This window comes from Ylistrum balloti, unplaced genomic scaffold, assembly GCF_031769215.1.
Source record: "Ylistrum balloti isolate Yb309-2 unplaced genomic scaffold, AGI_CSIRO_Ybal_v1 Utg370960, whole genome shotgun sequence".
Lineage (NCBI taxonomy): Eukaryota > Metazoa > Mollusca > Bivalvia > Pectinida > Pectinidae > Ylistrum > Ylistrum balloti.
Window position 1 is genome coordinate 71,307 of NW_026782540.1, and position 53,874 is coordinate 125,180.

The window sequence follows — 53,874 nt, forward strand, 5'->3', positions numbered from 1 at the left end:
AAGGGTTAGATAAAAAAACATCCAGATTTCACTGACTATATTTACCTTAAGGCGAAAGTAATTTCACTCAAGTGAAAATTATTATGTTGTTACATATAAGCTGTCCTTTTCTTAGCTGGATTTTTATCTGAGATTTACCTGTGTTTCTCACAGCCTTCTTACGATTGAGATATCAAACCAAAAATATAAATCTTTATTAAATTAAAAATACTGAATTATTAAGTTTGACTTCATTTAACACTGAAGTATCTGAAATAAAACTAGAATGTTTGAAATAAAGAGGAAAAGTATGTCATTACTGATTAAGAGAATATAAGCTTTCTGGTAATTCGTATCAAATATACTAATTTATCAATGAGAAATCAACAATAGTCGTTTCAGTTTCATCTAATTTTATTAGCTTTTGGCCTACGGGCCCATCAGTGCAACATGTGTATACAAACACAAGGAAGGGGATTAAAAATGTTGGTACTCAGAGACGGATGATGATATACTAACTTAAATATCTATTTCATATTTCAATTAACCATCTCGCCTGCCACTCAGGGTTATTTGGCCTGGGTAGTGCTACCTAGGTTTGACAAGATCGTTTGGCGATACGAAGGTTTTACTAAGCCTGTGTTAGTTTTCCTTACTTTTGACGCCTGGATAGAGACATCTAGTTTCTTTTAGAATCGTAAGGAGAGAGTTGTGGCCATTTGGCTGGTGTACAGCTAATGAGTTTTCGACGAGTTCGTCGATATAAGAGCAATGTTACCGAACAGATCAGCTGTCGAGCCTTTTTTTTTAGTGATCTGAACCCGCGACAGTTGCCGAGCCTTTATTACTATATTGAACCTGCGACAGTTGCCCAGCATTTATTACTGTACTGAATCTGTGACAGTTGACGAGCCTTTTTAATACTATACTGAACCTGTGACAGCTGTCCAGCCTTTATTACTATACTGAATCTGTGACAGTTGCCCAGTCTTTATTACTGTACTGAACCCAAGACAGTTGCCCAGCCTTTATTACTATACTGAATTTGTGACAGTTGCCGAGCCTTTATTACTGTGCTGAATCTGTGACAGTTGCCGAGCCTTTATTACTGTACTGTACCTGTAACAGTTGCCGAGCCTTTATTACTGTACTGAACCTGTGACAGTTGCCGAGCCTTTATTACTGTACTGAACCTGCGACAGTTGTCCAGCCTTTATTACTGTACTGAACCTGCGACAGCTGTCAAGCCTTTATTACTTTACTGAACCTGCGCCAGTTGTCGAGCCTTTATTACTATACTGAACCTGTGACAGCTGTCCAGCCTTTATTACTATACTGTACCTGTGACAGTGGCCGAGCCTTTATTACTATACTGAATCTGTGACAGTTGCCAAGCCTTTATTACTGTACTGTACCTGTGACAGTTGCCGAGCCTTTATTTCTGTACTGAACCTGCGACAGCTGTCCAGCCTTTATTACTATACTGAATCTGTGACAGTTGCCGACCCTTTATAACTATACTGAACCTGCGACAGTTGTCCAGCCTTTATTACTGTACTGAACCTGCGACAGCTGTCAAGCCTTTATTACTTTACTGAACCTGCGCCAGTTGTCGAGCCTTTATTACTATACTGAACCTGTGACAGCTGTCCAGCCTTTATTACTATACTGTACCTGTGACAGTGGCCGAGCCTTTATTACTATACTGAATCTGTGACAGTTGCCGAGCCTTTATTACTGTACTGTACCTGTGACAGTTGCCGAGCCTTTATTTCTGTACTGAACCTGCGACAGCTGTCCAGCCTTTATTACTGTACTGAACCTGCGACAGCTGTCAAGCCTTTATTACTTTACTGAACCTGCGCCAGTTGTCGAGCCTTTATTACTATACTGAACCTGTGACAGCTGTCCAGCCTTTATTACTATACTGTACCTGTGACAGTGGCCGAGCCTTTATTACTATACTGAATCTGTGACAGTTGCCGAGCCTTTATTACTGTACTGTACCTGTAACAGTTGCCGAGCCTTTATTACTGTACTGAACCTGTGACAGTTGCCGAGCCTTTATTACTGTACTGAACCTGCGACAGTTGTCCAGCCTTTATTACTGTACTGAACCTGCGACAGCTGTCAAGCCTTTATTACTTTACTGAACCTGCGCCAGTTGTCGAGCCTTTATTACTATACTGAACCTGTGACAGCTGTCCAGCCTTTATTACTATACTGTACCTGTGACAGTGGCAGAGCCTTTATTACTATACTGAATCTGTGACAGTTGCCGAGCCTTTATTACTGTACTGTACCTGTGACAGTTGCCGAGCCTTTATTTCTGTACTGAACCTGCGACAGCTGTCCAGCCTTTATTACTATACTGAATCTGTGACAGTTGCCGACCCTTTATAACTATACTGAACCTGCAGCAGCTGTCGAGCCTTTATTACTATACTGAACCTGCGACAGTTGCCGAGCCTTTATTACTGTACTGAACCTGTGACAGCTGTCCAGCCTTTATTACTATACTGAATCTGTGACAGTTGCCCAGCCTTTATTACTATACTGAACCTGTGACAGCTGCCGAGCCTTTATTACTGTACTGTACCTGTAACAGTTGCCGAGCCTTTATTACTGTACTGAACCTGTGACAGTTGCCGAGCCTTTATTACTGTACTGAACCTGCGACAGTTGTCCAGCCTTTATTACTGTACTGAACCTGCGACAGCTGTCAAGCCTTTATTACTTTACTGAACCTGCGCCAGTTGTCGAGCCTTTATTACTATACTGAACCTGTGACAGCTGTCCAGCCTTTATTACTATACTGTACCTGTGACAGTGGCCGAGCCTTTATTACTATACTGAATCTGTGACAGTTGCCGAGCCTTTATTACTGTACTGTACCTGTGACAGTTGCCGAGCCTTTATTTCTGTACTGAACCTTTGACAGCTGTCCAGCCTTTATTACTATACTGAACCTGCGACAGTTGCCGAGCCTTTATTACTGTACTGAACCTGTGACAGCTGTCCAGCCTTTATTACTATACTGAATCTGTGACAGTTGCCGACCCTTTATAACTATACTGAACCTGCAACAGTTGCCGAGCCTTTATTTCTATACTGAACCTGCAGCAGCTGTCGAGCCTTTATTACTATACTGAACCTGTGACAGTTGCCGAGCCTTTATTACAATACTGAACCTGCGATAGCTGTCCAGCCTTTATTACTATACTGAACCTGTGACAGTGGCCGAGCCTTTATTACTGTACTGTATCTGTGACAGCTGTCGAGCCTTTATCACTATACTGAATCTGTGACAGTTGCCGAGCCTTTATTACTGTACTGTACCTGTGACAGTTGCCGAGCCTTTATTTCTGAACTGAACCTGCGACAGCTGTCGAGCCTTTATTTCTGTACTGAACCTGCGACAGCTGTCCAGCCTTTATTACTGTACTGAACCTGTGACAGCTGTCCAGCCTTTATTACTATACTGAATCTGTGACAGCTGTCCAGCCTTTATTACTATACTGAATCTGTGACAGTTGCCCAGTCTTTATTACTATACTGAATCTGTGACAGCTGTCGAGCCTTTATCACTATACTGAATCTGCGACAGTTGCCGAGCCTTTATTTCTGTACTGAACCTGCAGCAGCTGTCGAGCCTTTATTACTATCCTGAACCTGCGACAGCTGTCCAGCCTTTATTACTGTACTGAACCTGTGACAGTTGCCGAGCCTTTATTTCTGTACTGAACCTGCGACAGCTGTCCAGTCTTTATTACTGTACTGAACCTTTGACAGCTGTCCAGCCTTTATTACTATACTGAATCTGTGACAGTTGCCGAGCCTTTTTAATACTATCCTGAACCTGCGACAGCTGTATAGCCTTTATTACTGTACGGAACCTGTGACAGTTGCCGAGCCTTCATTACTTTACTGAACCTGTGACAGCTGTCCAGCCTTTATTACTATACTGAACCTGTGACAGTTGCCGAGCCTTTATTACTATTCTGAACCTGCGACAGCTGTCGAGCCTTTATTTCTGTACTGAACCTTTGACAGCTGTCCAGCCTTTATTACTATACTGAACCTTTGACAGCTGTCCAGCCTTTATTACTGTACTGAACCTGCGACAGATGTCCAGCCTTTTTTTTTTATAGAACTGTATGTATTTACACTAATAGTGCCACAAAGGCAAAACATAAGAAACCTGTCACCGTCGAAGCCGCCACATACGATGGTACCACCTCATGGATTGATTATAAGTCCCATTTTTAGGCATGCACAAGGATCAATGGCTGGTCCATTTATGAAAAAGACCCACATCTGGCTGGTGCCCAACGAGGACAGGCACAAGGTATTTTAGGAGACCTTGCTGTCTTACAACAACAGGACTACTACTCCCTGATAACCTCACTAGAGGAGCGCTTTTCTCCACCTCATCAAACAGAGCTATACCGTGTACAGCTGCTGGAGAGAAGGCAGAAGTCATCAGTGTCACGAACGCAGGTACATCTATTTGTTATTGTGAATGGTGAGTGAATTGGTCACGTGTGCGTGTGTGTGTACGTGTGAAGAAGGACGGGTAGTGCATGGGCTGGACAGGTGAGACGAGTGGCCATTGTTGTGATTATTTTCCCGGCCATAATTCGTGTGTGATGAAGCCAGGATATCTGACTGGGGTAAGTATTCTTTCTATCTTTCATAAATTGTTGTTTTAGTTGGCTATTTCGTGCCATATTTTATTTGTCCCTATTGCCGGTCAACCAAAATCTATCTGTCGATGCGTGTCCACTCGAGCGTAACTATTTGCTGTTATCGTATACAGGTGTGCTGGTTTTCTTTCTTTCTTTCTTTTTTATTCACCAAAAGTCTTAAGACTTATAGGTACAGACTAAACATGATATATTGTACATGTATATGTTATAGGAGAGTGACTATAAGCATACAATACACATAATACAGAAGCACAAAAGTTATAAATACATGTAGCTGTAATTAATTACGTCGCTTAGTGGCTAGATACAAATATTTACCTATATTTGACAACTCTTTGACGTTATTTACAGATAATAGTTGGACAAGTTTGTAAACAGAGGGACTGTTATGATAATACTTCTTTATATATTTTAACCTTAAATCAATATAAAAAGGACATTCAAAAATGAAATGAAATTCGTCCTCGATGTCTCCCAAATTACATTTGCTACAGTTCCTATTTCTGCGAATGATATTATTGTGTCTACCCATTTCAATATTCAGTTTATGAGACGACGTTCTAAATTTAGTTATCATACATTTGTATTTAGATTCAATAGGTTTACGGAGATAAAACTGAATACAATGACTGTCTATAAGGTATTGATATAGTCTACCTTTTGAAGAAGCTGCTATCTTTGCCAACATATTTTGCTTAGTAACATCTTTCAATCTCTGTTCAATAATTTTAAAAGAGTTAACAAATGGTAGATTTGATTCAAAAATATAACCAAGACCTAGGGCAGTTAACTCATTCTTAATATTACAAATCCATGGATCATTCTCGTTGACACATTCATCATAACAAGTTTTTAATATCAAATTATCCGATTTCGTCAACTTCAACCAATACTTGAATACTTTTAACTTTCTTGTAACAATTAATGGTAATCTACCCAATTCACAATAAATTAAATCATTGGATGTAGATTTACAGACTTTAAGAACTTTTTTGCAGAAATTCAAATGGACTCTCTCTACATCAGGAGCTTTGTGAAACCCCCATATTTCTGCACCATAGCTTAAGATGCTGCTGATATAAGTATCAAAGACAGAGCATTGGGTTTCCAGATTCAAACAATGGTTCTTTAAAGAGGCTGATATTGAAAATAAGGCCTTTCTTCCTTGGTCTGCTAAATGGTTTTGGGTTTTATATAATTTACCATTGTAATTAAAAAACATTCCCAAATATTTGAAATAGTCAACAATTTCTATGCTCTCATTATTATATTTCCACTCTTCATTATTTCTTATATTTCCCCCGTTTCTAAAAACCATGACTTTCGTTTTATTAACGTTGACTTCCAGATCCCATTTTCTAGAGTAACTTTGTAAAGAATCTAACATGTTTTGTAATGCATCAGGACTATCAGCAAAAAAAAACCATATCATCAGCATACATTAGCAAGAAAAGGTTAAGCATCTGTAATTCAATACTTGGATAATTATCATTAATATAGTTAATTTCAAAATCATTCACAAAGAAAACAATACAGGTGACAATATTTCCCCTTGTAAGAGACCGGTATAATTAGGGAAACAATGACTTAATTGACCCTCAAATTTTACACAGGATTTGACATTTTCATACAAAGATGATAATATCTTTAAAAATTTTCCACGAATACCTTGGTGTATTAATTTACTCCACAGTTTCCCTCTATTAACAAAATCAAATGCTTTTTTAAAATCAATGAAGCAACAGTAAAGTCTCTCTTTTTTACGCAATTTCTTGTTAATTAAAGTTTGTAAAACAAATATGGCGTCAATGGTTGAACTGCCTTTTTTAAACCCAAACTGAGCATCTGTTATTATACAATTTTCTTTTTCCCATGTCATAATTCTATTATTCAAGATTGATGTAAATAATTTACCAAAACAGCTTACAAGTGATATACCACGATAATTATTAGTGTCGTTATTACAGCCTTTCTTAAAAACAGGAACAATACATGCTTGTGACCATGATTTAGGGAAAAACCCATATCAAAAAAGAGCATTAAACAGCCGTTCCAGGTATGGCACTAGGATATGCTTTCCTAGAATAAAAATTTCGTTTATGATTAAATCTTCACTACAACTTTTGTTTGATTTCAGGTTTTCAATGGCTTTAACAATTTCATTTATTGTGATATTGGAGTCAAGATCTTCATAAACTGACTCTATATTAATATTAGGTACATGTTGGTCAACGTCATCAATCTCATTTTGCGCAAGATCTTTAAAGTGTCTATAGAAGTCATCTATTGTGAGTGTATTGATGCCTCTGTTCGACTTCCGATTTTTAAAAATACTATAAAATTTTCTTGGATCAGTTCTTTTCAAAAAGGCTAACATGTCGCCTTCATATCGCTTCTATTCTCTTTTAAGTTTATACACCAACCTTTTGTAATTACGTTTGGCGGTTATTAAAATATTGTAATTTTGATTTGATTTATCACGGTTAAAATTAATCAACGAATTTCTGTATTCAGTATATAGATCTTTGCACCGTGGAGTTATCCACGGTTTATCTTCAATAACAGCAGTTTTAGTGCGGTGATCGCGGGAGTTTCTCAGAGGGGTATCTCTACACTCACAAAATGGTAATGTACAATCATTTAATATGCTATTTATATTATTTACACATTCATCAACCGCATCTTGGTTATTTAAATCAACATTCAATTGTTCATCGATTAACTCACAATTCTCACTTAATTTATCTAAAATTAGCATAGTATTCTCGCCTTTCCATTTCACAGTCCTACAAGTTCCACTACTGTACATGGCATTATCATCAGCTAACTCATTTACAACTTGTGTATTTAAAAATGTGCCGATATATATATGACACGAAACCGGACAATGATCAGAAAACATGTTGAATTTACCAGAATCAAACTTTAGTATATTGTCTATTTTCGCATTTTCAACCAACAAGTAATCAACCGTACTTTTACCATTATTATTGAAAAATGTATATGTACCAATATCGTCATCTGGGTGCCGCCCATTGACTATACACAAACCTGATCACTTGCACAAGTCAATAAGCTTACGGCCAAAAGAGTTTACCTCCTTATCCATATTCTTACGCTCAATGCTGACAGTTTCAACATTATAATTAACCACATTTTCTAAACTATGTACTAAACTATCATGTAATGTATCTAATTCTATATAATCATGCCTGCTTCCAGTGCGTGCATTCATATCACCGATAACATATACATCACCCATGCTTTTATATCTACCAACGGAATCTTCTAAAATTTGAAATAAATTTTCATCACAGTGATCATAAAAAATACTTCCCTCAGGAGGGATATAACAAAATGCAATAAATATGTGTTCTCCGGAGTTACATGTACCTGTATTATTAATCTTAAGCCAAACAATACTGTCGTGGATATTTTCAACCACTTCAATTTGATCGGCCAGATCTGGTTTGTAAAATATTACTACACCACCTCCTCTACATACTGCTCTTGGGAATGCAAAATGACTATAGCCCGAAAGCTCTAAAACATCAAACTCTTTTATCCAACATTCCAATACGCATACAAAATCGAACGATACTAACAAATTCCGGAATTCCGGATCCTCAAGCTTATCTACTAGACCCCTGCACACATTCCAGGAGCACACTGAGAGACCACTCTCCTGTCTGTCCTATCTCCCATACATCTGGGGATTACCATGTGGAGGGTTGGGTCGTTGGGGAACAGAATGTGCTCTCCAGGACTGACTTGGTCCAGAAGGTACACGATGGGTGTTTCTTGGTGGACCACGGAATGAGTCGTCGTTGTTATACGGTCGCTGATATTCACTGTGTGGGTTCACTTCACTGTGTGGCGCACTAAGTGTTCTTTTAGGCTCTGTGAATGACATGTCATCGGATCCCATGTACAACTGGCCGTTAATGAACAACTTGTCCCTGACCATCTTCGTATGGTCACCGTGCTGTTTGTGATGCTTCATTACAGGGTAAAGTCTCCTACGGCGGTCCTCTATAGCAGCCGGAAATTGCTCATGGACTCCAAAGCCAGAACCCCTCAGACGGTAGGAACTGTTTTTCACCAACTGAAGATCTTGTTGGTACAAAAATCTTGCAACTATAGGCCTATTTTTACCATGGACATGACGACCAAACCTATGAACGTTGCCGAACTCGATCCTTTGTTCAATACATAGCTCGTAGAAAATGAAATCTCTGATGAGAGACTCGGTATCCTCACTCCTAGATTCTCCTGCAAGGCCAGTGAGCACCAAGTTATTTTTCATAGATCTGCATTGTAGATCTAACACAGTGTCACGAAGAGAGTTCCGTTCTTCTGCTACCTTTTCCACCTTATAACAGATCAGCAATCATTCGTTCCTGATTCTCTATCTTACTACAAACCTGTTGACCTCCTTTGCTGGACTTTTCAAACTCATCAAGTTTATTGGCCACAAAATTTACCATCTGTTCAAAATCCTCAGTTTTCTTTTCTACGTCTACAACTCTTTTCTCTATCCCCGCGACCTTAGAAGAAAGGTTGTTCAACTTACTCTCTATACTTTCCAACATCTCCAGTTTTTTTAGGATAAAATCCAATTTCGTATTTATTTCAGCAACATCATTGTTAACCGGAGTGATTGGTGCTGTCGGAGTAGAGGCTGATGGAGCTTCTGCGTTGTCTGACTTTGTTGGGCTGCTGTAAAGCACACCATTCGCTGCTTGGAGAATCGAACTTAGAAAGCCCGAGGATTGATTGCTAAAGTCGGAAGTGTCAGTGCTTTCATTCTCTGCTTCCTTCTTACGTTTCCTAGATTTTCTACCCATACCGGCAAATCAATCAGAGAGTACAGTTTGATTCTTTTATTAATTAACGATCTAAACAAACACGGAAACAAATTCACAACAGTACGATTTCACCCTTGCGTGAACAGCTACCGGGTCAGTGAAGCGTGACGAAATTCCGCGCATAGTTCAATGTCCAGCTCAAGTAAATAGTGAAAGTGGCGATAGAAAAGTTCAAAGTTCATATTGTAACCAATAGCTTCAGTATAGGCGCATCGAAGATTGGCAATAAATAAAACATTTGGTGTAAAGTAAACAGCATGAATACATGGCGGGATGGCTAATTGAACAGCTTGCGAAATCTCAGATATCAATAAATTCTCTGAACTCGATGAAACACCAAAGTTCTCAGACGTACCTATCGACATTCCTCTGGGTCAGTCGCCATCTTGATCATGCTGGTTTTAAAGGACATAATTAACAGTATTAGGTAATTAGGATTTATGTGGTATTATAGTAAAGTAATGTGTTGATATGTATAAGTAATTTAGTAGCCTTTAAGCGTATATTTCGCTCAGTAACGTGATTTTGTTCGAGTAGTTTATCTATGGAAGCCATGAGTTGTAGTTGTATTTACCTGTGCTAGGGTTGAGTGCGCGCAGGTGTAAAAAAAAGTACGGAAGCCACTCGGTAGCATATATGGTTGCGGTGATAATGAGTTTTGGCATTATTATTGAAAGAAAATGGTCACGCATCCTAGAATTTAATATGTTTGTAGGGTTAGATGTACAATTAGGTTTAGTATTCATAAAGGGAAGTAGAATTGATGGTAAATTATATAGTTAGTTAAGGAATGTCTTTGTTGGATTAAAGTATAGATGTGCGTGAGTGTTTATGATATTTTGTTCATGTTTATTATAGCTTCACACGACGGGCAGACAACTGTGTTATGCTAACCAGCGCCTGCAAAGAATGTAACAGACTGGTATGCAACGGGACCGGCCAGTATTGCAACAGCAACCACCAGAGACACGGTCAGCTACCAGGACGTTGAGAAAAGAGTCAGGCGGGCTATTCATGCAGTGTTGGTGATCCTGGTCTGAGATAGATCGATGATGCTGATATGCATGTGATATGTTGGAATTGTGTTAGCCGTGGGCTACATTTTATATGCACTTCGTGCGCCGTATCGTGCTTGTGGACAACGAGTCGGGACCGGTCAAGATAACTTGTTGAATGTATTTCCTCGCAGAAATGTGACAAGACTCCCAGTGTGTGAAGAAACTGTAGTGTAACATTTAGATAGTAGGTGTGGAAGACAGAGTGGGTGAATGCGAGTGTGTTATTGTCTGTATTTAGTGTAAATAAACTTGTATATATCTGTATTGCAGTATCTCTTGTGTTTTTCCCCGTGAGTGCCGAACTGAGGCAATCAGAAACACTGCCCGAGCTGGGACAAGCTATTCGGAGGCTTGTAAATTTAGCATACCCTACAGTGCCTAGTGATGTGAGAGACACGCTTGCCAAGCAGCAGTTCATAGAGGCACTGAGTGATTCTGAGATGCGAATCAGAATAAAGCAAGCCCGACCTCGTAACCTTACTGATGCTACACGGTTAGCAGTAGAGCTTGAGGCGTATAACCGGTGTGAGAAGCAGTATAGAGATGGACGTAATTTTCTGCGAGCGACTACTGCTGGTACTGGGGCAAGCACTAGTGATGTTGTACCACCTAGCCCTTAGAAGGATAACACACCGAATGCTGAGTCATCTGAAATGGTCACACTATTGAATATCCAGAGAAAACTGGCTACTCTGGAGACTGATGTGCAAAGGATGAAAGAAAAAAAGGATAAACAGCAGAAATTAAGCCAGGCACGAGCGAGTGGAAAGTCATGTTTTTATTGTAAGAAAGAAGGGCATTTCCAACGGGATTGTCCGAAACTAAAGAAGAAAAGAGGAAATGAGACCAACAAACCAGCAGCCCAGCAGGTGGGGTTAAACGTGAGAAGAAAAGGAAGGCAAAAGCTAGTATTGGTGCATCAGTGGTGACACCTGAGGCTGGCATGTACATAGAAGCAGATGTACATGGCGCTAGAGCATAAATGTTGGTAGATACGGGAGCAACGGTCACTATCATTTCTGAGAGAGTGTTTGATAGCATTGCTCATACAGCCAAACCTAAACTAAGCGAGGTACACCTCTTCACCGCCGGAGGTGACAAGCTACATGTAGTCGGTCAGGGTAGCTTTATAATCCGACTTGATGCCTACAAAGACATATACGTTGAGGCAGTTATAGCTAGGATTAGTACAGATGGTATACTAGGGCTTGATGTCATGAGAGACATGGGTCTCTCGACTTTCGGAATGGTCGTTTGACACTGGATGGTGTGGACATTGCTACTCGGTATGAAGGTGCAATGGGTTGTTTCAGGGTATACTCTACGGAACATGTTTTGTTGCCAGCAATGAGTGAGGTCATGATCACTGGTAAAGTGTGCACACCACCAGATAGGCACTTACAAGGTACTATGCTTCTAGTTGAGGGTGCTGAAACCTTCTTACGACAAGACACAGCTCTAGCTGGGAGGACATTAGTGGCGAATGTTCCTGATATTCCCGTACGTATGATGAACCTCTGTGCAGAAGGACAAGAAATATACCCAGGCACAACTATCGGACAAGTGTGTGCTGTAAATGATCACCAGAAACCGGAAGTAACAGAAAAGTGTAAATCCAGACCTGTCGCTAGTTAAGCCCATTTTACGAGAGATGCAGCTTATCATTGTTCCTGTCTGTCCGAAGATTAAATACTCGTTGTTGTTGGTGGATTGAGTCCATAAAGATGGCTACGCTGATTACTTAATGCTTAATGAATTTCAGTGTTTTAAAAATTTCTTTTGTCCGTTCTTTGTATTCTATGCGTCTCGGTAGCTAGGTGGACGAAATCACAATAATTTTTTTAATTAAAAATGATAAACAAGTTTATGTTCGTATGAAAGAATCGAATTATTACGTTAAGATATTGCATCAACTTCATATAAACGAGTAGATGAAAAAGTCTTATGCATGTTTCGCACGTGCCGCTTTTGGCGCACGTGAGACATGTAGACATTCGACAGTGGTGACAAGTACAGGGCTGCATTCGCGTAACCGGGTTAAAACGGTTCAGAAGGCCTGGAATTATTCCGTTACACGCGAACGCACGTGTACCAGATGTTTAACCTGATATGTAAAGCTCACATTGCACAGTTTTAACAACAAACTTCAACACCTGATATTTAAATATATAAAAAAAAACTGTCTCAGAAAACGATTCAAAACATCCTTGAAATTATGAAATTCAGACCCCTCGCCTGGGTATACCTGTGTTGGAGTCATAAATTTTAAATGATGTTCGTTTGGGAGAATCAAGGCTGACAATGATAATAATCAGCACCTGGGTGTTGTATATAAGCCTGGTTTTCCTGGCTGGAGCCACGGTTTCAAAATTTACGCCTTTTCACTGATAAGTCCCAGATCAATGGGCGTAGATAGGCCTAGTATGATAACGAAAAGTTGGTGGTGTAGAGACCGTTCGTATAACGCGGTCCTGATTGTTTGGTGTAGAAAAGTGATATTCACCTGTGTGTTTGTAGTAGCTATTTTGAATGATCAAATTGACAAATACATTGTGAAAATTCGGTTGTTTAAAGTACATATTTAAGATACTGGATTTTGTTAACCAATCATTAAGATTATGTGTATGATATGTATTGACAATACAAAGAGTAAAATCGTCGGTGTCGACCCAATTTACAACTCATACTTAAACGTCCGGTTTGTTTGATGGCAATAGTCCTGAGTAATTTTATTGCCAGTAGCCCGAGTTGGGGACAACCACACTTCGCATCGCAGACACCCGTTGTAATAATCAGTCTATACACGAAATTCGTTACGGAATGTGTGCTAATATATTTTAAAGATTATGTAAACACATAGATAATGCTATAAATAGTTTTTTGAAACAGGAGATCAGGTCATCCGACTGCTTCCGGGATAGGCATACAGTCTAGTTGATACCAGTAACGGATCCCGGGCAATCTTAAGGTTAGAGACCATATCTATACCATATCATACAGTATATATTTCTATATAGAAAATACACGATTGTGTAATATAACATGTGTTTTGGCGAGAGTGAAGAATGACCATGTACGCTTTTTATCAGACAACATTGGATGAAAATCATACTATTGAAACAGTTTAGCAGTTCAATCTGTGTTTACAGTTTACATTATGTTGACGTTAACTGAATTTTGCCTGATGATGGACGCCAAAATAATTGCTCCACGTGGAAATATAGTTCCAAACTTCATCGATTATAACAACATTTTTATGAATATTTATAAATCAACATGGTCATAACAACATGTGCAATCGCTTATTTCAACAAGTAATTATATTTCTAAACGTAATATTTTAGTAAACTACGAGAGTAATTCTATCGGAATTACCGCGCGTGCAAAAATACAGGATAAGCAAACCTGCAAGTGGCACTGCCATTTACAACTGTATTTTAGCACGTGCGTAATTAGACCGAATTATTTTCTGAATTTGCGTTTAAAAATATAAAGAATTATTGAAATTTGTGATTTTGTATGTTGTAATGAGTTAGTTTAATTACGAAAATTCATAACATCGCTATCACTCCGATGAAGTTTTGAACTACATTTCTGCGCGGAGCAATTATTTTGGAGTACACCATCAGGCAATATATACAGCGTCACGTCAACGACAGGTGATCAGAGATTGAATAATGAACTGTTGAAGTTTTGATTGTCTGATCTCTAAATATTGTTGCATGATAATTGAAATACATTGACAATGTATTTTCTATTTATCAGCATTATATCAGCAGTGTGCATACCATGGTTACACACATCAACAGAACCTACATTTAGATGACGTAGTTGTAAATATCAATATTTACCTATAGAAATTTCAATCATAATTAGGGACGTATATCAAACATAGATTAAAAAGCCATGTTCACAGTTAGTAAGATTGGTGTATAACTCTTTCCATACCATAAATGGTAAAAAAATGTTTTCTTTAAAAACAGATATTTTTCAGAAATGTAAATTTACCTACCTGTGACATTAAGAAAGGTAAATTTACCTACCTGTGACATTCAGAAAGGTAAATTTACCTACCTGTGATATTCAGAAAGGTAAATTTACCAACCTGTATCGTTCAGAAAGGTAAATTTACCTACCTGTGATATTCAGAAAGGACAATTTACCAACCAGTGACCAAATCAAAAAGACCAGTTTAGCTGACAGTGACTTTCACAGACAGGTAAATTTACCTACCTGTGACCTGTAGAAAGGTGAATTTACCTACCTCTAACATTTAGAATGGTAAATTTGCCAACCTGTGACCCACTCAAAATGACGAGTTTAGTTAACTCTCTCAGACAGTTGAATTTACTTATCTGTAACAAATTCAGAAATGTGAATTTACCTACTTGAAATAGATTCCAAAAGGCATATTCAATGAGAAATGATGCATTCAGAAAGGTAAATTTACATACCTGTAAGACACTCAGGTGGGTAAAGTTACCTACTTGTGACACATTCAGAAAGGTTAATTTACTTACCTATGACACATATAGAAAGGTTGATTTACTTACCTGTGACACATATAGAAAGGTTGATTTACTTACCTGTGACACATATAGAAAGGTTAATTTACTTACCTGTGACACATATAGAAAGGTTAATTTACTTACCTGTGACACATATAGAAAGGTTGATTTACTTACCTGTGACACATATAGAAAGGTTGATTTACTTACCTATGACACATTCAGAAAGGTTAATTTACTTACCTGTGACACATTCAGAAAGGTTGATTTTCTTACCTGTGACACATATAGAAAGGTTGATTTACTTACCTGTGACACATTCAGAAAGGTTAATTTACTTACCTGTGACACATATAGAAAGGTTGATTTACTTACCTGTGACACATATAGAAAGGTTGATTTACTTACCTGTGACACATATAGAAAGGTTAATTTACTTACCTGTGACACATATAGAAAGGTTGATTTACTTACCTGTGACACATTCAGAAAGGTTAATTTACTTACCTGTGACACATATAGCAAGGTTAATTAACTTACCTGTGACACATTCAGAAAGGTTAATTTTCTTACCTGTGACACATTCAGAAAGGTTGATTTACTTACCTGTGACACATTCAGAAAGATTGATTTACTTACCTGTGACACATATAGAAAGGTTGATTTACTTACCTGTGACACATTCAGAAAGGTTAATTTACTTACCTGTGACACATATAGAAAGGTTGATTTACTTACCTGTGACACATATAGAAAGATTGATTTACTTACCTGTGACACATATAGAAAGATTGATTTACTTACCTGTGACACATATAGAAAGATTGATTTACTTACCTGTGACACATATAGATTGATTTACTTACCTGTGACACATATAGAAAGATTGATTTACTTACCTGTGACACATATAGAAAGATTGATTTACTTACCTGTGACACATATAGAAAGATTGATTTACTTACCTGTGACACATATAGAAAGGTTGATTTTCTTACCTGTGACATATTCAGAAGGTTAATTTTCTTACCTGTGACACATATAGGAAGGTTGATTTACTTACCTGTGACACATATAGAAAAGGTTGATTTACTTACCTGTGACACATATAGAAAGGTTGATTTACTTACTTGTGACATATTCAGAAAGGTTAATTTACTTACCTGTGACACATTCAGAAAGGTTAATTTTCTTACCTGTGACACATATAGAAAGGTTGATTTACTTACTTGTGACATATTCAGAAAGGTTAATTTACTTACCTGTGACACATATAGAAAGGTTGATTTACTTACTTGTGACACATATAGAAAGGTTGATTTACTTACTTGTGACATATTCAGAAAGGTTAATTTACTTACTTGTGACACATTCAGAAAGGTTAATCTACCTAGGTTAATTTACTTACCTGTGACACATTCAGAAAGGTTGATTTACTTACCTGTGACACATTCAGAATTCAGAAAGGTTAGTTTACTTACCTATGACACATATAGAAAGGTTGATTTACTTAGACACATATAGAAAGGTAATTTAATTTACTTACCTGTGACACATTCAGAAAGGTTAATTTACTTACCTGTGACACATTCAGAAAGGTTAATTTACTTACCTGTGACACATATAGAAAGGTTGATTTACTTACCTGTGACACATATAGAAAGGTTGATTTACTTACCTGTGACACATTCAGAAAGGTTAGTTTACTTACCTGTGACACATATAGAAAGGTTAATTTACTTACCTGTGACACATATAGAAAGGTTGATTTACTTACCTGTGACACATATAGAAAGGTTAATTTACTTACCTGTGACACATATAAAAAGGTTAATTTACTTACCTGTGAAAGGTTAATTTACTTACCTGTGACACATATAAAAAGGTTAATTTACTTACCTGTGACACATATAGAAAGGTTGATTTACTTACCTGTGACACATATAGAAAGGTTAATTTACTTACCTGTGACACATATAAAAAGGTTAATTTACTTACCTGTGACACATATAGAAAGGTTAATTTACTTACCTGGTATCACTTATTCCTTATCACAGAATATTTAGTCTAAAATTATCGTAAATAAGAATGCTACATGAAATGGTTGAGGGGCATGACCCTGATAAAATAACAATGTACTTAGTATTTAGTTGCATTCAAAGTTGTCTTTCTTTGTTTTCAAGGTCATCCTGATATACCAACATGACAACCAGAGCATGTAACCAGGAAATGAATTCCCGCCATTTAAAGCTGCTGAATGAATTGGCCAACTACTTTGATCCAAAAGTTGATCAACATGAATACGACCAGTTCATGAATTCCTTTCGTGCTTTTTTATCACCATTAGCGATGAAAAAATCACATAATTTGTTGGAAGCATTCAAGAATTTAGAAAAAAAGGGCACACTTGCTGTTGGAAAATATGATGAATTGAGGAGCATTGTTAGAAATTTTAATGTTGCACTAGTACCAATAATTGATGATGCAGAGCAAGACATTGTCAAATTACAAACCGAAGCTGACGCCAGACCACCCAGCAGTCGAACAGATGTAACTAGTAATGTCACTACTTAATTATTGTCATTCTCTAGCTCTGTATGTTAATATAGGTGTTTACAAAGTCAAAGTGATGGTGTTTAATGCAAAGTTTTTATATCAAAGTCACAGTGATTTTGCCTAGTCCTATATGCCAAATTCTATTTCATTCTAGATGTAACATAGCTTTTGATTGGTAGATGAAAATAGTTTGCCTCAATATAAATGCTATGTACCATCAACAAATTTCTCATTTGCATATCCAGTTCATACAATGATTGATAACGACTGCAATGACCCTGATTGACCGTTGCATGTCATGAAAATGACTACAGGAACAAAAGCATAACCCCTTATTTTTATATCCTTCAGGTGGAATACATGTCCAGCCTCACTCAACAGTAAATACAGATACACCGACAGCTCCTAAACGTAAACGTGAACAAGGTTAGTGCTATGTATCATTGCACCATGAATTGTAATATAATAGTTTATTGATCTTATGCTGGCAGTTGGATAACCTTGAAACCAGAAATCTGTAATAGCTCCTAGACCCCAAGAACTTATTTGTGAAATTCTATTGTTTAAGTTTGCATTTCAGTTATGTTCAAGGTGTAATCCATCAGCTAAAAATACTGAAGTTTGTTGTTGACTCAAACTAGGGGACTAATATTGTAAGTAACAATAAACCAAGCTCCTAAAAAACCTCAAATCATACAGATCTTTATTTCTAAATGCCCTTATGCTCTGGTCTGTGTGAATCTAAACATTTCCTGAATTTTTGTGAGCCTTAATCTCTGTGACCTGTATGAACCTTATTCTTCCTGAACCTGAGCCTTACTCTCCGTGACCTGTATGAACCTTACTCTTCCTGAACCTGAGCCTTACTCTCCGTGACCTGTATGAACCTTACTCTTCCTGAACCTGAGCCTTACTCTCTGTGACCTGTATGAACCTTACTTTTCCTGAACCTGAGCCTTACTCTCCGTGACCTGTATGGACCTTATTCTTCCTGAACCTGAGCCTTACTCTCTGTGACCTGTATGAACCTTATTCTTCCTGAACTTGAGCCTTACTCTCTCTGACCTGTATAAACCTTACTCTTCCTGAACATGAGCCTTATTCTCCGTGACCTGTATGAACCTTACTCTTCCTGAACCTGAGCCTTACTCTCCGTGACCTGTATGAACCTTATTCTTCCTGAACCTGAGCCTTACTCTCTGTGACCTGTATGAACCTTACTTTTCCTGAACCTGAGCCTTACTCTCTGTGACCTGTATGAACCTTACTTTTCCTGAACCTGAGCCTTACTCTCTGTGACCTGTATGAACCTTACTTTTCCTGAACCTGAGCATTACTCTCTGTGACCTGTATGAACCTTACTTTTCCTGAACCTGAGCATTACTCTCTGTGACCTGTATGAACCTTATTCTTCCTGAACCTGAGCCTTACTTTCTGTGACCTGTATGAACCTTATTCTTCCTGAACTTGAGCCTTACTCTCTCTGACCTGTATGAACCTTATTCTTCCTGAACCTGAGCCTTACTCTCTCTGACCTGTATAAACCTTACTCTTCCTGAACATGAGCCTTATTCTCCGTGACCTGTATGAACCTTACTCTTCCTGAACCTGAGCCTTACTCTTTGTGACCTGTATGAACCTTATTCTTCCTGAACCTGAGCCTTACTCTCTGTGACCTGTATGAACCTTATTCTTCCTGAACTTGAGCCTTACTCTCTCTGACCTGTATAACCTTACTCTTCCTGAACATGAGCCTTATTCTCCGTGACCTGTATGAACCTTACTCTTCCTGAACCTGAGCCTTACTCTCTGTGACCTGTATGAACCTTATTCTTCCTGAAATTGAGCCTTACTCTCTCTGACCTGTATAAACCTTACTCTTCCTGAACATGAGCCTTACTCTCTGTGACCTGTATGAACCTTATTCTTCCTGAACCTGAGCCTTACTCTCTGTGACCTGTATGAACCTTACTTTTCCTGAACCTGAGCCTTACTCTCCGTGACCTGTATGAACCTTACTCTTCCTGAACCTGAGCCTTACTCTCCGTGACCTGTATGAACCTTACTTTTCCTGAACCTGAGCCTTACTCTCTGTGACCTGTATGAACCTTATTCTTCCTGAACCTGAGCCTTACTTTCCTTGACCTGTATGAACCTTATTCTTTCTGAACCTGAGCCTTACTCTCTGTGACCTGTATGAACCTTATTCTTCCTGAACCTGAGCCTTACTCTCCGTGACCTGTATGAACCTTACTTTTCCTGAACCTGAGCCTTACTCTCCGTGACCTATATGAACCTTACTCTTCCTGAACCTGAGCCTTACTTTCCTTGACCTGTATGAACCTTATTCTTTCTGAACCTGAGCCTTACTTTTCCTGACGTGTTTTAAATTTACTTTGCAAGATCTGTGTGAACACCAAAACTTGTCTGACCTGTATGCTCTTTCTCTCATTGATCTGTATCAATCTTATATTGCCTGACCTGTGTGACTTTTCTGTCATTGACCTGTATAAACCTAACTTTGCTTGACCTGTATGAACTTTGTCTGACATATTTGATCCTTTTCCTGACATGTATGACCTTTCTCTCTACCTTATGAACTAAACTTTGCTTGAACTGTATGATAATTAAACCTCTTTATTCATGATGATATATATACTGTGTATATATTGTTTTGATGACACTGACCTATGCTACACATTACAGTGGTAGTAGCAGTAATTTATCTATGTTTCAGATTATATTTACAATGATGGCAATAAGAAAGGTCTGCTGGTGATAATCAATATCACACAAAACAGGGCAGGTAATGTTGTTGGTAAAGAGGAACACCAATTAAATGTAGAGCAAATGCTTTAAAATCCTACTCTTCTTAAAGGAATGGTTGTATTTTGCTTTAATATGGTCAGAAGCTTTGGTGGTTGAAGGGGAATTTTGTATGAATTGTGGGTCTTTGCCCCCCAGGGGACAGAGGGGCAAGACCTGTAGAGGAAATAGAGCAAATTATTTTAAGTCCTACTCCCTCTGTGGGAATGATTGTGCTTTACCCAAATATGGTCATAGTGGTGGATGGTTGGTGATGGGTCATCAGGTGGTGGATGGTCGGGTACCGCAGTAGTAACACACTCACCTTTCACCAAGCTGTCCAGGATTTGATTCCCAGTACAGACATGAAAAGATATGGGGTCACCTGTTTGACCATGTTGGTTTTCCCCAGGTACTCCGTTTCCCTCCAACAGTCACATCCCCTACATGCATATGGGCCAACAAGAGTGATTTATATAGGCTGATATCTTGTTTCACAATTGTTGTAAAATAACCAAAGGTTATTTCTATGTATACAAATATGGTGAGAAGCATTCTTGGGTGAAGGGTTTTTTCAATGAAGTTTATGATCGCTTTTTTCTTGAAAAGTAAAAGATGGATCTCTCTCAAATTTCATATGTAGGTTCCCCCTGGTCTCTAGTTGTGCCCATGTAATTTTGGGACTGATCAGGAAAAAAAATGGCTGAAAGGCAGCCATCTTAGAGTGTTTGTTTTCGGTATTTCTTGAGAACTACAGCGTAGATCTTCCTCAAATTTCATGTATATGTTTCCTTGGTCCCTAGTTGTATTTGAGTATTTTGGATCATTCTCAAATTTCATGTATAAGTTCCTTTAGGTACCTTGTTTTGCCTGTTTGAGTTTGGGACTGATGAGAAAAACAAAATGGCAGGCAGGCAGCCATCTTGGATTTTGCCTTGTATAGATTGTTAATGCTATTTCTTAAGCGGTACTGAATGGATATCTCTGAAATTTCATATGTATCCAACATTCTAAGAGCATGTAAAGATCAAACAATGGTATATGACCTTTTTGATTTGCCAGTATTACAAGATGAAATATGTTTTATTACAATAGAAAATAACACTTTCAAATGGTTTGCTGTTTCTTAATATTTCACTGGTGAAAATGTAATGAATTCTATTTAAAATCAGGTATTGTTTGTCATTGGTGAAGGTGGGTGAGTCAAGGTCACACTCAAAATGAAAATATATACCAAAAAGGTTGATCAGTTTTATTTGGAAGTTAAACAGATAAATATAGTACTACATAAAAAATGTACTTCAAGTCTTATATATATGTCTGTGGAGATTGTACATAAACTTGTCCATAAGGATTTTACTTCCTCTTAAGAGGAAGAAGCATTTTTGTAGTTATTGAAAATGCATTTTTACACCTCAGGTACAGAGTATGATGAAGCAGGTTTAAAGAAATTTTTTGAAGATGATCTGCAATGGGAAGTGGAGACACGCAAGGATTTAACGTATGACAGACTAGACAAGTACCTTGATGGTTTAAAAGAACGTCTCACTGATCGTGATACTGCCAACAAGTATTACTGTCTTGTGGTTACTGTCATGAGTCATGGAAACAAGGTACTGCTTATCAACTTCAAATTCTTTATATACTGTGTCATTCCTATATTGTATCTATACAGTTTGTATACTGTATCTTAACAGTATCTGTTTATCTACTGTATTCTACATGAATTTTGAAATAACGAGTTTCGACTGTATCCCTGTACTGTCCATCTATTATCTACTGTTGCTTGTCCTAATATACCAATATCTTTGTTACAGGAGGGAATATATACATATGATTCCAGTAAAGAAGTGAAAGAAAAGCAGGTGTATGAATTTGACAGGATTTTCAAATGTTTCAAAAATGACGAGATAAAAGCATTTACAGGTAAATTAGCAGTGCAAGTTTAAGTATTTTGGGTAATTTTTTTTATCTTTTTTTAACTCACCTTGCCATGATGTGGTCTCTGTCTATTCTGCATCAACTTTTTCTAGAGTCATCTTATTTGATCAGCAATTGATTCTTGGAATAAACCCCTCCAAAGCCGCAAAAAGAAATGACCCTTTCCTATAATCAAGGTTACAACGACCAAATTTGTAAATAAAATTCAAACAGCTTCATTTGATTAACCAATAGGCTTGGAATCATGATGTTTGTCTGGAAGTCTGCTTGGATAAAGGGTGACATAATTTTAGCATAAGAATTAATATTGGCCCTTATTCAAGGTCACAGGATTCAAATTTGTCAAAACCTTCAAACAACTTCTTCTCATTTACCAAGAAGTGAATGTCAATGATGTGAAATGTTCATGTATCTATTAAAAGCAATTCAGGTGAGCTGCAGGCCCATAAGGCCTTTTGTACTAATGCATTGTAAATGATAGTACAATAATACTCTTGATATGTGATCATGTAGTTAAAAATCTTGCAGTACATAATCATTACACTTTTACTAAAGAGGAGTTACGTGTGATTAACTCAAGGAGTGAATATGATATGTTTTATCATTTTTAGGGAAACCCAAAGTGTTTCTGATACAGTCATGTAGAGGAAGCTCTATCCAAGGGGAGGTAACCAGTGATGACAATAACACAATGGAAATTCCAGAGATACCAGACTCCATTGCTCAACCTGCTGTCCGAATCACCGTTCCTGTAGATGCTGATATGCTCATCATGTGGGCAACAACACCAGGTCAGTTGATATTCCTACACCCTGTCACTAACGTTAATCTTATCTGTCCTAAAAAATAATCAGACCTGGTGTAGACATTAACCTTACCTTGTCAGGACATTAACCAGACCTGGTGTAGACATTAACCTTACCTTGTCAGGACATTAACCAGACCTGGTCTAGACATTAACCTTACCTTGTCAGGACATTAACCAGATCTGGTCTAGACATTAACCTTACCTTGTCAGGACATTAACCAGATCTGGTCTAGACATTAACCTTACCTTGTCAGGACATTAACCAGATCTGGTCTAGACATTAACCTTACCTTGTCAGGACATTAACCAGATCTGGTCTAGACATTAACCTTACCTTGTCAGGACATTAACCAGATCTGGTCTAGACATTAACCTTACCTTGTCAGGACATTAACCAGATCTGGTCTAGACATTAACCTTACCTTGTCAGGACATTAACCAGATCTGGTCTAGACATTAACCTTACCTTGTCAGGACATTAACCAGATCTGGTCTAGACATTAACCTTACCTTGTCAGGACATTAACCAGATCTGGTCTAGACATTAACCTTACCTTTTCAGGACATTAACCAGATCTGGTCTAGATATTAAATCTTACCTGGTCTAAGTGTTAAACGAGGTCTGGTCTAGACATTAAACCTGACCTACTGGAGACATTAAACCTGACCTGGTCTAGACATCAACCTTACCTGGTCTAGGCATTACACCTGACCTGGTCAAGACATTACACCTGACCTTGTCTAGACATAAAATCTGACCTGATCTAGACATTAAATCTGACCTGGTCTAGACACCTGACCTTGTCTAGACATTAAACCTGACCTGGTCTGGAAATTAAACCTGACCAGGTCTAGACATTAAACCTGACCTGGTATAGACATTAAACCTGACCTGGTCTAGACATCAACCTTACCTGCTCTAGGCATTAAATTTGATCTGGAACAAACATTAACCTGACCTGGTCTAGACATTAACCTTACGTGGTCTAGACATTAACCTGACCTGGTCTAGACATTAAACCTGACCTGGTCTAGACATTAAACCTGACCTGGTCTAGACATTACCCTGACCTGGTCTAGACATTAAACCTGACCTGGTCTAAACATTAACCTGACCTGGTCTAGACATTAACCTTACCTGGTCTAGACATTTTACATTTAGCTTAGTAACCTGGTCTTGCAGTCTGATTAATTTTGATGACAATTTTTTATTTTCAACTTGTCTGTCATCCATAATTGTTTCCTTTGAAACAATACTCCGCAAGCTTCTTTACTTACCCAAGTGGATTTTAATAACCAAAGTTGGGGTTTCCAGCAACGCTAATTTCCCATAAAGGTCGGCCAAAAGATTTTTTCAGCCTCTGAGACCACTTAGCGAAACATGGCTTTTTAAATGTCTTCCGTATTCAGTCCATTCAAAATGACTTAGCATATACATAGCTTTATCTCTTATCGTGATTGAGACTTTACCATTTGTTCAAAGTGTTGATTTTTGGCTTTGATGTGTGTCACCCCAATGACATGTTGACAAGCTCTAAGCTTGTTTTCCCGTCCCATAAAATTACCTGTATCTGTCAAATTGCTGATCATTGAATAGATATTGTTTAAACTAATGATATTGGACATAGGAGACCACTCTGTTAGACTACAAGCCTTCATGTACACATGTGACTTACTTAATATATAATAACCCCTAGCAGGCATACAAATAATGCAGTCCTTGAATCACTCTATCTGTCAGTTATAATTAGGATGTTATATGATCGATAGCTACTATACATCTCTAAAGCTATATATTATATACTCTGTTATCATCAATTGTTCTTTTGACATTACTTTCTACATTTTCTACTAAGACGGAGACTTTAACCACCTAATACAGTGCCGTTCTCACAATGAGAGGTAGATGTGTAAGTGTGGGTTGTAAAGTTGTCTTTAGGAGAGACAATAAAACCAAGAAATCTGCTAGAAATATAAGACTTCCCCAGCACAACTGGTTGTATGATGTTTTAAAAGCATATGACAACTGTTGATCGAGAGGCGTGTGTGCAAAGTGCGTTAAGAACTATTATAAGATAAAGTCACAACATAAAGGTCAAAACGTTAGTGTTGATGATGATAAGTGGCTAAACATCCCTCTATTATCCATAGAGGATCTATTTTATGGCCAGTCGTCCCACACAAAATATGCACTGTGTATGAAGAGTCTCAATAGAAACACCACTATATTGCCCAAGTGTGTAAAACACCCAACTCATCTTTCATCACACGCTTTGGTGTCCTTGGTCCCCACATACCTGTTCACATCATCACATAGGGAAAGATCTTTAATGTAACGTTGAAATCAGCACTGATGAAAGAGAAATGTTGACTTCCCAGCTACCTTCCAGATCAAACAAAATCATCAATGATCTTTAGGAGATATCACATATGTTATCAAAGCAGGAGTCTTCTTTATCTCTGCATTTCTCCTCTCAGGATGATGTAGATTATAAAGCCTAGACTGGTTGGACAAGAACATGATTTCTAGAAATTTCCTTCTTATTATTCATCCTCTACTGGCACTGGTGTTTACACTCCAAGCCAAGGGGATGCACTAATGTTGTCCTGGGTAAAAAATAAAGACAGACATATCATGGAAACAGTGTTTAACTTTTTTTTAACATGTCAATCTCCATTATGTCTGAAAATATTTCATTCTGTCATGACAACATTAGGTATAACCATTGTTCCTTTGTTCCTTGAACATGAACATCTTACAAGAGAAAATATTCTGTAGCACAACACTTTGTTCTCGGAAGCATTTCTTGGCCAGTGGCCGACAGTACATATATCTTTATTCTTAAGAGTTCTGATCACAAGCTCCAGACAATGTCATACTCTGGCCACAACAAGTGGAACTATTTGAAGTTCTTAATCATAGCCGTACCTGATGGCTGCACTCTGGACACAGTAGCACCTTTTCCTTGAAGTGATAATGATGCAAAGATTACAAAAGCCATCATGAATAGTTTCTCATTGCTGGCGAAAGATGTTTGTGTTGTTCTTGGTCTTTGATGACATCATGATGTTATCATCAGCATGTTCATGTTTAGATTTCTTAAAAAAAACGAAGAAATCAACTTGAAGCATTTGCTCCCAAAATCATACGTTTTTATTTTGGGCACAAAAAGGCTTTATATTCTTGCATATGCACATGTTTGGAGTTAAATGCCTATTTGTAAACAAAGGACTGCAGAGACTACCAACAGCACATACAAGCTGTTGTATTGGATTCTTAGGCCATTTTAAAACTCCACCTTTAGTCTGAAACTTCGTTCGGTTTGTGCAATAATTTCTTGAATTCAGAAAGTTAAGTCAATCCATAGGGGTTGGTCCCCCAAACTGGGAATTTGGGGAAAAAAAACTTTGAAACATTACTCTTCCAAATGTAGTCTGAATTATGACTTTGGAGCATCATTTGTTACTTTACTTCAAAAAGCTGATTCAACTACTGGGGACTGGTTGATGTTGCCATAAATGGGGAATTTAGCTAAACTTTTGCTTTCCAATTCTAGGATTCTTAAATTCCAAAATGCCCAAGTGGATTTCAACCTAATTTGGTGTGAAACTTTGAAAATTTTAAGGAATTAACAATTTGATTGCCAAATGACTGTTAAGACCCATGGGCATTTTGTTTATATATGGGATCAATGAAGTAGTAACAACAGTACAGACATGTGAACTGTCAAATTTTTTAGGCAACCTGCCCCTTTATCAAGACTCCAATATTATGTAAATTGTATCACATACATAGAACATAAAACAAATACAAAGTTAGAGACTAAAATCAGGAATAGTGATGCAAATTTAGGTGTCCTTCAGCTGATGTAGGCCAAAGGACTTTTATAAGGGACAAAATAAAACATAATAAGTTGTTGAATGGAGATGGTGATTCAAGTATCAGAAATGTTTTATACAAATCTTGGCACATTGTGCTATGTAGCCATTGAGCGTATATGTGATGAGATAAAAAAAATTGTGTCGCACTCCCAGGAGTTTACTGATACACCTCAGCCTCACTCTTAAAAAGGAATTGTTTGATTAAAAATAAGAACGTTTGTTGTAAAAAACAATTAATGAATGTATGTATTGTTACAATGAAATATATTTTTGATAAAAATCACTAGTTAAATGTGCAAAAATGTATAAAAAAAAAATCTTATTTTGAATATGATCAAATAGGCCCCAGATTCGTCAATTTGTATACAGAAAACTTGCCCTAGAAAACTAGATTTTCTACTTTCGGACAAAAATTAATAATGGACGCCAATTTTAAATAGGAATGAAAGCAAAAACTAAGAAACTAAATGAGAAGAGTAATAAATATGAAGAAAAGAAGTTACAGGGGGAAAAAAATCCTCACGAGGAGTAGAATGGGTGGGGCATTTCTAGTGGTGCAAGATATACTGACTGTCAGGTATGTCTGACCAGGACCCTCACGAGGAGTTGAATGGGTGGGGCATTTCTAATCCTTAGTGGTGCAAGATATACTGACTGTCAGGTATGTCTGACCAGGACCCTCACGAGGAGTTGAATGGGTGGGGCATTTCTAATCCTTAGTGGTGCAAGATATACTGACTGTCAGGTATGTCTGACCAGGACCCTCACGAGGAGTTGAATGGGTGGGGCATTTCTAATCCTTAGTGGTGCAAGATATACTGACTGTCAGGTATGTCTGACCAGGACCCTTACGAGGAGTAGAATGGGTGGGGCATTTCTAATCCTTAGTGGTGCAAGATATACTGACTGTCAGGTATGTCTGACCAGGACCCTCACGAGGAGTTGAATGAATGGGGCATTTCTAATCCTTAGTGGTGCAAGATATACTGACTGTCAGGTATGTCTGACCAGGACCCTCACGAGGAGTTGAATGGGTGGGGCATTTCTAGTGGTGCAAGATATACTGACTGTCAGGTATGTCTGACCAGGACCCTCACGAGGAGTTGAATGGGTGGGGCATTTCTAGTGGTGCAAGATATACTGACTGTCAGGTATGTCTGACCAGGACCCTCACGAGGAGTTGAATGGGTGGGGCATTTCTAGTGGTGCAAGATATACTGACTGTCAGGTATGTCTGACCAGGACCCTCACGAGGAGTAGAATGGGTGGGGCATTTCTAGTGGTGCAAGATATACTGACTGTCAGGTATGTCTGACCAGGACCCTCACGAGGAGTTGAATGGGTGGGGCATTTCTAATCCTTAGTGGTGCAAGATATACTGACTGTCAGGTATGTCTGACCAGGACCCTCACGAGGAGTTGAATGGGTGGGGCATTTCTAATCCTTAGTGGTACAAGATATACTGACTGTCAGGTATGTCTGACCAGGACCCTCACGAGGAGTTGAATGAGTGGGGCATTTCTAATCCTTAGTGGTGCAAGATATACTGACTGTCAGGTATGTCTGACCAGGACCCTCACGAGGAGTTGAATGGGTGGGGCATTTCTAATCCTTAGTGGTGCAAGATATACTGACTGTCAGGTATGTCTGACCAGGACCCTCACGAGGAGTTGAATGGGTGGGGCATTTCTAATCCTTAGTGGTGCAAGATATACTGACTGTCAGGTATGTCTGACCAGGACCCTCACGAGGAGTTGAATGGGTGGGGCATTTCTAATCCTTAGTGGTGCAAGATATACTGACTGTCAGGTATGTCTGACCAGGACCCTTTTGAAATATCAAGATCATCTCTCATTCATGCCAAGTAGGTAGCAGGTTTGGAGTTGGTTGATCCAGTGCTGCTGGTCACCACAACTCTTGTAGTGGTTATTGGGTACCACCTGCATGTCATGCCACACATGTTGAATTGTCTTGTTACAGGCAGGTCAGGGCATTTCTGTTGGACATGAGTGATTGTTGATCCTGAGATTAAGTGGTGGTTTGGTCTCCCCCACATACTGCAAATGACACTTGGCATATATGTATATAAATATTTATCTGAGTATGATAAAAGATTCTCAATATCTGAGCAACAGTTGTTCAGTTTCCTAAATATTGTGAATCCATTATTATACTTGTATACATTTAGTTACATGTTGCTTTCCTAGATGTGTAGAGTGTTGGTTGTCAATATCTTAGTCATATATTTATGTAACTGGTGTAGTTTTCCTGACTTTACTATAAAGACTTATTTCTCTGATGGCCAGTTATGATTTCATTCATTTCACCGTATGCTTACATGTTAATTCAGTGTATGAAGTCCAGTGTATACTATATAGCTTATCAGATTTAAAAGGGATTCAATTTCATTCCATTTCACAGTCAGTAAAGTTCCCTCAAAATGAACTACCCTATAAACATTCTCCATGAATGAATATACACTGGTATACATGTATAGAATATACACTATTATGCATGGGTAGAATATATGCTATTACACATGTATATTAATATACTTGTAAACAAATCGATTACACTCTTTTACCCTCAAGCCACAAATTCATGTGGTTATGAATGTTCAAAATCATACGTACCTTTAAGGAGCTGTATTTTTCTATGAAATTCAATGCCCAAGAAACCATTTGAAAAAAACCCCATGAATGTTGAATCCTTCGAAAATATATGATTTAACAGTATACATTAGTCAGATCAACCAATTCTCTCATACATACACCTATACTGTATTCTGGATAATGTTCACCCTTGTCATCCATGAACAGGGAAAGAAAAAATATAAGATGAGGGCGAAAACATAATTCTCAAAGAACGAAATGAAGATGAGACGATTTCATTTACAATGGTACAAGGGTGAAAATAACCTCTAAAATATGCTGATATACAGTATTTAATAGGAGTGATTTTCTCTCGTTACAGGTTACAAGGCATTCAGAGGTGTGTTTGAAGGTTCACACTTTCTTCAAGAAGTGGTGAAGCAATTCAAACAGAATTACGAAATGGACCATCTCGAAATGATGCTGATGAAAGTTAGGCATACATTTGCAAACACAGAAGAATATCGAAAGAATTTAGGTCCAAGTAAAAGTGCAGATGGCAAAATGATGAACATTGTTAGTACACAGATGCCCTGTTCATGGTCAACTCTGACAAAAATGTTATACCTGAAATAACAACAATGAGCATGGATGGGTCACAAGGCAGCAATACTTTATAATTAAAATCAACTTGGAATATTTTATCAAATGACATTTTCCATTCCTACCTTAAGGTTAAGATAATTCTTCATCAGCAAAATTTATATTGTATCCCTACGCCAACTGGGAATGTTTTGTCACACAACATTTTTCAGCCCGAAGTTAAAATCATTCTTCATCATCAAAGACAGAAACATTGTCTCAATATAGATCACTGGTAAAAACTGGTCAAGTCAAATTTTAGTTTTTGTGTATTAGAATTTCTTAATCATAAATATTCATTTATTCTATTTTTATAGTATATATGATTTCTGAATCATAAATCTTTTTGTTTACCCTATTTTCAGTGTAAATGAAATTTCTTAATCAAAAATATTTTATAGTACATATATATACAAATTTCTGAATTATAAATCTTTGTGTATCATATTTTGATTAAAGAATTTTTTATTCATAATCTATTTTGATTGTGTGTTAAAATTTCTGAATTATCAGTCATTTGCATCTTGTATAATCTTGATATTATACTAGATATTATTCATATTCATTTTTTGAAAATATTTTTACTGATTTTACCTATTTAATTTCACATGTCGAGGATCACACAAATGAACACATCTTAAGACTTGTTACAATCTTTTATAGAATGAAAACTTGTTAAGATCTTGTGTGTATTGCCAAGCATGTGCTTATTGCTATATATATACAACCACTTAGATATATGTATAGGATCTAAAATACATACAGGATCTAACATGCATATAGGATCTTACATACAAGTGGGATCTTACATACAAGTGGGATCTTACATACAAATGGGATCTTACATACAAGTGGGATCTTACATACAAGTGGGATCTTACATACAAGTAGGATCTTACATACAAGTGGGATCTTACATACAAGTGGGATCTTACATACAAGTGGGATCTTACATACAAGTGGGATCTTACATAGGATCTTACATACAAGTGGGATCTTACATAGGATCTTACATACAAGTGGGATCTTACATACAAGTGGGATCTTACATACAAGTAGGATCTTACATACAAGTGGGATCTTACATACAAGTGGGATCTTACATAGGATCTTACATACAATTGGGATCTTACATACAAGTGGGATCTTACATAGGATCTTACATACAAGTAGGATCTTGTATACAAGTGGGATCTTACATAAATGTGTGACTGATGCATGCTATGTATTTTGTTTGTTGCCTACTTTGAACATGGTTAAAACATTTGTTAGGGGATGAAATGACAACAGATGCACTGGTCCTATATACAAGTTCATTATTTATATCAGTTTGAATTTGTTCAGCACTAGCTTCATTGTATTTCTATTTGGACAGAAGCTGTAGATAAAGATTGACAAATTTATCATGTAAGAATCCTAACAGGTCAACACAAAAAAATTCAAACTTTTCCTTAAAGTAGAGGGTGAGTTTAATGCAGGATAATGAAGTAGTGTTTGTTAGAATTTTAACATATGTGTGATAGACATGTGGGGTTAATTACCATGACCCAGCAGCATTGATATATTTTACAAATAATTAATTAAATCTGATTTTATAGGTATTGGACAACAGACATTCTGTCAATCACCATTCCAGACAGGTTTAAGTCCACATATACACATCATTTGGCAAACATTACGAGATTCAGAAATTTTCTTCTTAATTATGCAAAGATAAGATTAACACATTCTAAAACTTAGCAGTATCTACTAAGAAACACTTTTGGGGGATATCGAAATAAGATTAATAAAAGTGGGTCGCACTGAAATAGATGTTATACGAAATTCAATTCAATTCATACTCAAATGTACACATGTAGTAAGTGCGTTTACCGGTAAAGATTTTTCCAACTTCTTATCAGCAAAGATCGTAATTGAAGGCATGTTTACATGAAGTAAATATCAACGGCACTTATATAAATATACATGTATCAATATCAATATAACATGTATTTTCTCTTTGCATTTTAGGTAAAGTTTTGTATATTGGGGCTTCAATGTTGGATAATTTGTAATTAGAGATGATAGTGTTGTTTGGAGTATAAATAGGTGTGATAATTTCCAGTATTTCATGGATACTGCATACCTGTATGGAAATTGTGTGGAACAATAAAAATTTCAAAATCTTTTATTAAAATGTCTTGTTTTTGAATATTTTGAGAATAAAGTGTGATTAATGACACTGTACTGTGTTTGATTCCCTTCTGATTTTAGGACTGATCAGAAAAACAAAATGGCTGACAGCCATCTTGGAATTTGACAATAAAAGATTGTTATCGCCATTCCTTCAGAAGTGTTGAATGAATCTTTCTCAAATTTCGTTTATAGGGTTCCCCTTGGCTCTTAGATTGCACTTCTGATTTTGAAGAAAAACAAATTGACTGATGGATGACCATCTTGGACTTTGACCATGCTATTTCATTAGAAGGCAGGTTTCCTTTGCTCAATAGTTGCGCCCATTTGTTTTGGGGACTGATCAGAAAAACAAAATAGCTGATGAGGGGTCACCTTGGATTTGGCAGTTTGAAATAATATCACAATATTCTAATCTTATATAGACATGATCAAAACAGTTCATATCATTAAACTTTGTTCCTATTAATGATGAAATGTTTCACATAAAGATGTATGGAGATATTTCACATTTATCTAGACATTTCACATCTATGGAGAACTTTCTCACATATATGGAGAGCTGTTAAGAGATGTGTCATTCTATAGATTAAAACCAGCTTTCCACACTGCTGTTTGAGGATTTTATTTGATCTATTTTATCAGAATTCATTTGCCAAATTGAAAGCTCAATAACAGACACATGATTCATATTGCAATATCTATATGAAAGATCAAGAAGTCATTCAAGGTCACAGGTCTATATACCTTATGGAAGAAATCTAAAATGTATGACATGTTGGTAAAAAGAGAAAACACATACATGTTAATTTATTTACATTTTATTAAAATTTTGATAAAAAGTATATTACAAAAAGGTACATTGCCATGACAATAAATACAATGACCAAAGCAAGTGCTCATCAACTTGGCCTTGACCTCTACTTGGGTTAAACACAAATGTAATCATGACCCAAGATTTCATACGTCTTTTCTTTGTCACAAATTCTTTACGACTTTTTCTAACAAGTAAATGTGGCACACTTATTGAAATCAAATTAGATTGACTACATCCTAAACTGATTCAAAAAGACCTTCATTAAAGAGGTATAATATATGGCGATAATACGCAACAGAGGAGAATGACCATGACTCCTTATCATAAGGAACAAAAAATCTGTCATTGGTGTATGCTTCATTCTCACAAGGATGATAACGCTTTGATTTTTCTGAGCATGCTTCAATGTCAGAAAATTCAATAAAAATCCATACATCTTTGTTTGAACCCAAGCTGTAGCTCTAAATGGGTTTTTTTTTCACAAGAAGTTTAGTATCTTGCATCTTTTGGCAAAACATTTTTAGACTTAAAATTTACTCTCTCACAGCTTCTTTATGTCCTTCATGGATTTTATTTTCAACATTAGTGAAATACTACACGGAATCGGCAAAATTAAGTTACTTTTACACGGAATCTGCAAAATTAAGTTACTTTTACACGGAATCGAGGCTTAAGTAATCGTATTTAGTGACCTTGGTCTTCTAGGTGACCTTTGTCTCCTAAGTAATCTTTGGCTCAACTGACCTTGGACTACTTTCGAGGTGTCAACAAGAAGTCACCATTCAAGCAGCATATCTAAACCTACATCCACTAACCCATCACTGGATCCACAACCAATCAGGAATGTCCTACCAAAAAACTGAAAACCACAACCAATCAGGATGTCGTGACAATTAATTGAAACCACAACCAATCAGGATGTTGTGACAATTTATTGAAACCACAACCATTTAGGAATGTCCTTACAAATTAAGAGCATCTTTTGTATTAACTAGATCAATGAAGAGTTTTTAGTGATGGTATAAATATATTTTATATTACTGAATAATATCAAATGACTAAAACACCTCACTGCCTATAGAACATAAACCCTACCAACAACACTTCACTTAACACCTAACTGCCTATAGAACATAAACCTGACCAACAACACTTCACTTTACACCTAACTGCCTATAGAACATAAACCTGACCAACAACACTTCACTTAACACCTAACTGCCTATAGAACATAAACCCTACCAACAACACTTCACTTAACACCTAACTGCCTATAGAACATAAACCTGACCAACAACACTTCACTTTACACCTAACTGCCTATAGAACATAAACCTGACCAACAACACTTCACTTTACACCTAACTGCCTATAGAACATAAACCTGACCAACAACACTTCACTTTACACCTAACTGCCTATAGAACATAAACCTGACCAACAACACTTCACTTTCCACCTAACTGCCTATAGAACATAAACCTGACCAACAACACTTCACTTTACACCTAACTGCCTATAGAACATAAACCTGACCAACAACACTTCACTTAACACCTCACTGCCTATAGAACATAAACCTGACCAACAACACTTCACTTAACACCTCACTGCCTATAGAACATAAACCCGACCAACAACCCCTCACTGCCTATAGAACATAAACCCCACCAACAACACATCACTTAACACCTCACCGCCTATAGAACACAAACCCTACCAACAACACTTCAGTGCCTATAGAACACAAACCCGACCAACAACACCTCACTGCCTATAGAACATAAACCCCACCAACAACACATCACTCAACACCTCACTGCCTATAGAACACAAACCCTACCAACAACACTTCACTTAACACCTCACCGCCTATAGAACACAAACCCTACCAACAACCCCTCACTGCCTATAGAACACAAACCCTACCAACAACACTTCACTTAACACCTCACCGCCTATAGAACACAAACCCTAACAACAACACCTCACTGCCTATAGAACACAAACCCTACCAACAACACTTCACTTAACACCTCACCGCCTATAGAACACAAACCCTAACAACAACACCTCACTGCCTATAGAACACAAACCCGACCAACAACACTTCACTTAACACCTCACCGCCTATAGAACACAAACCCAACCAACAACACTTCACTGCCTATAGAACACAAACCCTACCAACAACACTTCACTTAACACCTCACCGCCTATAGAACACAAACCCTAACAACAACACCTCACTGCCTATAGAACATAAACCCTACCAACAACACATCACTTAACACCTCACCACCTATAGAACACAAACCCAACCAACAACACTTCACTTAACACCTCACCGCCTATAGAACATAAACCCTAACGACAACACCTCACTGCCTATAGAACATAAACCCTACCAACAACACATCACTTAACACCTCACCGCCTATAGAACACAAACCCAACCAACAACACATCACTTAACACCTCACCGCCTATAGAACACAAACCCTACCAACAACACCTCACTGTGTTTAGTACACAAACCTTACCGATAACACCTCCCTGTCTACAGAACACAAACCTTACCAACAACACTTCCTGTCTACAGAACACAAACCTTACCAACAACACCTTCCTGTCTACAGAACACAAACCCTACCAACAACACCTCCCTGTCTACAGAACACAAACCTTACCAACAACACTTCACTGCCTATAGAACACAAACCCTACCAACAACACATCACTTAACACCTCACCGCCTATAGAACACAAACCCTACCAACAACACCTTACTGTGTTTAGTAAACAAACCTTACCAACAACACCTCACTGTGTTTAGTACACAAACCCGACCAACAACACCTCACTGTCTACAGAACACAAACCTAATCAACACTTCACTGCCTATCGAATACTAACCTGACCTACAACACTGTTTCATATTTCATATAAGAATTTATTATCAAAATGTGCCAAACCAGAATATCTGTAGCCACATTTTCCATCTTTTCTTTCATTGTTTCCTAAAATAAGATATCTTGCAAGCGTTTAACACGTCAGCTTTTTTAAGTGTTCTGCATGTAAGCTATTTAGCAAGGGTTCTGCATGTCTGCTTTTTCTCAAGTGTTCTGCGTGTAAGCCATTAGCAAGGGTTCTGCAAGTTGGCTATTCAGCAAGGGTTCTGCAAGTTGGCTATTTAGCAAGTATTCTGCGTGTAAGCCATTAGCAAGAGTTCTACAAGTTGGCTATTAAGCAAGAGTTCCAAATGACAACTTTCTAGTAAGAGTCCTAAATGACAACTTTCTATTAATAGTTCCAAACGATAACATTCTAGCAATTGTTCACTTTGATTTTGATACATTAAATACATGTATATAGTTTACAATGTTTAAGCTACATTTGGAAATCTGCAAAATTTTAAAGGATTAACATTACGACATTGTATCTGTAATGAAAAGATAGTTTCAGTCAGTCCTGTGGCGGTATCAGGGCACTAGTCATTTCTGTTGTGGTATCAGGGCACTAGTCATTTCTGTTGTTGTATCAGGGCACTAGTCAGTTCCGTTGTTGTATCAGGGCACTAGTCAAGTCCTGATGTTGTATCAGGGCACTAGTCAGTTCCGTTGTTGTATTAGGGCATTAGTCAAGTCCTGTTGTTGTATCAGGGCACTAGTCAGTCCTGTTGTTGTATCAGGGCATTAGTCAAGTCCTGTTGTTGTATCAGGGCATTAGTCAAGTCCTGTTGTGGTATCAGGGCACTAGTCAGTCCTGTTGTGGTGTCAGGGCACTAGTCAGTTCCGTTGTTGTATCATGGCACTAGTCAGTCCTCTTAAGGTATCAGGGCACTAGTCAGTTCTGTTGTGGTATCAGGGCACTAGTCAGTCCTGTTGTGGTATCAGGGCACCAGCCAGTTATGATGTGGTATTAGGGCACTAGTCAGTCCTGTTTTGGTATTGGGGCACTAGTCAGTCCTGTTTTTGCATCACACCACAAGATCAATTAAGTGTCTAGTGCTTTGTAAACAACACGTGATAACACACACTTATCCTCAAATTCTGATTAAACAATCTTCTCATATAACCATGTATAAAACCATAACTAAGTCAATTCTTGTTTTTTTTCAAATTCATATTGAAAAATTATAAAAAATATAACAGTAATGTAAATTTTTTGTTGCATTATAAAATGAGTATATGTTTTGAACACAAGTGTTATACATGTATAAAAATAGCAATGATAATAAATCATACATTTTAAGATGCCTATATCTAGTCCTGTCTCCCTTACATTTACGGTCTCTTCTCCAGTCTTGTGATATACAAGAAATATCCAACACACATGACAAAACACAACAATTCATAGTTATTCTTTTACATCTGTTGATCAAGTGGAGTCAACAGCACTCTGTGAATGTTGTGTGGAGTCAACAGCACTCAGTGAATGTTGTGTGGAGTCAACAGCACTCAGTGAATGTTGTGTGGAGTCAACAGCACTCAGTGAATGTTGTGTGGAGTCAACAGCACTCAGTGAATGTTGTGTGGAGTCAACAGCACTCAGTGAATGTTGTGTGGAGTCAACAGCACTCAGTGAATGTTGTGTGGAGTCAACAGCACTCAGTGAATGTTGTGTGGAGTCAACAGCACTCAGTGAATGTTGTGTGGAGTCAACAGCACTCAGTGAATGTTGTGTGGAGTCAACAGCACTCAGTGAATGTTGTGTGGAGTCAACAGCACTCAGTGAATGTTGTGTGGAGTCAACAGCACTCAGTGAATGTTGTGTGGAGTCAACAGCACTCAGTGAATGTTGTGTGGAGTCAACAGCACTCAGTGAATGTTGTGTGGAGTCAACAGCACTCAGTGAATGTTGTGTGGAGTCAACAGCACTCAGTGAATGTTGTGTGAAGTCACCTGTAGTCAACTAATGTCGTAGCATCAGCAATCAGTAAATGTTTGTGACAGACAGGGCAAAAATAATACTGTGCAGGTTAAATGAATAAGTTAAACCTGCACTGGTAACAAGTCAGACTATTCCATGACCAGAATAACTGTACTTATATAGTAGGTGGTGCAGTTACTCTCAAGGTAACATAGTTAAAATTTGTAACAGTCCTAGTTATCTCTTGTGTAATGCAACCAGTAAAAACATCTTAGAGTGATTTTTTTTTTCTTGTACAAAACTCCATGACAACATTTACACAAGTTCTGTTACATTTCTGCGCCTAGGAACAATTCCTCAGATCAAATCTATCAAACATAAAAGCAGTTGGTATCTACAACATAGCTATCCTACAGATGAACAATACAGTAATTCTGCTTGATTGCATCTGAAGAACACTCTAGTATAGTAAAGTTTAAATGCCTCACTTCTCCATAATTCCAGTTTGTCAAACTTTGAGTCATCACTGCAGTGTAAATTTTACTGTGATAGCACCAATGTAGAAGTCTGTGTTTACCAGTGCAGTCTAATGAAATGGTTAAAATCATGGCAAGTCTATGAATGATAGTGAACAGGAAAAAAACAACAAATTTTGATCAATAAACAATATGCATTGTAAAAATAGTGGTAGACTTAAACAAAATACCAAGTGTATAAATGTAAATTGATTAAAATAAAGAAGCAATACTAATAAAAGTGGAATATACTTGTGACTGGTACTGTATACAATGAATCACTGGTGGGACCTTTGTCTCTACATCTAAACAATATACACAAGGAACAAATGGACAGAATGCTATACAAAATTCTTTCCAATGAAGACTTTAGAGTTTTAGTTTCATTGATTGTCTATAGTAATGACAAAGTTTCTTTCAACTGAAGTCTAATTTGTCATATTGTATTTCCATGTTTTGTCTATGCAACAAAAAATCCCATGTTAAATAATATATGTGTATGGGACAGTTTAATAAATGCCTCCTGTGTATTTCAAAGTCCACTTACCCATAAATTCTACTACAAATGGCCCTCGCAGTGAAAGTAGATACAAAAGTGTCAACTGTGTAACATTACCGCATTTAAGACATCTGAGAAAATACATGATAGCAATGGAGTAAACATTTTCCCTATATGTGAAATCCTAAATCTTGAGCTGCATGTACTGACAAAAGGTCAGTTACAATATTACAGCACAGCTGTACAGGCAATATTATATGTATAAATATCTATCTATTGTTAAAACACTTGTAGCAAAAGTAATCTTACATTACACAATAAAAGAGTATAAAAAATGTGGTGTAACACCAAGCAGAAAAAACACTCTGGTGTCATTGCCATGAAAATAAATGAATCCGATTCATTTTGAACGCTAACCACGAAACATCCAAATATAAATCTAAACCTCAGTAAACAAACTTATTTTTACACAATCAAATTTTAGCGCATAATCATTGTTTGGCAAATAAGCCCACTAGTCACTAAATAAATTGCATATAGAACCTGTGCTTTGCACATTCATTATTTCGCACAATCCATTGAGTGTGAAAAGTGCTAAAATATGATTACTATGTAAAAATGTACAGTATATTCTGCAATCACAACATATCTACCAGTGACTAATAATCCTAGAAAGTATTCAACCAATAGTTTTCAAAAATCAATAATACTGTATTTATCCTTTAATAATAAGCCTGAGGATCTACTGTAATACTTCTTACTCAAAATCAGGGGATGGGCTTCTACACATTCATTTATGGCATTGGGTTTCCATCTCATCACATATCTACAACCAAGGTCTTTTTGTAATGGTTTTCTTGTAGCAGCTGGTGGCTACCTCACTGAACATCACATGGGTAGTCTGTCCAAAGAAACTGATGTAAAGTGTTTTTCCAAAGGACACAACCACACAGACCAGTTCTCTTCTCAGCTTCCAGAGAGATACAAACTGGACACAACCACACAGACCTGTTCTCTTCTCAGCTTCCAGAGAGATACAAACTGGACACAACCACACAGACCAGTTCTCTTCTCAGCTTCCAGAGAGATACAAACTGGACACAACCACACAGACCAGTTCTCTTCTCAGCTTCCAGAGAGATACAAACTGGACACAACCACACAGACCAGTTCTCTTTTCAGCTTCCAGAGAGATACAAACTGGACACAATCACACAGACCAGTTCTCTTCTCAGCTTCCAGAGAGATACAAACTGGACACAACCACACAGACCAGTTCTCTTCTCAGCTTCCAGAGAGATACAAACTGGACATAACCACACAGACCAGTTCTCTCCTCGGCTTCCAGAGAGATACAAACTGTCATGGGTAGAAGCATGAAGCAGATATCTGGGATCTTGACCTGGGGTATATAAAATGACTGGTTTATGACTTTACTGCACAGTAATAGGTTTAGGTGGACTTATTACCAGTCGCCCCATCTTATCAGGAAAAAAATTTAAAAAAATAACAGAAATAAATATGCATTAAAAAACAGTCACAATAAGCAGTCCATAATGTTGGTAGTGAAAACAGGACTGTCTTTCCGGTAAGTTAGTTAACAAATTGTATTGATTTGCAAATATTCAAGATCACCTTAAATAGAAAAGGCACTCAATCTAAATTACTTATCAATATTTTTTGGTTGAATCCAAAACCACTCATACTTGAGAACCTTTCATCAGACCTTCACAGGACAAATCGTTCTTCTATAAAAATCATGTTTTATAATCTTCTTAAGACCAAATCAAATCATGAAACTATCTTGATTCAGAATTTCAGAGGTTTTAAACATGGTTCTTATTTCCAATGATTATAATATAGATGATTTTGTTACGTGGAAAAAGAATTTAATTATGTGCAAAAGCAGAATTTGTCTAAAAATGCTTATTTCACATCCAATGAAATGCTAGACCTACAGTAATGGAGAACTTTCACAATACATATAACCATAGCATCTATAGACAGTGTGATATAGAGTTATAGCATCTATATACAGTGTTATAGCATCTATATACAGTGTGTTATAACATCTATATAGTGTTATAGCATCTATATACAGTGTTATAGCATCTATATATGGTGTTATAGCATCTATATACAGTGTTATAGCATCTATATATAGTGTTATAGCATCTATATACAGTGTTATAGCATCTATATACAGTGTTATAGCATCTATATAGTGTTATAACATCTATATACAGTGTTATAGCATCTATATACAGTGTGTTATAACATCTATATAGTGTTATAGCATCTATATACAGTGTTATAGCATCTATATATAGTGTTATAGCATCTATATACAGATTGTTATAACATCTATACACAGTGTGTTTTAACATCTATATACAAATTGTTATAACATCTATATACAGAGTGCTATAGCATCTACATACAGAGTGCTATAGCATCTACATACAGAGTGCTATAGCATCTACATACAGAGTATATGTAAATATAGTAGCAATACTGAATCTCTTTAAACTTTCCTTATGGCATTAATTAAAACTGCTTGTATTGCACAATTTTTATAACATGCACCTTTTGACCCAAAGTGACCTCAACCTGCAAATAGTCCCCTCTCTACCTCTTGACCCCTAAGCCACAGCAATTTCTGCAGTAATGGTAGGAGTAGAGTCCTCTATTTTCTTTCCCTCCTCCACATCTCTTGTCAGTTCCTCTTCCTTTACTTCTTTCTCAGAATCCTTTACTTCCTCCGTTTTCTCAGATTCCTTGACTTCTTCCTTCTCCACATCCTGAATCTTTTCCTCTTTCTCAGTATCTTTTTCTCCTTCCTTTTCTGTTTCCTTTATTTCTTCTTCTTTCCCAGAATCTTTCACTTCTTCCTCATGTTCATCTTTCTCACAAACTGCAGTCTCATCTGGTTTATCATCTTCATCAGCAAATTTCATTTCGTCTTCAGTTTTGTCAACAATTTCTGAATATGAAAATATCACAGAGATCATTTTCAGGATATTTTTCAACAGATCTATGAAAATTTTACCATAGAACTTTAAATCTTGGCCTTTGACCTGGACCTATAGCTCACCTTTGATATCCTCCTTTGTTTCTTCTATGTCTCCACTGGGGCCAGCTGTTTCTTCAGGCGCCACAGCCTTCTTCACCTTCTTAGACTTTTTCGGACTGGGTTTCGGTTCCTCTGGGGGAGGAATGGGAGCATCAAGGGGTTCATAACCTTCAAGGTGGCAGTACCTGGCACTCAGCTCATAAACTGATGTCTGCAATTCCTCATTTCTGGACTCTTCTGAAGACACAGACTCCACCATGTCCTTGTAGTACTTACCAGTCACACCTGTAATAAGTATGAAACACCAAAAACTATAAAATATTTACCAGTCACATCTATAATTAATATTTACCAGTCACACCTTTAATTAATATTTAACAGCCACATCTATAATTAATATTTACAAGCAACACCTGAAATTAATATTCCCCTGCCACACCTATAAGTAACATTCGTCAGCCACACCTATAAGTAACATTCGTCAGCCACATCTATAATTAATATTTACTAGCAATACATTTAATTAATATTTACCAGTCACATCTACAATTAATATTTACTAGCAACACATTTAATTAATATTTACCAGTCACATCTATAATTAATATTTACCAGTCACATCTAAAATTAATATTTACCAGTCACATCTATAATTAATATTTACCAGTCACACCTATAATTAATATTTAACGGTCACATCTATAATTAATATTTACCAGTCACATCTATAATTAATATTTACCAGTCACATCTATAATTAATATTTACCAGTCACACCTATAATTAATATTTAACGGTCACATCTATAATTAATATTTACCAGTCACATCTATAATTAATATTTACCTGTCACATCTATAATTAATATTTACCAGTCACACCTTTAATTAGTATTTAACAGCCACATCTATAATTAATATTCATCAGCATCACCTATGATTAATATTTGCCAGCCACATCTATAGATAATATCTTTGAGCCACATCTATAATTAATATTTACCAGCCACATCTACAGTTAATATCTATGAGCCACATCTATAATTAATATTTGCCAGTCACACCTATAATTAATACTTACTTGTCACAAATAATCATTAGTTACCAGTCATGATTTAATTAGTACTTACTGGACTCATCTATAATTAGTTACTGATGATGTTGCCAGAAAAATCAATCCTATGTCTCATTAAGTGACTCTTCACAAACACAACTAAATGTTCATAAGCTCAAGAAACACCAACTCTTAAAGTGTATGTCAAATATCTAACACTTTATCAACCCTTGAACAAACAATTAATGGATTGTGGGTGAAAAAAGGATCATAAAAATTGAAGAATTATTCATGATTATTATAATATTTCTGTGAAATACAATTTTTTTTTTGTATTTTTGTTTTATTTTCTTTTCTTACATGCCTCTATCATCATTACCTTTAAGTTCTTCATTAACAACAAGATCCACCACAGCTTTAGCTCCGTTCTCCAGTGTCTTAACAGGCTTCATCACTGGGCGTAACATTGTTCCCAGAATGTATCGCAAGAAGAACTTCTGCCCTCCTCCAGCATGTCGACACAACTCGGTACTGGGTATAAAGCCTGAAATAAATTCACATAAAGATAAAGTTGACAAATATCTTCTTCCCGTTTTGAGAAAATTTGAACTAGATATGGAACATTAGAATATACAGTAAAAATTGTGGTATCCTGCTGTACTGCAGATAATCTGATAATGTATGAACAAAAACAGAACTTCCTGTATACACTGAAGACAACTTCACTGGACAGTGTGTGTTAAAAGTCACTCCTCATAACCTGTAGACAACTTACCTGGACAGAGTGTGTTGACATGTCACTTTCCTATTTTGCAAAGACAATTTACCTAGGCAGAGTGTTAAAAGTCACCCCCACTAATTTGGAGACAACTTACTTGAACAGAATGTGTTGACCATCAATCCTCATACCCTGTAGACAACATAGCTAGACAAAGTTTGTTGACCGTCAATCATTGTACCATGTAGACAACAAACCTGGACAGAGTGTGTTGACAGTTACTCCAGTGCCCTGTAGACAACATACCTGGACAGAGTGTGTTGACAATCACTCCAGTGCCCTGTAGACAACATACCTGGACAGAGTGTGTTGACAGTCACTCCAGTGCCCTGTAGACAACTTACCTGGACAGAGTGTGTTGACAGTCACTCCAGTGCCCTGTAGACAACATACCTGGACAGAGTGTGTTGACAGGACAGAGTGTGTTGACAGTCACTCCAGTGCCCTGTAGACAACTTACCTGGACAGAGTGTGTTGACATTCACTCCAGTGCCCTGTAGACAACATACCTGGACAGAGTGTGTTGACAGTCACTCCAGTGCCCTGTAGACAACATACCTGGACAGAGTGTGTTGACAGTCACTCCAGTGCCCTGTAGACAACATACCTGGACAGAGTGTGTTGACAGTCACTCCAGTGCCCTGTAGACAACTTACCTGGACAGAGTGTGTTGACAGTCACTCCAGTGCCCTGTAGATGTTTTGACAGCTCATATGTGGTCAGAACCATTGCTAATTTCGAATTTTTGTAGCTAAGTTGATTGTTATAGGTTCCTTCCTTCTCCAGGAAAAAATTCTCCACATCCAATGGCTGTCCTAATATACAACATAATAATAACTTCATATTAATTATGCTAAGAAAGTCTAGTGCAGTAATGCTTTTGCTGTAATGATATATGAATTTTTTTCTACATGAAAAAAATACCAATATTTTCTTTGAAATTTGAAAGATAATCTTAATATTTCCCCAAGTTTAGGAATGTAACCCACTGTTCAGATTGGGAGAACAAAAACAGCAAAAATATCACTGGCGTCAAAATGCAATATTTTCCAAACCAACTTGAAATTTGAATATCCTATTAGGTTTTAATGGTACTTCTTATCTAAACAGTATTTGGAATCTGAATCACTTAAAGCTATCTATAAACAATTTTTTCTCCTCTAAGAAGATTGACTTTCTGAAAACGGAATTTTATGATATGCAAACTTACTCCTTGCAGCGTTCTTTGGTGGCATGGCTGAGTCATGAAGAGAGGAAGTCACATTAATGATACGACAATCTGCATCACTGTCTTCTGCAGTCTTCTTCAAGTCCTCCAGTAACAAATGAGTCAACAGGAAAGGTCCTACAAAAATATATACAATAACATTGATCAGTGTAGGAAAGGCTCTTCTTTAACATTGTTCTGTGTATGTGATTTATATTGTTCTCATGTTTGCAGCCTACTCATAGATAACAATTTGCACATTCCTACATAGAGATGTTGCAAACACTTGCACAAGATGATTCCATCTTTGAATTTCTTCTTGTGTGTCACAAGGTTTATGTACATATACAAGTTCTGAATTATTTCTCTAATGACAAGTGTTTCAAATAGGAGTAACCTATATCAACTGCTTTGATTCTGTTTCAATGCATCTTGCAATTTTCAATCATTAAAAGATGTTGCCAGATATGGCAATATGATCAACTCCCACAACATACTGTTAAGCATTTCATTACTTTTAGTAAGCATTCACATGCATTATGAATGCCAAATGGTAAATTCAATTAAACATCGATAAGTGCTGATGTTGAATTGACTTTATCAAGTTGGCATTCATACTGCCTATCAATGCCAACAAGTTCAATGCCATATATTACTTTTGTTCAGTTATATGTGGATGCATCCACAATTGATTTGCATCAATTGCAAGACTTTTACTTTTACACCATCACAAGTATGAAATGATGAGAATAACTTACCAAGATGGTTTGTTCCCATGGTAAGCTCAAAATTATCAGCTGTAAATTGTCGTCGAGTGTCATTGGACAGAAACACACCAGCATTGTTCAACAGCACATGTAGCTTCTTTCCAGTGGCATGGAAATCATCTACAAACTTTCTCACAGATGCCAGGTCACCGAGGTCACACTAAAGGGAAAAAAAACCAGGGCAATTATGCTGATCAGTAATAGAGAGTTAGGAATGTCTTCCATGATTATATAATATGACATTGCATGCCATATTACTATTTTATCAGTATTATACTGTGGTTGGTAGATATAATAAATACCTGCAGCCCTATTTTTCATACTATGAGACTACTGTTCGTACATAGATATACCTACAATACTATTTTTAATACTATATAAGACTATGGTTGGGTGGTATATGTACCCACAATACTATTTTTTATACTTAATGAGTCTATGGTAAGTAGTTACAGATACATCAAGACTACGGTTGGTAAGTAGATATACATGAAGTACTATTATTATACCATACAAGAATACAGTTGGTAAGTAGATATACATGCAGTACTATTATTTTACCATACAAGGCTACAGTTGGTAAGTAGATATACATGCAGTACTATTATTATACCATACAAGACTACGGTTGGTAAGTAGATATACATGAAGTACTATTATTATACCATACAAGAATACAGTTGGTAAGTAGATATACATGCAGTACTATTATTTTACCATACAAGGCTACAGTTGGTAAGTAGATATACATGCAGTACTATTATTTTACCATACAAGGCTACAGTTGGTAAGTAGATATACATGCAGTACTATTATTTTACCATACAAGGCTACAGTTGGTAAGTAGATATACATGCAGTACTATTATTTTACCATACAAGGCTACAGTTGGTAAGTAGATATACATACAGTACTATTATTTTACCATACAAGGCTACAGTTGGTAAGTAGATATATATGAAGTACTATTATTATACCATACAAGACTACAGTTGGTAGGTAGATATATATGAAGTACTATTATTATACCATACAAGAATACTGTTGGTAGGTAGATATACACACAACACTATACTATATGCGGCTAAATTTGGTAGGTAGGAGGAACTACCTGCATGAATGTGGCCAATGCATTTGGTGACTTCTTGAATATCTTTTCAATGGCTGTCTTGGCCCGTTCTTCACTGCGGCAGGCCAGAATTACATCATTTCCTGCCTCACACAGCTGTTCCGCAGCACGGAATCCAATTCCCGAGTTAGCTCCAGTTATGATAATGACACGCCCTGTCATGATTAAGGTAGTTTTGCTCTCACTGTTGGAGGAAAAGTAACAAAATTTGTAGTTACAGTAAGAGGTCAGAATGCTGAAATTGATACATAAAATCTTCCATTATTTTGACAGAATTCCAAATTTTTGAAATTTACTCAATCAAAATTTTGTCTCTCTTAACAAATCAAACCATTATTTCTCTGCAACCGTTCTTATTGATTTCAAATTATAAAGGGGTTTTTATATGCATTACATAAATTGTCCACAAACATGCAACAATGGTCAATACTAACAGTTTTGGCGTCGAGATTTTCCATCATACACACTACACATCAATTTGCTCATGGAAGGAAATTATTATAACTTATATCTACATATGATCACTTCACAGACCAAGACAACAGTAAGTAACTAGAAGGCCCCGCCCATCTGTCGTCCTGATGCAAAAATAGTATGTATAACTATATATTCAGACATATGTTTGCAGTTGAAATACGGCTAACAATAAAATACAAATCAAATGTTCGCCAAAAGTGTACAAAATGATAAAAATGGAATCCAGTCAAAGGTATGAGGGATGCAAAAAAAATAAACTAGGCCTACGTTTTGTTTTGCAGCGGCCGCAAAAGCTGAAGAACCTAGCAAATATGTTCTTAGATATTGCTGCATGTGTGGAGCTTAGCCCGTAAACAGAGCATCAAATTACATCTACTTTCATTATGTTAATGCAATGAACTAACGTTGCATTGCAATCATAATTTCATGCATGGTTAGGCCTACCTGATGAAATTCTGCGCTTTCTTTCTGTTAAGTTTTGGCGCGACACAGGAAGTGAAATAAATCGTACTTGACCCACGACGATTGCAGATTAATACGCGAGTTAGCATCATATGGGAGCAGCATGGCGTACTTTCTGTTTATGCTAACATAAATAAGTAAAAAATCGAAATAATGTCACTTGAAAGGAAATACGGACTGATTATTGTAAACAACGGAGATACCGTACAGTTGGAACTATATTATATAGATTTAGAATTGTGATTAGGCACTTCCGTCATCAGAGTTATCTCCCCATTACCAAGACAGATTAACCTACTCTTTATAACTGGTCACAAGAAGACAAGTGATAGAGAATAAAACTTGTTTGATCCACTTCTGCCACCGCCAGGCGTTGGACCGTTCATATCTCCATTCCATGGAGAGATAGGAATATCGACTTTTTATATCTATTTAGATCTTTGACATGCTACAGCGAATAAATTTGAATTAATTAGCCTGGCTTCGTTTCTAAGGAAATACTCTTTTTCAAAACAAGTTGAAAGCTTAAAAATCAGGTTTATCATGCTATCTTTTCTGAGAATAAAACTTCTGCCAATATTTTTCGAAGAAACGCATGTCTCAGAAATAAACCCTATATTGTATACCACTTTCACAACGATGGCTTTGAAATGCTGAGTAATCTTCCATTGACACATTCTTTTTATAACAAATTCTGGTTATTTATTCTTAATTTTGTTACGAAAATGAGCTTAACTTCTTCCTGTTCGACAAACTAGCTGTAGTCAGGCCGGTCAGTGTTAATTGGCACTATGATGTTATAGCCCAACTAGAAGTGAGTAGATATATATAAACATATAAGGTAAGACGAAATAGCAATAATAATATTATATTATTTAGAGGTTACATTTGTTATACGTCATACATAGTTTTCACAATGACACACAAAATATGTCCAGCCATATTTCACTTGTGAAATACTAAAAGCCATACCAACTTTAAACAATGAAATATGTCTAAACATGAAAAGTGAGAAAAAAAGAAACACTTATGCTTAGATCCGATGGTGGGCTGAGAAGTATGGAAGTGTTCATTAAATCTTGGTAAATTGGCAATTGCACTTTTTTTTTTACAAATTATGTATAGATATGCAATATATTTATCATTTGTAAAATGTTATTAAAGTTTTAGTAACTTGTGTTCAATCCTTCTGTAATTACTTTGCACGATTGAAAAAACTACAAGTTTTAAGTACTACCACGTCTCCTTTTCATGAAAAAGGGGAACTTTGATTTGGCTAAGACATATTTCAGCGATAATAACTGTTAGGAAAAGTGGGTTTCGATGATTCCACAGCTCAGTGAACAAAAACTAAAGCCAACTTCAGTCCGTGATCCAAGATTCCAGCTTACGTTTCTTTGTGGATCAGCGCAATATGAAGGAAAATTGTTACCGTGGCATTTTAAAGGCCCTTCAACAAATAAAAGATGATAAGAGCCACCAACCGGTAAAATACACACCGATCAACAAAGGAAATAACATCAAACAAAGTGAAAAGTAAAATAAAATGCTAAAACAAATTATAAGGTTATATTATCACAAAAGATTATAATTGTAAGTTATAGTCTATAATACAGGCCGACACATTTCAGATAACCTAGAATTTTATAAATCTCAACAGTTTCAAAAAGGGTCTTTAGACTTGTAATGTTACGATAAAAAATTATTGAGTAGACAGAAGGTCAATGCAGTCCAATAAAAATGATTAACGGTGAATGGCTCATCATATTCTATGCACCGGGGGTTATCTTCGCCTGCGTCAGGTATACATGGCCCATCCGAAGACAGGCAAGGACAACTTCGTCTCGGTGGTTGTCTCTATAGCATGGAGACCATTCACCGATGATAGGTTTTACGGAATGCAATTTATTGTTAGTATATTGATTCCAATCCTCCCGCCACTGAGCTATTAAAATTGTTTGATAAATGGTTTAAAATCAGTAAAATGAATTTAAAAAACAACAGGTGGTAGCGATAAAGCTTCCGTTGCGACACGATCTGCTCTTTCATTGCCTGGTATTCCCATGTGCCCAGGAAAAAGCAATACGAAAGTTAAAGCCAAGTTCATGATGTAGTATTAATCCATTACGAATAAAAATGTTCTCGATGTTTCTATTGCTAAGACTTTGTAGAGCAGAAAAAGAATCTGAATAGATAACAACTCTCATTAATTTGTTTGTTTGAATATATTCAAGGGCGAGGTAGATAGCTTGCGTATCTGCCGAGAATATTTAGGCATCCAAAGGCTTCATCTTGTGAAACCATTGCTGTGGCAACCTTATCATTATCTTTTGAACCATCAGTATATAAATGTAGAACTGTTTTTTTATATTTTAACTGCAATTTCGAGGAGGGTGAACGAAAGGTGGAACTGTCAATGTCTGATTTGACCATTTCATGAATTGAAAAGTCAATTTCAGGTGAAAGGAGGAGTGCCAATTTGGGCCTTCTGGCGGCCATGACCGATATTTTTTATTTCTTGTGTAGGAATTCCTTGGGGTTAGGCGGTCATGATATGACATAAAATTAAGGTCAGATCTGAGCCATTCATTAGTTATGGGGGGGGGGGGTAAAGTGGGGGGTAAAATTCATAAACAGCTCCATTATGACAAACCTACATTATATTTTTGGATTTTTTCTGCTTAATTTTCATGTAATAATCCATATCAAAACATTCATTAGTAAAATTGATTGAAAAAAACATTCCATTGTTGAAAAGTAGGTCATGGTAATTAAGCTCATTAATTGCTAATTATATTAAAGATGAACTTAATTTTCTGCCTTAATGCACATAAAAACAATACCTTTATCATGTGTCATGCTTTAGTAAGATTTATTTTTGAATACTTTGTAGAAAATGGAGAATTAAAAAAATATAAACTTTATTTATTTTACAACAATTGCGAAACAAGTTATGTCAACTTATACTAATCACTCTTGTTGGCCCGGATGTAAGCGCGCGAGGGGTCTTATTGTGGGAGGAAACCGGAGTACCCGGGGAAAACCCACGTGGTCCGGCAGGTGGCCCCTTACCTTTTCACGTCCGTTCCGGGAATCGAACCCCGGTCGGCTTGGTGAAAGGCGAGTGCGTTAACACTGCGCCAGAGAATTAATTAATGGGAGGGGGCGGGTTCACACTTTTGACAACTTTTGGTTGATATCAGAGTTGTCTTATGTAATTATATTAGATAATAAATATCTAATAAATAAATGTTAAATTGTACTGCATTAAGAACTGTTTAAAATAAATTGCTTGATAAATGTAGAGATATTTAAACCAGTTTGGTACGGCTGGTTGAGCTTTAAGCTAAAATGGCGGGATATAATGCCATCTCCTGACATATACCTTGTTAAGGATCTTTGTGTCTAACGGTGAGTATACATGTGCACCTTGTCTCAGACAGTTCATATACCCTTATATATACAATTAATACGTGGCAACTACACTTCACAACCTCAGCGATTTTAGTATACTTTCTTGGTTTGACTGTCACTGATATTGTACATATAATTTAGACATATAATTGTAATTCAACTGTTGTTCATAATTTTGTTCATCCAAATTAAGGTTTTAATAAGGAGTGTTTTCTAAGTTTATGCCCTGTTTTCTTTTCTTTTATCAATATGCCAGTGCACAGGCAGTGCGCTTGTTGTAAAGCACAATATAAGCTAAGGCTCTGTTGTCTGAATAAAACAGACATTCTGTCTTACTTGAAAGCAAATATTAATGATGCCTTAAGGTTTGGTGACCCCGTATGTAAAAAATGCAGGGGAAGATACTACAATCACCATTCATCTACTGAACATCCTAGTAGCGATGTAGAGCACCAGCTTGAGTCACATGAAAACAAAAAAAATCAAACTTGACATTCCACGGGCTACATTAGGTGAATCTCGATGTTTCATTTGTAAAATGTTAAGAGAGGAATGTAAAAGTAAAATGGTAATGCTCTCAACAGAAATGCGAGTAAAGATTTTTATTAAGACAGGTATCCTTGTCCCAAACACCTGCAGATGTTGTTCTTCCCACATAGTGAATGGTGATTTCCCATCTGATAGTCTATCTTCACTCGCATATTCCAGCAAAGACACTGAACTGGATTCTTCTGAAATATCAGAGATCCTTTTGACACTTAGGGCAGCTGCTTCAAAGAAAAGTTGTTTAGACTTTGATTCCTCAGATGGATTAACTGATCAAGATTACTACCGTCTCACAGGTCTGTATAAAAATCAATTTTCTGACCTTTTACGATCAGTTAATCCCTCTCTTTACTCTACACTGAACAGAAGCGCAAGGACTGCATTAGCCATCCTGCTTGTAAAGTTGAGGACTGGCATGTCTTTATCAATATTAGCTTCTCTGTTCAACATGACAAAGAGAATATGTGGAAAATGTATTCATTCAGCTCGCCAAGCATTGATGACCCACTTCGTTCCTTCACACCTTGGCCTGCAACACATCACTAGAGAACAAGTAATTCAAAACCATACAACGGTATTTGCAAGGAAGATGTTTGCCTCTGGTGAAGATGTCGCTATAGCTGTTGCTGATGGCACATATATTTATGTTGAAAAGTCCAGCAACTATACTTTCCAACGACGCTCTTTTTCGATGCACAAAGGACGCCCTCTCCTGAAACCAATGCTTCTTGTGGCCTCAGATGGCTATATACTGTCTGTCCTAGGCCCATATTTAGCAGACGGTCGAAATAATGACGCCAACATTACAAAACACATGTTGAAAACTAACACTGAGAACATCAAGGATTGGTTTCAAGATGATGATGTTCTTGTCGTTGACAGAGGCTTCAGAGATGTGACAGAACTGTTGAATGATGCTGGCATCAAAACAGAAATGCCATTTTTCTTGCCAAAGGGGCAGAAACAACACACACATACTGAGGCAAACGAATCTCGTCTTGTAACAAAGGTAAGGTGGGTTGTGGAGTCGGCAAATGGGCGGATTAAGCAGTGGAAGACCTTGGGACATGTTTTGCCCAACACTCTCATTCCAGTTGTAGGTGATTTTGTGAGAATTGTGTGTGCAATTTGTAATGCTTTTCGCCCCCCACTTGCCTCTGATTCTCCCAATGACCTCATCATTGCTGAGCGAATGTTGGCTCTGTCAAAATGTCCCAATAAATTGCAAATTCAAGTTGAAAAAGAAGGTTTGGCTAGGAAAAGAGCCATATGGGTCAAGCTTGATGAGGCCAGTTTGCCTGACTTTCCTCAGCTGACAGAACCGGAGTTGAGAGATCTTACCATGGGAGTATATCAGTTGAAGCAGGCAAAGTCATATACCATGGAGCACTTGTCTGAAGATGGCCAGTATGAATTAATGGCATGCAGGGAAAAGCCTGGCTTAATTAAAGTTCAGATTCGTTCCAGACATGTTGCTTCGAAACTGTACAACCTGTGGATTGAGTATTCCCCTGGTTTGACTCCTATATCTGGTTGGTATTGCTGCATCTGTTCTCTGGTACCTTTCTTATGAGCGACACCAGCCTAGGATAGCACACCCAACTGCCTCATCAAGCTACCTCAGCTGTGCTGATGACGCAATGATGATTGAGGACTGGTCTGAGTCTGACAGTGACAATGAGTAACTAACTATGTGTACGACCATTGTATGTATAGTGGAGTGAAATGCAACACTAGAGGTTAAGA

The 53,874-nt window shown here is 37.1% G+C and overlaps 2 protein-coding genes and 1 long non-coding RNA gene across 3 annotated transcripts; 1 reads left to right on the forward strand and 2 right to left on the reverse strand.

Moving 5' to 3' along the window:
• Nucleotides 1-13,383: 13,383 nt before the first annotated feature.
• LOC132559729 (caspase-3-like) lies at nt 13,384-30,736 on the forward strand. Its single transcript, XM_060224356.1, has 8 exons — nt 13,384-13,582; nt 17,306-17,679; nt 18,030-18,104; nt 20,416-20,484; nt 21,903-22,096; nt 22,301-22,409; nt 23,036-23,215; nt 30,088-30,736. Exons 2-8 carry the CDS (start codon nt 17,325-17,327, stop codon nt 30,339-30,341), a joined length of 1,236 nt encoding a protein of 411 aa, XP_060080339.1. The 5' UTR covers nt 13,384-13,582; nt 17,306-17,324; the 3' UTR covers nt 30,342-30,736.
• A 2,588-nt stretch (nt 30,737-33,324) lies between these two features.
• On the reverse strand, nt 33,325-40,492 carry LOC132559728 (uncharacterized). The gene is made up of 2 exons (XR_009554632.1): nt 35,324-40,492; nt 33,325-35,286 (listed from the first exon to the last, which is right to left on the reverse strand). It is a non-coding gene; the product is annotated as an uncharacterized LOC132559728 (long non-coding RNA).
• Nucleotides 40,493-41,827: 1,335 nt separating this feature from the next.
• LOC132559732 (retinol dehydrogenase 12-like) lies at nt 41,828-47,391 on the reverse strand. The gene is made up of 7 exons (XM_060224358.1): nt 47,212-47,391; nt 46,092-46,260; nt 45,337-45,471; nt 44,783-44,941; nt 43,728-43,892; nt 42,317-42,580; nt 41,828-42,205 (listed from the first exon to the last, which is right to left on the reverse strand). The coding sequence occupies exons 1-7, from the start codon at nt 47,389-47,391 to the stop codon at nt 41,865-41,867; spliced, it is 1,413 nt and encodes a 470-aa protein (XP_060080341.1). The 3' UTR covers nt 41,828-41,864.
• Nucleotides 47,392-53,874: the final 6,483 nt, after the last annotated feature.

Bases quoted from the DNA above. Each gene is read 5' to 3' on its own strand.
- LOC132559729 (XM_060224356.1), top strand. From the start codon at position 17,325: ATGACAACCAGAGCATGTAACCAGGAAATGAATTCCCGCCATTTAAAG. The intron at 17,680-18,029 runs GTAATGTCACTA...TATATCCTTCAG, and splicing joins CAGTCGAACAGATGTAACTA to GTGGAATACATGTCCAGCCT. The intron at 23,216-30,087 runs GTCAGTTGATAT...CTCTCGTTACAG, and splicing joins CATGTGGGCAACAACACCAG to GTTACAAGGCATTCAGAGGT.
- LOC132559732 (XM_060224358.1), bottom strand. From the start codon at position 47,391: ATGACAGGGCGTGTCATTATCATAACTGGAGCTAACTCGGGAATTGGA. The intron at 46,261-47,211 runs GTAGTTCCTCCT...TTTTCCCTTTAG, and splicing joins CATTGGCCACATTCATGCAG to TGTGACCTCGGTGACCTGGC. The intron at 42,581-43,727 runs GTAATGATGATA...TACTTATTACAG, and splicing joins TGTTAATGAAGAACTTAAAG to GTGTGACTGGTAAGTACTAC.